Below are 72,089 nucleotides of genomic sequence, written 5' to 3' on the forward strand. Positions count from 1 at the left end.
AGGGAAAAGGAATATAAATGGTTGTTACTTTTTGTTCAGCCCGTTCATCCACAGGTTTACTTCTGTCGGCAGTACGGGAAATGCACAGGAATTACAGGAAAATCCAAATTACTTTCTGGAAAACTGGAGGTAAGATGACTCGGGAATGACAAGACACAAAGTCAGGAGGAAGAAAGCCAGGGTAGTAGGTGGCCGAGGCGTGGAGCAGTGCCCTAGGGGAGGGCGACGTCCCCCTAAGATCCCCGCCTCTAGAGAATCCTCGCCGTGGCGTCGACGCTCCGCGGGGCCGCAGCCACCCCGGGAAGGCGGTGGGAGGGCCGGAGCCACGCGCTGATTGGCTGACTGTGAGCACGGGGCGGGGCGGATGGAGGTTCGGGAGGGCGCGCGAGCGGAAGGCCGCGAGCGCGCACTTCCGGTCTTTGTGGCTCGCAGCTGTAGGTTCGCGGCTCGTGCCCTGGCGGCTCCTGAGCTTCGCGGTGAGGGACACTGGGCCTGAGACGGAGCGGGGGCGGGGAGGGCGCGCGGCCGGGGCGGTGGACGCTGGGTGGAGGAGCCCCGCTCCTCGGCCTGCCCATCTCCGGGTCTCGGCACCTTGTCCGGGCGGCGTCTCCGAGCGTCCTGGGGACGCAGAGGAGACCAGCACTGCCCCTGCTTTCCAGCGGAAAGGGCAGTTATTCCCCCACCGCCGTGATTTCGCAGGTGCTGCGATTTAACCGGGATATAAAAATAGAAAGGCTAGTGCGGCAGGGCTGGTTAATAAACCACGGATTTGTAGGCTAAATATTCTTTAAAGTTAACTGTAGTGTTAGTGTTCAAATGTACTGATCTGTCTTGCTAATTCAAGGGTACACCGTTCTATCAATATTCTCCCATCCAAAGATCAGATCATGATCGGTCTGTATATTACAAAATTAAAAACAATTATTTGTTGCCATATTTCACTTTTTAAAATGTTTACTCCCCTATCTTCTAAGCTTTTTGCGAGTTGAGATTAACGTTTTTGCTTTTGTGTCTCTATAATATCTGACATTTGCACACATGGTAAGCATTTAACAAATACTTTTTGGTTAATTCCTAGGTAGACTCATTTATTCACGAGCAAAAACCTTTGTATCTTAATACCTGGCTCGGGACAGAGCCCATAATAAGTGCCTCAATGTTTGTTGAAGAAGCGCATTAAATACTAAATTTAATCAAATGGCAAACGTCCAACAATGTTTTTATTTAAATCAACTCATGTTTAATATGGACTTTTAAAAATGTTTTATTACTGCCTAAATGAAAAGCACCATTATGTGCCATAGGTTAAAGATAACTAAAAATAAATGTTTAAAAATCAGCATATCAAATCCGAGCTAGATACTGTTACCCATGGAAGTCTGAGGCCTATAGTTTATTTAAAAGGGAATTCTGTAAGTAACATCTTCAGAAGATGTTAAAGACAGACTATTCTCCTTGATGCAAACAGGATTGAAAGAGAATTGAAAAGGAAATTCCTCAATATGTGATTCATGTTAATATTGCATTCTTCTGCCTCTAAAATAATTTCTCATAGCATAAATGTGGTAGGAATTCTACAAAATGAGAGACGTTGAATGAGGTGAGTGATTGTTAGTTTTGTCATTTGATTATTACTTAGTTACAGTCTCAAACCTGATCCCTTTCCATATATTACTTCGATGACTGACCTTTGTTATTGTAAGTTCTTAGAGCGATGTATTGTAAGCTCTTAGAGGTTTTTTTCATTGCTGTAAGTTAACAGTGCTTTTATATCCTTCAGGAAAGAAGAGATTACTCAAAAGAAACTCTGAAGTAGAGGACGCAGTTGTAGTGAGCTTTTTGCTAAGCTGTTTCAGCCCAGAACGGGTATGGAATCCAGAGCAGTTTCAACCCCAATACCTCAGAATTCTCAGGAACAAGAGCTAATACTAGTGAAAGTAGAAGAAAGCCTTTCTTGGGGTCAGAAACTTAAGCAGAATGGGAGTACCCGATCCTGCCAGGAATTGTTTCGCCAGCAGTTCAGAAAGTTTTGCTACCAGGAGACAGCTGGGCCCCGGGAGGCTCTGGGCCGACTCCAGGAGCTTTGCTGTCAGTGGCTGAGGCCAGAGTTGCACACGAAGGAGCAGATCCTGGAGCTGCTGGTGCTGGAGCAGTTCCTGAGCATCCTGCCTGAGGAGCTGCAGATCTGGGTTCAGCAGCACAGTCCAAAAAGTGGCGAGGAAGCTGTGACTCTGTTGGAGGATTTGGAGAGGGAATTTGATGATCCAGGGCAGCAGGTGAGAACAGGGAGATGTGATATGTTTTGGGAAAAGGAATCTACTTCCTGGAGCATGTGGCGGCATTATAAGAATGGGGTGAGAATTTGTCTCTACTGAACCATAGCACTGAAGTGACTACCAGGGCCATACCTGTCTCTGTCCTTAAACAGTTCTTTTGTTCCTATCCGTCATCCTTGGAGATGTGTTCGGTGACCTCCTAGAGACTTTTACTAAGCATTTTCCCTAGGGATTTTCTCACAAAGAAATTTTCTCACAAATTTTACTGATTTCAGGTCCCAGCTAGTCCACAGGGACCAGCAGGGCCATGGACGGATTTGACATGTCTTGGAGCATCCCAGGAGTTAACAAACATCGAACTCCAGCCTTTAAAGACACAGCTGAAACCCTGGGAACCTTGCCTTTCCCCCAGAAGCGGTAAGAAATAGAAACTCATCTGGGAACTGTTATCAGGCCTCTGGTCTTGAGGGTAGAGAACAATATTTTACAGCATGCCCCATGTGAGCCTCACGTTTATTATTCTAGAGTGGAGGTGCTCACTCTTGAGCACCTTTGTATTCAGCAATCCTGATGAATTGCAGTCAGCCCTCCTTGTGTCAGTTTCCCCATCATTTATCCACTTATTCCTTCATTTCATGACTTAATAAGGTGCTAATACACATCTGTATTGTGGTAGGCACTGGGTCTCTATCCTGAAAGAATTTTCAAGCCTAAATGGGGTGGTGGACAATTATAAAGGCAATTATAATACAGTATAGGGTAGTAAATTACAGAATAATTAATGTAATATGGGGGCACATATAAAGGCACCCACCTAACTCAACCTTAGAGGTCCAAGGAGTACTTCCTGGAGGGAGAGACATCTAAGCTAGGACTTGAACTCTGAGTAGAAGAAAGCCAGGTAAATAGGTGGGAGGAGGAGATTCCCGAGCTAAAGGGAAAAACTCTTTCTCTGCTCACAACATTTCTGACGCTGCATATGTGGGGTTTTCCCTCCCATTAAGCAATTCTGACACTACCCAGAACCAGTGCAGACCCCACAGGTTAAGGTTTCAGTCCCAAGAGACTGCCTCCCACATCAGATGCCAGTTGCATGTAATGAGTCCCCAGATTATCCACACTTCTGTCCGATTTGGCTGCAAATTGGTGGTTCCACAACCCCCTCCTCAGGTTTCATAATTTGCTATAATGGCTTACAGAACTCAGGGAAACACCTTACTTACCATTACCCGTTCATCATAAAGGACAGAAATGAACAGCCAGATGAAGAGGTCCATAGCACAAGGTCCAGAAGGGTCCTGAGCACAGGAGCTTCTGTGTCTCTGGAGTTTGGGGTTCACCACTCTCCTGGGTGCGTTCACCATCCCTAAAGCTCTCTGAACCCCTTTGTTTAAGGTTTTTATGGAGGTTTTGTTAATTAAATCATTGGCCATTGGTGATTAACCCAATCACCAGCCCCTCTCCCTGGAGGTCAGAGGATGGGTCCAAAAGTTCTAACTCTAATCAACCAGCTCCCTTGCCCTCCAAGAGTCAACTCATTAGCATAACCTCCGGCACCTCCTCATCTCTACCACAGAGGAAATTTTCAGGGGTTTTAAAAGTTCTGTGCCAGGAACTGGGGATGAGGCCAAATCTATATTTCCCACATTACAGTATCACACGAGCAAAGTCCACAAAATCCTGAAGGTGAGAGGATACAGTCCATTCCGGGAATTGCAGGTAATTCAATTTAACTTGAAGAGAGAACTCCTAGGGGAGAGCTGGTTAGAGGGAAACTAGAGACGAAACTGGGACACAGGTTGTGAAAATGTGTCTGTCATCCTCATTCGTTTGTACAGTACAGTGGGGAAGAGTTGAAGGGTTTTAGACGAGTGAGTGACATGATCAGATTTGTGTTTTAGGACTCAGTTGCAGAGCAGAAATGGATTTGAGGAAGGCAAGAGTAGAGTCTGGTTAGAGACAGTTGTAATCCAAGTGGCCACAGTGAGTAAATCAAGATGTATTGTGAGAGGTGGGAAAGATCACGGCTGACTCTTGTTCTTCTGCATTTAACTTGAATTGCAGGAGCTGGTCATTGTTAAACGTGGAGCATGTGGGAGAGGAGTTGAGGGTGGTACTCAGGTTTCGGTCTTGAACAACTTGGTTAATGGCGGTGCTATTCATATAAGTGGGAAAACATAAGGGAAAAAAATACATATGATGATGTGTTTAGTTTGGGACATTTTGGTGCTTGTCAAATATTTACAAGTAATATGGCCAATTAGCATTGGCTACGAGAGTCTAGAGCTTCATAGAACTGGGATAGAATTGGGGATCTGGGGAGATATTAGCTTATAACATAAGTAGTGATTGAAGCTTAGGACATAGAGAGTTGGTGGAGTGAGGATATATGAGAGCTCAGAACAGAACCCTGAGGAACTCGTGTTCGAGTGATTGACCTTGAATCTAAGAAGGAACAGCCACAGAAATCAGGCTAATGTATTTGGAAGAGAATGGCTCTGGAAGGAAGATGTGGTCCCCAGTGTCAGTGCTACAGAGAGGCCAACTAAGTAAGATCCAGAAAGAAGCCATTGGATTTAGCAGCTATGAAGTTGATTTTGATGACAGTAGTTGGGGGGGTGGGAGGTGCACAGGTATGGCAGAAACCAGATTACAGAATGGGAACGAGTACAGACAACCGTTCGAAGAAGCTTTATTCTCAGTAGGAGTGAGGTTGCATGAGGGAGATGTGTAGGCAAGGAGCTTGATTTAAAAAGATGAGAGAGACTTGAATTTATTTAAATGCTGACGAACAGGAGTCAGCAGAGAAAGAGATTGAAAACAATAGGAAAGGAGTAGTGGGTAACTGATCAACTGAAGTCTCAGAGGAAGCAGGAAAGGATAAATTTCAAACTGTAGATGTAGGCCTTAGTATTAGAAAGGAGGAGGGACCCTATTTTGACCAGTTAAAGAAAAGATACATGCAGATGGCTTTATCTTTGTAAGTAGAAGAATCTATTTTCTCTCACATAGAAAGGGAGTATTGAAAGTGGAGAAATAAAAAGTTGTTTTTTTGCTGTTATCATTTCAGATTGTGAGAATAATGGATCAGCAACAAAGGACATTTCAGGAGAGAAATTGCGAAGACTTCCCCGGGAGCCTTCATTTGGAGGAATTAGTGAACATGAAAGCGGTTCAGAGTGGCAGCAAGGAAGTGCTACAGGGGAGAAACTAAGAAGATCCCCTTCCCAAGGGGGCAATTTTAGTCAAGTAATCTTCACACACAAATCTCTAGGAAACAAAGACCATCCTGAGCCCCAGAGAAGCTTGATTCTAAATACAAACTCTATAACGTATCAGAAAGTTCCTACAGAAGAGAGACCTTATAGGTGTGATGTATGCGGGCACAGCTTCAAACAGCATTCTGCTCTAACACAACATCAGAGAATCCATACTGGAGAAAAGCCATACAAATGTAGCCAGTGTGGGAAGGCCTTTAGTTTGAGGTCCTATCTTATTATTCATCAGAGAATTCATAGTGGTGAGAAAGCATATGAATGTAGTGAATGTGGGAAGGCCTTCAACCAGAGCTCAGCCCTCATTAGACATCGGAAAATCCATACTGGTGAGAAAGCTTGTAAATGTAATGAATGTGGCAAAGCATTCAGTCAAAGTTCATATCTCATTATCCATCAAAGAATTCACACTGGTGAGAAACCCTACGAGTGTAATGAGTGTGGGAAGACCTTTAGCCAAAGCTCAAAGCTTATTAGACACCAGCGAATTCATACAGGAGAAAGACCTTATGAATGTAATGAGTGTGGAAAAGCTTTCAGGCAGAGCTCAGAGCTGATAACCCATCAGAGAATACATAGTGGAGAGAAACCCTATGAATGTAGTGAGTGTGGAAAAGCCTTCAGTCTGAGCTCAAACCTCATCAGACACCAGAGAATTCACAGTGGAGAGGAACCTTATCAGTGTAATGAATGCGGCAAAACCTTCAAAAGGAGCTCAGCCCTTGTTCAACATCAGAGGATCCACTCTGGGGATGAGGCTTACATATGTAGTGAATGTGGGAAGGCTTTCAGGCACAGATCAGTCCTCATGCGCCATCAGAGAGTCCACACTGTAAAGTGACTTATGAATACTGTAAATACTTCAGTCAGGCTTCTATCTTTGTTCGTCAAAAGGGTTTAATTTACTTTGGAGTAAGACTCCATGGAGGTGGTTGTACAGCACTAGGTCTCGAATCAATCTGACTTTATACAGCACTTGCCAGTGCTCAAAGCTTTTCCTGTGACTAATTAGAAAAGCAGACAGAAGAATCATTGCTTCCACCTTTCTCTTACCAGTAAGAATACTCAGGAACTGCGAAAAATAGGACTATAACATTGAAACGTCATTTTCCATGAGAATGTCACAAAGGGCACAGCAGCTCTGTCACTGCATCTAATTGTCAGTGGGTCAGATTTGGAGGATGGTGTGGAGAGTATGAGGGACATTTTGTCTCAGGAATGCAAAAATTTTACTGACCAGTTAAGAACAGTGGCAGGGCAGCAAGATATGGGGAAACGGTTTCATCAATGACATTGAGCCCAGAGCAGACCAGAAGTGAGATAGTGAAAAGGAAATACAAATTAAGTTTCCACCAGTTATTTTTTGAGTGGCTGCTTTGTGCCAAGCACTAGGGATACAGTGGAAAATAAGACCATACCTTCAGTTTCACGGACGACACAAACAGGCAGTGACACTGTGGTACGATCAGTGCTCTGTGATGTTAAGGAGTACCTGGCCCAACCTTGGATCAGGGAAGGCTTCTGAGAAAAATTATCTGAAGGATGAGTGGCCAGGAAGGTAGGCCGGCCAGGAAGAAAGTCTGGCACTCTGAGGAAAGGAAAAGGCCATTTTGCCTAGAGTCTTCCTTTTGAGTTCCTTTTGAAGTGGATTCCTGTCTGTAGGAAAAGCATGCATGGGGCCAGAATCTCTGTTTACTACAGTGCCTATAGTGAAACATGAGCCAGTGGAGAAATTTGTTAATAGACAAAACCTGGAGTCCTTGGAGCATGGGGTGATGAGGAGCTTTGTCTTGGTTTGTATGACCCCAGGGCAAGGGTTAAAACGTAGTTTCCTTGTCCAACCTGGAGGCTAGGCCTTCCATGTGGGTGAGGGCAGGGGGCCAGAAAGAGCCCAGTCTAGAAGTTAAGAGTCTTAGAGTTCCAAATCTCATCCTCGCGGACATAAGGATTCCTTTGGTTCTTAAGACGTGACCAGCGCTTCTGTTGGCTTCCTCCTAACTCCCCAGGCTCTGGGTCGGAAGCCACTACGGCTGTCGTATCATTTGTTTCTGGGTCTGTACTCCCACAGTTCCTAGTGCGCACACCTAGGCTCAGGCACTAAAAGCTTCCTCCATTGCTGGGTCTGTTACTCTCCAGGCGCCTCACATGTGTTCAGTTTTGTCATATCAGCAGTATTTCACAGTCGTGAATTTTGTTAAAGACCATGCTAAAGGGAAATAACAGTCACGGTCCATCCAGAGAGACTGCCCTCTTCTGAGGGACCCAGCAGGAAAAGGATCCCTAGACTGGTGCTTCTCAGTGCAGTGCAGAAAGGTGTATAGGTTGGTCGGCAACAGAAAGACATGTTATTTAAAATACCTAATAGATCAGAGTTACAACACACCTTACCAAAAATTCAAACCTTTGGGAATCTCGAGTCCTGTACATAGGAAGTTTTCATGAGGATAAATAGAGAAGTAATGCTTCTATTGGGGCATGAGCATGTACTAACCAGTAAGAATGGCAGGAGGACTAGATGCCCATGCTTGGAGAGAGAATGTGAGAAAAGAAAGGGCTAGGTTAAATAACAAAATAGCATGGTAAAGCTATTCAACTCATACTCCTCTTCCACAGAGGAAGATCCAATCAAACTGAAAAGGGCAGAACAAATGTTAAGTAGGAATTGATACAACATGTATTACAAAAGGCAAGTATTCTTTATATAGAGTGTTCTTACATATATTGGTAAGAAACATAATAGGTACTTGCAAAGGGCTTTGTATATATGTATTACTTCTCAGCCCATATTTTGCAGATGAAGAAATGAAGGCTTGAGGTTATGGCTTACTCAAGGTCATGTAGCTACAAAGTGGTGAGGTCAGACTTTAAACCCAGGCAGTAGGAATCCAGAACGCGTCTGGGGAGCCAGTTCTCTGTACTATCTCCCCATGAAAAAGTCCCAATAGAAAAAAGTAGTACTTAAATAGGCAAATCACAAAAGAATAAATGCCAATGGACAGGAAATATTAGCCTTGCTAGAATTAAAAATGTATATTAAAGCAAGAGTTGAGATGGCACTTTTTTCCCCTCAAAACTAACAAAGATTCAGGGAAATTGGGACTCTAATGCTGCTGGTGAGATGTGAATAAATGCTGTCTGTGGCAATCAATACCAGAAGCCTTAAGCATTGCCTTTTGACTTTAAAATTCTACCTAGAAATGTATGCTTCAGAAACCATCATGAATGTATACAAAGTCTTAAAAGCTGTTAAAAAGTGATGTTGATTAATATTAAGTAAGAAAGCGTTCATATCTTAAGTAAAAACATGACGATATGTACAATACTATTTGTGTAAAAATATATTTATGCATTAAAAATATTGGAAATGTATATAATCTCAGTGCTATACTGGTTATATCTGAGTAATAAGATTATAGGAGATTTAATTTTTTCTTGTGTTTGTCTTCCAATTTTTTCTATAATAAATACCTAAAATTTCTAAAGTTAGAGAAAAAAAGGTTTAAAAGGGAATGGAAGCCCAGGATAGCTGAGAAATTATCAAGAAAAGCATGTGCTTTCTATGGCATCTTTGTGCCTTCCAAGTCCTAGGCAGTTAGCTAACTCGTTAACTGATCTGTGACTTCCTAACTGGTAAATGACAATGGCAGATGTACTCATCTGACTAGTGTACAAAAAGGTGCAAATTATAAATCTCTGTGCAAATATAAGTTATTTGCATGAAAGTGATTATAGTTGAGAAACACAGTAGCCTTGAAGTGAAGACTTCTGTTCTCATTAGTGTTTCTCCGTGAATTCTGCAGCCATAAGCAAGTCACCTGACAACTCTGGACCCTCAGTTTAAAAGAGCTGAAGTAGGTGATCTCTTACAGTTCAAGCTTCAACAGTCTATATGAAACAGAGGGGGCACCAAGTAGGTGAATGTCAAAGGTAATTGTTTTTTCCTTCACCAGAGTTGCCTGAGGAAAAGTAATCCATCCGTTTCCTTTCTGCTCAGAACCCTCATTTCTCTTGGTGTAGAGGCAGTCCACTGTTTACCTTAAATGGGTCCTGCTCAGATTTTAAAAGATGTGGATTTTAAAAGATGTGGAATTTAGGCAAAGTGCTTAATACCAGTTTCCTACCTCTCCACTCCTCCCTCCTCACTTCCACAGGCTGCAGTTAACACTGTCCAGATGAGAGGATTAGAGATTTAAACAAGTCTGACCTTGGTCTCTCCAAGCCCCCCTGTGAACAACTTTGCTTCTTTTGCCCTGTAAAGTGAATCCTCAGAGCAAGGAGGATTGCCAATCATTTCCATGCAGAAGGAACTGACCTGAAGAGCATTTCTGCAAAGTCAAGAGGAAGGGTGAGCGAGGTAGGCAGATCTACCCCCTGCTCTCTGATGGCCCCAAACCAGATGTTGCTGCTCAGTAACTTTATCCTTCACAGCTCTCTTGTTGGCAGGCACAAATGATGATAGGTCTAAGGGGTCATGGGGTGTTTCTGCACATGTGTGTCTATTAAGGACCTGCTGAGAGGGGAGGGGAAAGCTGTGGCATTCTCCCAGGCTCTTGCTCCCAAGGTGGGGACGCGTCCTGATTCTTGTGGACGATGCGTCTGTTTGTAGAGGCTACTTGCTCTCATTCCCATGTTCTTTCAACCACAGTGCAGCTCCAGATGTCCCCTCAATTTTGTGACTTCACCTGGTGAACTGCAGCCCCAGGGACTAGGTATCGTTTCCAGACATGTTTTGGCCCAGGAATCAAAGCTAAGACCACCAATTCCCTGCCTTCTTCCCACAACTCCTTCCCCCATTCTCCCAGCACATTTCCATTCGTGTTACGGTGCTCCCTATTACTGAATGATTAATTTCAAAGCAAAACTTAAAACTCAAATTTTATTACAAGACATCTTGCATTACATTCTAATACTAAATAGTTAAAGTATAAACAATGAGGTCCTACTGTATAGCACAGGGAACAGTATTCAATATCCTGAGATAAATCATAATGGAAAAGAATATTAAAAAAGAATGTGTAAATATATATATATATATGTATAACTGAAACACTTTGCTGTACAGCAGAAATTAACGCCACATTGTAGATCAACTATACTTCAAACTTTTTTTTAAATAAACAGTTGAAGTATATAATCAAAAGTATAAGTGTTAAAATCAGTTACTAAAAATGATTTACCAAACAAGATTTTCACCAAAAAAGTACACATATATTAAGGTTGGGGGGTAAAAAAAATCTACTAGAAGTACTCCAAAATGTTAACAAAGTTTCTATGGATGGTGGGATCATGGGTGATTTATACTTTCTCATTTTCTGTACTATCAACATTTACAATTAGTTCACAATCAGTAAAAAAAATATTAAATGGTATTAAAAACATGAAACCGGGTTCCCTGGTGGCACAGTGGTTGAGAGTCCGCCTGCTGATGCAGGGGACACGGGTTCGTGCCCCAGTCCGGGAGGATCCCACATGCCACGGAGAGGCTGGGCCCGTGAGCCATGGCTGCTGAGCCTGCGCGTCTGGAGCCTGTGCTCCGCAACGGGAGAGGCCACAACAGTGAGAGGCCCGCGTACCACAAAAAAAAAAAAACAGAAAAAAAAACATGAAATCATTTGATTGTCACCCATAGGAAAAGGCAACTCTATCCATTTGAACGATCTTTTTAGATTTCTGACTGGCCTCACTAATAATCCTACAACCTCTGGACACAAAAGCTGTCTCCCTAATTTCACCTCTCCTATTACCCACAACAAGCTTTGATTATCACATCTTCTTCAGAAGTGACAGTATCAGGAAGGGAAATCAGGACATCTTAGAAGAGGACTCAAACTTTCTCTTAGGTATTAACTGCCCTCAGCAATTGTGAGTTAATTAAAACTGCCAAAATAAAAATTGGAGAAGTAGAGTTTTGAGAAATATTCAACAAATATTCATTGCCCTCAAGTAGCTTAGCATCTGTGAGTCTGGTGATGAGGGGAGGGAACAGGGAATGAGGAAGGCAGACCTCCCATTCCCGTGTTCCTGTCAGCTTCCCATTTCCTGGGCCCCAGGGTCATGGGACACAAACACTCCAGTCCCCACTGTCCCTCTAGCCTCCAATATGTATTCTTTCCTTGGTGTACAAAGATGCCTTTTTCCATACAACGCAGCAAAGTCTTCCATCACACTAATTCTCCTAAGTACTTCAAGAGAACTGGGATAGGCCACCCAACTCAGTGACTAAATAGGAAGAGAGGAACAAACACCTGTCCTGGCTTCTGAACCAGGGGCCCCAAGAAAAAAGTCCTGCCAGAGAGAAGAGTTCAGAGGAAGGGATGTCTCCAGATCCTCTGTTCATGCCATTGCATGTGCTATAACCTCTGCCTGTAACATCCTTCTCTTCCTTCTTGCCTTGGTCTGGCTAACTTCTACCCACCTTTTATGTCTCAACTGAGATTTCATCACATCCAGGAAGCCTTTAGTGACTCATGGACCAGGCTAGGTACTCCCCTGCCATACATGCATTTCAACGGAACCATATATATATATATCATATATATATATATATATCATATATATATATCATATATATCATATATCCCATTATACCACATATATATCATATATACATATCCCATTATTCACCTCCAAAGTGAATTCCTAGTATTTCATAGTTGTACAACTCTTACCCAAAGAGTTAAACTCTGGTGTGAGTTCTCTGATGCTGCATAAGGCCTGATCTATGCCTAAATGTTTTCTTACATTCACTACATTCATAAGGCTTTTCTCCAGTGTGGATTCTCTGGTGCTGGGTGAGGGCTGAGCTCTGATTGAAGGATTTTCCACATTCATTACATTCATAAGGTTTCTCTCCAGTGTGAATTCTTTGATGTTCAGTAAGGATAGAGCTTCTACCAAAAGCCTTACCACATTCAATACATTCATAGCCTTTGTCTCCAGTGTGAATTTTCTTATGCTGAATAAGGGCTGAGCTCCGGCTGAAAGCTCTCCCACATTCACCACATTCATAAGGTTTCTCTCCAGTGTGAATTCTCCGATGCCGGATGAGCTCTGAGCTGCCCCTGAAAGCTTTTCCACATTCACAACATTTGTAGGGTTTTTCACCACTATGAATTCTCTGATGTCTAACAAGGTCTGAGCTCAGACTGAAGGTTTTGCCACATTCTTTACATGAATAAGGTCTCTCTCCAGTATGAGTTCTCTGATGTCTAATCAGCTTTGAGCTCTGGCAAAAGGCTTTCCCACAGTCGAAGCACTCATAGAGCTTTCCCCCAGCGTGAATTCTCGGTTGTGTTGTAACATTTGAGTTCAGACTGAGACTTCCTTCACCTTCATTACATTCCAGGACACTCTCTTCTGTGGCGATTTCCTTGTTGAAGCTTGCCAGGCTAAAATGTCTTTCCTGGGAAGGGAGCTGACTCATTTTGTCCCCTGAAGCACTTCCTTTTGGCTTCTCAAAATTGTCCAGACCTCCCAAAGCTTCTTCAACTACCTGTCCTGAAGGAGTTTCCCCAGGGAGTCGTCTTGAGGATATCATGGCTGCTGATGCCACACATTCAATAATTTCTTGCTTTGCTGTCAACAGTTTGTCAGCCACCAGCTTGCCATCTAAAAATGTGAATAGAAAATGCAAGTGTCATTTGCTCCCCATGTTGGAAGAACTTATTGTAGCAGAAACAGAAAATAAACCAAATGAAATAGGTATTTACCTATTAGAAGGAAAACTCTTAAAAACTAGCTTCCCAACCTAGAATTTAGAAAAGTGGCCTTGGGTAGGGAGAGTTGCCACCCTCAGAGAGTAATATAGACTAGAATGAGAGTCAGCATTGGAAAGGAGGGATGGTGAACAGGGCAAGACATTAGTTAAAGGAGGTAGTGATAAACAGGAGTAGCAGTGAGAGACCAGGAAGCTGGGAGACAATCTTGGGTTAGAGGAGAAGATGTGCTTTTAGGTAATGAGGGAAAGGAAAAGAGGAGATAAAGAGTAATTAGAATAAAGACAGATGTCTAAGAGTCTTGAATCAGCCGTGCTTCTACAAAAACAGGAGAGCAGGAGATACAATTAGGAAATGCTTTAGGGGTTAGAATTGGACAGAGGTAGGTGGTGCAAAGGTAAATTGCAGATTCTGGCAGGTTCTAAGTTGATCAAATGATTATAAGCAAATAGAATAAGACATGCAGAGCATAAGAAAAGGAATATTGTGTGTTCCTGACTCATTCTGGGGCCAGGTGGGAGTCTTCTATGTTCACTTTTTTATGTATAAATGGTCAAAGATGGTGGATGGAAACAAGAAGCAGATGTGACGGCCTGGTGCCAAACCTTCAGCTCTCACATGACACGCCCCTCTCATTTCTAGATTTCTAGTAACTCAGAACAGGAGACTACTGGATGATAGCTGAGGTAACTTCAATTATTTTGAGTGGGGAAAATCTGAAGAACTGTTAAGTTACTTTTGTCCGCCCCAAAGCCCTCTAAACTTATATGCATTTTACAGATCCGGAAACGAAGGCTCAGAGAGGCTATGTCACTGATGTAAGGCCACAGAATTAATAACTAGTAGAGTCAGGATTCAAACAAAGATGCTTAACATCAAGGCCTGCACTTTCCCCCTGCGTCATCTGCTTTCCCTACTGGAAGGAAGCAGGGCTGTAGTTGCACTAAGAAAAAAAAATTAATTTAAAAACCATTTTTATTTAGCTTCAGAAAAGTTGTATTTTTCTATGAAAACAAATACTTCTTTTTGATATTCTTGGAGTTCATCACACTTCAAACACAACAATAAAGGCTCACAATGATTACCTGACCAAAGCAGAGGGCTATCCAGCTTCCCTTTTCCTCACTCCTTACCAGAAATCACAGATGGACAACACTGCCTCTTAGATTAGGACAGAACACTAAAATTCACACTGTTCTTGAATCTTAAATAGAAATTTAAATTACTCAAGGCTATGCTCGTTCAAAAAGGGAAAATTTATGAATAAAAGCGTAATATATAAAAAAGGCAGAAGAATAATAAGCACCAACTTGGTTAAAGTCAGAGACCTGACAACCTAATGAGAAATCTTGTGAAAGTAGTAAATAGGTCAAATTATAAAGAGTATAAATTATAAAGGGTATAAAGTTGCAATAAAATGGTGTAGGGACAAATTTAGGGCTGTGAAAATTAGAAAAGCAATGTAATTTATAGGATTTAAAATACTTCTTCAAATTCTATAATCACATGAAGACAAATTATGAGACCAGAGAAAAATCTTGACCTTAGATGTATCGATAAGGAAAATATCAAGACTCTTATTCTTTCACCTATATATGTATATTATATTTAAAAAATTAGGATAAACAGTTAACTAGAGTAATTCCTGGAAATGACAAAGATTAAAAGTAGAATATGAGATGATTACTTAAATATTTAGAAATATTGGTACAAAAATAATCCAAATAATCTAATTGATATCTTCCAAGAATGAATGATAATTTACAATCAAGCCCAAAGTCCAGATGCTGGAGGGCAGAGTACAGATTATAGGAGGCTCTTCGGAAGAGAAATAAGCCATAGGTTCCTCTGTAGAAGAGCTCTTCTATATAACATCCCCTCACCCCATCCCACTACTTCCCTACCTATTCAGTGACCTGTATGGTCTAAAATCATCTTAACTCGGGACTTGGCCTTTAACTGCACATGGACAACTATGATTCAGCCTAATACTATATAGATGATGCTCCACTACCCACTCAGATCCCCTTCACCAACACAGTGCCTCCTTCCCTCAGCTGCTGTGAGTGTTGGCTCCTGACGACCCACAGCTGTCCTCTTCTCTGGAGCCCTGGCTGATGAAAGCCACCTGGCCTAGGAAATTACTTCCACCCTCACTGCCCCCCAACCCCGCCTCAGAAAGGAACAACTCAGCAGTACAATTATGCTCCAGGGGGTCCTCCCAAAGCCCCACCTCATGGATTAAGCCAAGGCTAGGTTTTACCCGAGACCATATCATTGCTTGATCTTTTCCCTTCCTAACCCTACCTCTCTCACTCCATCACAGAGTTCTCCTGAGGAGCATGCCCTCAGTAAACCACCTGCACTCAAATCTCCATCTCAGGCTCTTCTTCTAGCAAAACGTACTGCTAGGCTAGTGAAGAAGCTAAGGAAAATTATATATTATATTATAAAACCAAGAGTGTAAGGTTGTAAAAATGACATGGCAACTTTTACAATCCTATCAAGGTGGATTCCTCCAATGATTTAATCCTTACTGACCTAGGTAAAAGATGTGAAATGATCCACATTAATTCTTCAGAGGTGGAGCTAAGCCCCTCAAGACTAAAAAAAGATCAGCATAATGAGATTTATCAGAAACCCAGTCAAGGCCATTCAAGACCATATACTTAGGAATCAGGCATAAATGGAGGATGAGGACATTTTGCTAAGGCCAAGGAAGGCTGGAAGATGGAATCACTGTGGCCATAAGTTGATTGAGTCAACAACATAATACCACTGTGAAGGGGCAAACAAATAAAAATATATAGAGTGCAACAAATAAGAGTTGGGGGGTGTGTGTGAATCTACCTTGTAAATTGACCAGATCTTCATTAGAGTACTTTATTTTTTTATCCCTGTACTTCAAATGAATGTGGAGAAACTGAAGCACGTCCAGAGGAATGAGCTGTGATGACCGGAGCGATGGAACACAGATGGAATCAGAGGCAGTGAGATGCTTAGTTAAAACAAAGTCAAAGGGCAGTGTACTCATTACCTTCAAGAACAGGTGTGTTTTATGAGGACTCTGCTAAACAAATAAAATAAAATGGAATTAAATTAAAGATGGAAGTAGTTCATATGGACACAGAGAAGAAGTTTAATACCATTTTAGTTTGCTGGTCTGCCTGCCATAACAAAATACCATAAACTGGATGGCTTAAACAACAGAAATTTATTTTCTCACAGTTCTGGAGGCTGGAAGTCCAAGATCAAGGTGTTGGCAGGTTTGGTATCATTTGAGGTCTATCTCTCCTTGGCTTGCAGTGGCTCCTTCCCACTGTGTCCTTATACGGTTGTCCCTCGATTTGTGTTATGTCCCAGTCTCCGCTTCTTACAAGGACACCGTCATATTGGATTAGGGCTCACCCTAACAATCACATGTTAACTTATTTACTTCTTTAAAGGCCCTATCTCAAATACAGTCACATTCTGGGGTACTGGGGGTGGGTAGGGCTTCAACATAGAAATTGGGGGGACATAATTCAGGCCACAACAAATATCAGTATGAAAAGCCCAAGAACGACTTAAAAAATTACAGCAGTCTCTGTTCCTCAAGACCTTAAAAGGAGGAAATAGAAGTAATCTACCCTAACTGATTTAGATATTTACCTACTTTAAGGCAGGGGACTTGAGGAGATGATTTTTTAAAATCCACTTGAATGTAGTTTTTGCTTGTTGCAGAAAATATTTAAGTGGGCTTACTTGGCTAATGATGTGTGTTGCGGGGCTGGGAGGGAGTTTCCTAGGAGGTCTCAGCGTACAGATGCATGGATACCTTTGGTGAATGCCAAGGTCCAAGATCTAGCCCTTGACTTTGTGGCCTCATAAACCTAACTTTATCACCATACAATGAACAGATTTACCTCTTGGGGTTAACTCTCATTAGCCAAGCTCATGAAACTGAGCAATAAAACCATAACAAAAATTAATGAGTAATTTAACTGTCACACAGACCAGACTAGACTAATGTACATTTTTATTATAGCTAAGCTTCATAGGAATTTAATAAGATTGCTTGGTAAAGATGAAATCAGAAGGGTAGTTGGGTGTAACAAACTTGTTAATGAGAACAAGTTAATAAGCCTGATGTACATGCTCCCCATAGGGATGATTTTGCCAATAACATAATCAAAGCCCTTTTGGTCAGCTTCAAATCCACCCTTCAGTGCCCTGCCTGTGCTACACTTCTCCCTGGCCAGCTGACAACGATGTGAGCTTTAACAGTAGGGGCTGAACAGACCCTGGAGGAGGAAGGGGCTTTTCTTCCTGGTGCTGGTGTGCTCTCTTTTTCCCTGCAACGTGTGGGGCACCCAGCAGTGCCAATCAGTTTCAGGGGCACCATCCCTGAGGGTGGCTTTGCAGCAAGTTCTGTGTCATGGCACCTCCCCATGGTGGGGGTGGGCTCCTGGCACCCCAGAGGGTAGCTTCTCAGTGAGTTCTGCCCCCTAGAACACACACTTTCCCCCCACCCATGAATGGCTTTCCTTCATACCCCAAAGAGCAGTTTCCCAGCAAATCTGCCAGCAAGCACTCAGGGAACATCTCCATCCAGTGGGCCATAGCTGTGTCCTCTCCAACAAGATCTGGATCTCAGTTCAGCCAAAGGAACGGGAAGATGCAGCACCCTCTTGCAGATTTGTTCCTTTCTTGGGCGTTCTGCCTCAACCCTAGAGACTCCCTGTATGTGTTATTTCTGTATACTTTATGGGAGTTTTAAAAACTAATTAGTATGTAATCCTCTGTCATAGTTAATAATTCATAACATTAAATTTTCCCTTGTCAAGTTACTATGTGGTTTCTCTTATTGATACATTATGCATCTCCATCTTAGGGGCTGCCTTGCCAGTAGGACCATAATATTAAAAAACCAGAATACTGCTCTTTGAATATTATGGATATTATTAGAGAATCTTATTAGAGACCTTAATTCTTAACCCCAAATTAGAAATTATATTGGAATTTCAGATTCTAGGCAGAGCCAATGGTAGAATATTTCTAGGCAAGGGGGCTTTTTCACAGCACTTAATGACAGTCATAAGAAGCAGTTATTAAGAAAATGACCCATGCCACGGATTTAAGCCCTCACCTCCGCCCTCAACCCCCAGTGGACTGTGGCTCCTCACCTCTCTCACAGAAACCCTGGGGCTCCTGAATCTCATTCTTGCCCTGGTTCTCCAAGGGCTGGAGCTGGATACTCAGCGACTTCAGTGCTCCCACAGATGTCATTTCCTTCCAGATCATTCCTTGGCCATGAGCTGTGTCCTAGGAGTAATCAAGTACCAACACTATGATTCTGAGGACATACAAGAGGAAAACCCTTAGAATAACAGGGCAGGGCAGCCAGAGTCAGAAACACATTCAGATGATTAGATAGAAAACAACAAGACTAAAAGCTCTAGTGACTTGATCCCAGTGCACAAATAGTAACCCAAAGGACAAAAATTTTATAATTCTCGGGTAGCCCCGTCAAGGCCACTCAGAATGGCTTCCTCATTAACTTACAGTCAGTAAAACAAGCAAACAAAACACCTACTTACCTGTTGCCTTGGCTCGTCAAGCTCTTTCTCCAGCTCCTCCAGCATCACCACGGCTTGCTCTCCACTCTCTGGTCGGTTCTCTCGAAGCCAGGTCTGCAGCTCCTCTGGCAGGATGCTCAGGAACTGCTCCAGCACCAGCAGCTCCAGGATCTGCTCCTTGCTGTGCACCTCTGGCCTCAGCCACTGACAGCACAGCTCGCGGAGCCGGCTCAGAGCCTCCCGGGGCCCCGCGGAGTCAGAGTAACTGAACTGCCTGAACCGCTGGCGGAAGGCCTCCTGACTAAAGGCATTGCCCTGAGAGCCAAAGTCCTGCCCCCAAACATAATTTTCTTCTTCGACCTTCACAATTATGAGTCCTTCCTCCTCTTTTGGAGCATGGTAGACCAAGGCTGCAGACTTTCCTGCCATTCCGGGCAGAGATAGTCTGAAGAGGCTGCCTAGTTGAAGTGGGGAGGGGATGGACGTCTAGTGTCTGAGAGATTCTTTCGGAATTCCAATTCTCCAAAGAGCTCCTGAGGTGCACAATGCTAATATCACACAAGGAAAAAAATGTGTTTAGAATATAAATTCAGGTGTTTGAAAACCAGTTGCCACTGAGTGTAGCACTGTAAAGAAAACTGACTAAAAGGGAGCTTCCATGTAAACAATACATTTATAGATGATTCAGGATTTTTCTCAGGATGTAAAACAGAAAAGTTAAAGTACCACTGAAATAAATTCAACTTTTGGTAACAATGTTAGAGACAACATTAGGGATAATAACTAATGCTTATACATCATGGAAATCAGAAAAAACACTATAGTATATTATCACCTCTCAGAATAATAACCACCATTTTACTGAGCACCTACTAGATGCCAAGCACTAGCTGATACTTGACATAAATTTAATATAATTTCCCTAATAATTCTATAAGGATAATCATAATTATGCCCATTTTCCAAATGAGGCTACTGAGAATCACAAGGGGACCAAAGACACACAGCCAGTAAGCAGCAGAATGGCTCTCTGCAACCAGAGGATTTATTAGCTCTTTCTATTAAGCCATAGGGTCTCCCCAAAGAAGGGAATTTGCACTTAATAAACCTACTATGGGCCAGGCACTTTACAAATACAATTTTTTGAGGCTTGTAAATAACACTAATAGGTATGTATTATCAGCCCCACTTTACAGACGAGGAAACTGAGGTTCTTGAAAGTTAAGTACTTTGCGATTTGCCCAAGGCCCCATACTGGTATACGGAAAAGTCAAGACATGAACCTAGAGTAGCACAACTCTAAAGCACGTGTTTTTTTAAATTACAGAACGGATTAATGCCCAGGACAATCTTGGTTGCTAGTATAAATTAAGAATGAGGGTGAAGGACTTCCCTGGTGGCACAGTGGTTAAGAATCCACCTGCCAATGCAGGAGACAGGTTCAAGCCCTGGTCCAGGAAGATCCCACATGCCGCGGAGCAACTAAGCCCATGTGCCACAACTACTGAGCCTGCACCCTAGAGCCCATGTGCCACAACTACTGAAGCCCGTGCGCCTAGAGCCCGTGCTCTGCAACGAGAAGCCACTGCAATGAGAAGCCCGCGCACTGTAACGAAGAGTAGCCCCCGCTCGCCACAACTAGAACAAGCCCATGCACAGCAACGAAGACCCAACACAGCCAAAAATAAATAAATAAAAAATTTTTAAATCTGCTTTCTAAAAAAAATAAAAATAAAAAAATAAGGGTGAAAATGTTAGGAAAAGGTCATGGAGAATGGCCAGGGTGAATGTACAAAAAAAGGAATTTTTTTTAATGTTTTTAGTTCTTTATTTTTTTTAGTTTTATTTATTTACTTTATTTATTTTTGGCTGTGTTGGGTCTACGTTGCTGTGCACGGGCTTTCTCTAGTTGCGGCAAGCAGGGGCTACTCTTTATTGTGGTGCGCAGGCTTCTCATTGCGGTGGCTTCTCTCATTGCAGAGCATGGGCTCTAGGTGTGCAGCCTTCAGTAGTTGTGGCACATGGGCTTAGTTGCTCCACCTGCATGTGGGAACTTCCCGGACTAGGGCTCGAACCTGTGTCCGCTGCATTGGCAGGCGGACCCTTCACCACTGTGCCACCAGGGAAGCCCAGAAGAATTTTTCCTGACTTTAAGTCACAAGGTTCTGAGACAGCACAAATGAAAGAGGAATGGATTCCTTCATCCATTATCTCAACAATACTTGAGCTATGTGTTAGGCAGTGTACTGAACAGGACTCTCAGGATTCAGAGGTCTGTCTTCAAGGACTCCTAGTTTAATAAGGGAAAGTGACAGGGAAACAGGCAAACACAGTGCAATACATCCAAGGATGGAGGGAAGCAGACAACGTAGCCTGGAAAGATGACTAAGACCAGGAAGAATGAGGGTGAAGGACTTCCCTGGTGGCACAGTGGTTAAGAATCCACCTGCCAATGCAGGAGACAGGTTCAAGCCCTGGTCCAGGAAGACTCCACATGCCGCGGAGCAACTAAGCCCGTGTGCCACAACTACTGAACTGGGGGAACCATCTCAGCAGAGTTTGGTATGAGTGAGCTGGGTGGAGCTGTAGAGGGAGGTCATTCAGGCAAGGAGCAGTGGGTATGAGAGGATGTGGCCCACTGAGGAAACTGCAGGTGATTCAGAAAGGCCAGACTCATGGCTATGGCTCAGAAACAGCCATGCATGACCCTCAGACTTGTTGAATCAGAATCTCCATGGGTGGGGCTTCAATAAGTGCCACAAATGCTTCTGATGTGCAGCCAGGGTAAAAACCCTGAGCCTCGGCAGAGTTAAGGAATAGTGAGAGGAGGAACCTAAACACAGAGAAACTTGGGGACATTTTTCTGCTTAATTTTGTGGTATTTGGAAAATACTAAATACATTTCTTTAGTTCTTATTACAACAATTGACATTTAAGAAATCCCATGATGATGCATTGTCAGATCTGTGCATCAGTATAAATACTATGCCTCAGCAACTTGTCCTCCATTGGGTGGCTGAAGAATTATCGCTGTTCCTTCTCCATCTCCTTCACAAGTCCATCCTCCTTTACATCAGAGTTCCACAGGTTAGCCCTAAGTCCACCACTGTTCTCATACTCTCCCAGGCAATCTCATCCTTACCTTCGGTTACCATCGATCTCTAGCCTGGACCTCTCATCTGAGCTCCAGCCCTATTTATCCACTGTGACTCACATCCATCACAACTCTTTTTTTTGTTTAATAAATTTATTTATTTATTGGATGTGTTGGGTCTCTGTTGCTGCACGCGGGCTTTCTCTAGTTGCAGCGAGTGGGGGCTACCCTTCGTTGCGGTGCACGGGCTTCTCACTGTGGTGGCTTCTCTTGTTGCGAAGCATGGGCTCCAGGAGTGCGGGCTTCAGCAGTTCTGGCTCGCAGGCTCTAGCACTCAGGCTCAGTAGTTGTGGCACATGGGCTTAGTTGCTCCATGGCATGTGGGATCTTCCTGGACCAGGGCTCGAAGCCATGTCCCCTGCATTGGCAGGCGGATTCTTAACCACTGTGCCACCATGGAAGCCCCATCATAACTCTTCTTGAATTTCTCAAAAGGACTTCAAACTCAGCACATCCATGATCAACTGATGATTCCTCCCACCCCAACCTGCTCCTTTCCCAGTGATTCCCCTCTCAGAAGTAGGAACAACCATACGGCTGCATGCCAGAAACCTGGAAGCATTCCTAACACCTGCTTCCTGTATTTAATGCAAATTAAGTCCTACTGATTTTATTTCCTATTTCCAGAATCTGCCCTTTCCCATCTCTGCCACCACCTTCTTCATTCCAGCAACTATCCTTCCTGTTACATTGTACAATAACCCACAGTCTGTTTATAGAATAACCACAGTGACTTCTTCAAATTGCAAATCTCATCCTGTTCCTCTGACTAGTTTTAAAAAAGCAAAAGCAAAAACAAAAACAAAAACAATAGATAACCAACAAGGACCTACTGTATAGCACAGGGAACTCTGCTCCATATTCTATAATAACCTAATGGGAAAAGAATTTGAAAAAGAATAGATACAGGGGAGGAGGAACCAAGATGGCAGAGTAGAAGGACATGCTCACACTCCCTCTTGCGAGAACACCAGAATCACAACTAGCTGCTGGACAATTATCAACAGGAAGATACTGGAACTCACCAAAAAAGATACCCCACATCCAAAGACAAAGGAGAAGCCACAATGAGACAGTAGGAGGGGTGCAATCACAGTAAAATCAAATCCCATAACTGGTGGGTGGGTGACTCACAGACTGGCAAACACTTATACCACAGAAGTCCAGCCACTGGAGTGAAGGTTCTGAGCCCCACGTCAGGCTTCCCAACCTGGGGTCTGGCAACAGGAGGAGGAATTCCTAGAGAATCAGACTTTGAACACTAGTGAGAATAGATTGCAGGACTTCGACAGGACTGGAGGAAACAGAGACTCCACTCTTGGAGGGCACACACAAAGTAGTGTGCACATCGGGACCCAGGGGAAGGAGCAGTGACCCAGGGGGAGACTGAACCAGACCTACCTGCTAGTGTTGGAAGGTCTCCTGCAGAGGCGGGGGGTGGCTCTGTTTCACTGTGGGGACAAGGACACTGACAGCAGAAGTTCTGGGAAGTACACCTTGGCGTCAGCCCTCCCAGGGTCTGTCATTAGTCCCACCAAAGAGCCCAGGTAGGCTCCAGTTTTGGGTTGCCTCAGGCCAAATAGCCAACAGGGAGGGAACCCAGCCACACCCATCAACAGTCAAGTGGATTAAAGTTTTACTGAGCTCTGCCCACCAGAGCAACAGTCAGCTCTACCCACCACCAGTCCCTCCCATCAAGCCTCTTAGATAGCCTCATCCACCAGAGGGCAGACAGCAGAAGCAAGAAGAACTACAATCTTGCAGCCTGTGGAGCAAAAACCACATTCACAGAAAGATAGACAAGATGAAAAGGCAGAGGGCTATATACCAGATGAAAGAACAAGATAAAACCACAGAAAAACAACTAAATGAAGTGGAGATAGGCAACCTTCCAGAAAAAGAATTCACAATAATGACAGTGAAGATGATCCAGGACCTCAGAAAAAGAATGCAGGCAAAGATTGAGAAGATGCAAGAAATGTTTAACAAAGACCTAGATGAACTAAAGAACAAACAAACAGAGATGAACAATACAATAACTGAAATGAAAACTACACTAGAAGGAATCAATAGCAGAATAACTGAGGCAGAAGAATGGACAAGGGACCTGGAAGACAGAATGGTGGAATTCACTGCTGTGGAACAGACTAAACAAAAAAGAATGAAAAGAAATGAAGACAGCCTAAGAGACCTCTGGGACAACCTTAAATGAAACAACATTCACATTATAGGGGTCCCAGAAGGAGAAGAGAGAGAGAAAGGACCTCAGAAAATATTTGAAGAGATTATAGTCGAAAACTTCCCTAACATGGGAAAGGAAATAGCCACCCAAGTCCAGGAAGTGCAAAGAGTCCCAAACAGGATAAACCCAAGGAGAAACACGCTGAGACACATAGTAATCAAATTGGCAAAGATTAAAGACAAAGAAAAATTATTGAAAGCAGCAAGGGAAAAACGACAAATAACATACAAGGGAACTCCCATAAGGTTAACAGCTGATTTCTCAGCAGAAACTCTACAAGCCAGAAGGGAGTGGAATGACATACTTAAAGTGATGAAAGGGAAGAACCTACAACAAAGATTACTCTACCCGGCAAGGATCTCATTCAGATTCGATGGAGAAATCAAAAGCTTTACAGACAAGCAAAAGCGAAGAGAATTCAGCACCACCAAAGCAGCTCTACAACAAATGCTAAAGGAACTTCTCTAAGTGGGAAACACAAGAGAAGAAAAGGACCTACAAAAACAAACCCAAAACAATTAAGAAAATGGTCATAGGAACATACATATCGATAATTACCTTAAACGTGAATGGATTAAATGCTCCAACCAAAAAAAAAACCACACTCACTGAATGGATACAAAAACAAGACCCATATATATGCTGTCTACAAGAGACCCACTTCAGACCTAGCGACACATTCAGACTGAAAGTGAGGGGATGGAAAAAGATATTCCATGTGGGGCTTCCCTGGTGGCGCAGAGGTTGAGAGTCCGCCTGCCGATGCAGGGCACACGGGTTCGTGCCCCGGTCCGGGAAGTTCCCACATGCCGCGGAGCGGCTGAGCCCGAGAGCCATGGCCGCTGAGCCTGCGCGTCCGGAGCCTGTGCTCCGCAACGGGAGAGGCCACAACAGTGAGAGGCCCGCATATCGCAAAAAAAAAAAAAAAAAAAAAAAAAAAAAAGATATTCCATGCAAATGGAAATCAAAAGAAAGCTGGAGTCTATACTCATATCAGATAAAATAGACTTTAAAATAAAGAATGTTACAAGAGACAAAGAAGGACACTACATAATGATCAAGGGATCAATCCAAGAAGAAGACATAACAATTATAAATATATATGCACCCAACACAGGAACACCTCAATACATAAGGCAACCGCTAACAGCTATAAAACAGGAAATCGACAGTAACACAATAATAGTGGGGGTGTTAAAGTGTTAAATGATGACATGATACTATACATAGAGAATCCTAAAAATGCCACCAGAAAACTACTAGAGCTAATCAATGAATCTGATAAAGTTGCAGGATACAAAATTAATGCACAGAAATCTCTGGCATTCCTGTACTGTAATGATGAAAAATCTGAAAGAGAAATTATGGAAACACTCTCATTACCACTGCAACAAAAAGAATAAAATACCTAGGAATAAACCTATCTAGGGAGACAAAAGACCTGTATGCAGAAAACTATAAGACACTGATGAAAGAAATTAAAGATGATACCAACTGATGGAGAGATATACCATGTTCTTGGATTGGAAGAATCAACATTGTGAAAATGACTCTACTACCCAAAGCAATCTACAGATTCAATGCAATCCCTATCAAACTACCACTGGCATTTTTAACAGAACTAGAACAAAAAACTTCACAATTTGTATGGAAACATAAAAGACCCCGAATAGCCAAAGCAATCTTGAGAATGAAAAACGGAGCTGGAGGAATCAGCCTCCCTGACTTCAGAGTATACTACAAAGCTACAGTAATCAAGACAGTATGGTACTGGCACAAAAACAGAAACATAGATCAATGCAACAGGATAGAAAGCCCAGAGATAAACCCACGCACATATGGTCACCTTATGTTTGATAAAGGAGGCAAGAATATACAGTGGAGAAAAGACACCCTCTTCAATAAGTGGTGCTGGGAAAACTGGACAGCTACATGTAAAAGTATGAAATTACAACACTCCCTAACACCATACACAAAAATAAGCTCAAAATGGATTAAAGACCGAAATGTAAGGCCAGAAACTATCAAACTCTTAGAGGAATACATAGGTAGAACACTCTATGACATAAATCACAGCAAGATCCTTTTTGAGCCACCTCCTAGAGAAATGGAAGTAAAAACAAAAATAAACAAATGGGACCTAATGAAACTTAAAAGCTTTCGCACAGCAAAGGAAACCATAAACAAGACCAAAAGACAACCCTCAGAATTGGAGAATATATTTGCAAATGAAGCAACTGAAAAAGGATTAATCTCCAAAATTTATAAGCAGCTCATGCAGCTCAATAACAAAAAAACAAACAACCCAATCCAAAAATGGGCAGAAGACCTGAATAGACATTTCTCCAAAGAAGATATACAGATTGCCAACAAACACATGAAAGAATGCTCAACATCATTAATCATTAGAGAAATGCAAATCAAAACTACAATGAGATATCATCTCATGCAGGTCAGAATGACCATCATCAAAAAATCTAGAAACAATAAATGCTGGAGAGGGTGTGGAGAAAAGCAAACACTCTTGCACTGTTGGTGGGAATGTAAATTGATAGAGCCACTATGGCGAACAGTATGGAGGTTCCTTTAAAAACTAAAAATAGAATTACCATACGACCCAGCAATCCCACTACTGGGCATATACCCTGAGAAAACCATAATTCAAAAAGACACATGCACCCCAATGTTCATTGCAGCACTATTTACAATAGCCACGTCATGGAATCAACCTAAATGCCCATCGACAGGTGAATGGATAAAGATGTTGTGGTACATATATACAATGGAATATTACTCAGCCATAAAAAGGAACAAAACTGAGTCATTTGTTGAGATGTGGATGGATCTAGAGACTGTCATACAGAGTGAAGCAAGTCAGAAAGAGAAAAGCAAATATCGTATATTAACACATGTATGTGGAACCTAGAAAAATGGTACAGATGAACCAGTTTGCAGGGCAGAAGTTGAGACACAGATGTAGAGAACAAACGTATGGACACCAAGGGGGGAAAACCGCGGTGGGGTGGGGATGGTGGTGTGCTGAATTGGGCCATTGTGATTGACATGTATACACTGATGTGCATAAAGTTGATGACTGATAAGAACCTGCAGTACAAAAAAACAAACAAAAAAAACAACTAATGCTAAACTTTATTTGGGTTATTTGTATGGAAATATGTTAATATAAATGTTTCAGATATTACATGAAATTTCTAAAAATCTTATATGTTCTAGTATAATGTTATGTCATAATTCTAGTTATTACTTTAAAATGTATATCTCAGAAATAACTAAATTTCCTTGTCAATTGCATTATAATGAACTTTCATCAAATCTTTAACCATGGTCATTTTTAAGTCTTTTGTCATTTACAGACAGTTCTGGGTGTACTCTGATGCTTTTGCAAAAATGTTCCTATAAAAGGGTTTCATCTTCAAGGAATTCATGGAAAAGACTCTGACAAGTACAGGTTTCTGGTAACTGACTATACTGCTGAACTAAGTGAATAAGCATTTTCAGAAGTCTAATGGAAAATTGATGAATTCATAAAAGTGCTAACAAAAGATCAAGATGAAAAAAGAAATTAATTACATGGGACTGAGTGAACTGATGAGGATGATTATAATTTTTGTGACTTTCTGTTCAAATATTAAAAAAAAAAAACATTCCACAAGGACTCAGAGGCAAAAAATATACAAAACAATTTTCACTGCAAAGTAAAGGAGCTGTCACAGTGGAGGATTACTGGACTGAATGTCAATATTATGACATAGTATGAGTGTTCGTGTTTGGTAATTGCAATCATTGTTGCTTTTGTAGTGGTCATCCATTTACAATGCTTAGTGTCAGTTTATTTACCTCTTGTAAAAATAAAATACAGTGTGTGTGTGTGTGTGTGTGAAAAAAAAATCTGATAGATAAAAAAATAAATAAAAGGATACAGGTATAGTATAACTGAATCACTTTGCTGTACACCTGAAATTAACAAAACATTGTTAGTCAACTATACTCCAGTATAAAATAAAAATTAAAAAAGACAAACAAGGGCTTCCCTGGTGGCGCAGTGGTTGAGAGTTCGCCTGCCGATGCAGGGGACACGGGTTTGTGCCCCGGTCCGGGAAGATCCCACATGCCGCGGAGCGGCTGGGCCTGTGAGCCATGGCCGCTGAGCCTGCGCGTCCGGAGCCTGTGCTCCGCAACAAGAGAGGCCACAGCAGCGAGAGGTCCGCGCACCGCAAAAAAAAAAAAAAGACAAGCAAAACAAAACAAAATCCTTTAGCCAAGGTGAGGCTTTCTTTGACTGCAGTCACCTCACTTTACAGATGCCTGGGCCGCATCCCAGCCTGAGCCAGAAACTTGTGGGTGGGGTTTTAGATCTGTAAAACATTCCGCAAGTGATTCTGATGTGTAGGCAGGCTTGAGAACCCTGGGCCTGTCAAGGAGTCATGAGAGACACAATGAAAGAGAATTGCATTCCTTTCCCTCAGAGCACCTCTCTCATTTTGTCAGTATATATACTTCAGTAGGACTATTGGGGTAATACATATCTTCTCATGATTAGACTGTAAGCTACATCAACATTTTTGCTCACCACTGTATCACCATCACCCAATCCAATGTGTGGTATACACCCAATCCAATGTGTGGCATCAATTGACTGCTTTGGACCAGAAGTGTGGATATAAGTTGTCAGTTGTTTATGGAGTTGTTTAGGGAACCCAGCTGGGGGGCTGGAAGCACCTCTGGGAGATAAGATCCTGGTTCCAGTTAACTCTTAGTCCAAGCAACCCAAGAACCTCCACGGCACCTTTGGACAATCCTGCTTACTGCAATATAATGTATCTGCATTGTCTGCTTACTTAAACACTAACTGAGCTTTTATTATAGTCAAGTGCTGTCTACCTGTTTTAAGTGTCTTCATTCATTTCACCTTCAGAGCACTCTATGCTCTACAGTTTTACAGAAGAGAAACAGAGAAGTTATGTAATTTGTCTCAGGTCACATGGCTAGTAAGTGATGTAGTCTGGACTGTTTTGAAACCACATGGTCTGACTCCAGAGTCCATACTCTTGGATGTGTGTTCTGCTGAACTGCCCTTTCACATCTGCCTTCCCACCAAACCAAGAGCACTTTTAAGGACAACCTGTGGTTTTCGCACATTTCTCTAACAATATTTATTGAGTGCCTACTTTGTGCAGGCACTGTGCTAGGCACTGAGCAAAGAGTTATAAACAAGACAGTGTCCTTGTATTACAGAACTTAAAAATAGTAAGGAAAAGCAGGTCAAACAAAAATCGCACGGAATTACCTGATTTAATCGTGATAAGAACTACAAAAGGGAGAGCAGAAAGTGCTCTGAAAGTGGTAAAAAATCTAACCTAGACTGGGAAGTCAATAAGGACGGCTGAGAGCGGACTCAAAAGCGATCTCTGGACGCGTGAAGTGGGAGTAGAGATTCCATCAGTGCACCTCCGACTCCTCTGCTAGCGGCCTGGCACACAGAAGGCGCCCGGTAAGTGCTTGTGGAGTCAGTCGACGCAAGGGCGGGTGGATGAACCGGCAAACGGACAAATGCATGAAAGATGGACGGACGGAGTAATGGGCTGATGGACAGATGGGCGGGCGGACGGTAGCATCGAGGGGCGGCCACCTGGTGCAGCCGCAGGCTCTGCCCGGGGCCGAGGAAGGCCGAGGCCGGTCAAGGGCGGTTTGGGAAACACACAGGGCCGTGCTGCCGGACCACCACACTCACCCCTCGCTCCGCGGGCTGCGGGGACCGACCCCAGGCGGGGAGCAGAGCGGCCTCTGGCCGCGCGCGCCGGAAGTGGGAGCGGCGCGCCCCTCTAGGCCGCCCGGAGGACTGCAGCTCTGTGGCGGGCGCGCGGCAGGGTTCGGAGGACCAGTGCGGGGTCCGGGAGAAGGACCGCGTCTCTGGGTGGAACCTGGTGGGGAGAGCCCCAGGTCGAAAACGGTTGACAGGCGACTGAAAGAGGAAAAAAGAAATAGAGATAGAGGTTAGTATAGCATCAAGGAGATAAAAATAGAACCCATCATCTGTAAATTTGGGGAAGAGGACCAGATCATATTCACACACCACAAACACGTTGACTGTCTGCAATGACAGTTCTAGAAGTTACGGGGATGACTGTAGGGGAAGAGACTGTACCCTGGCATGGCGAGGGGACAAGGCGGAGTTCAACCCTACCGTCGACTGCAAGGGCGTGGGGACCGGGGCCGAGCCAAAGAAGGTCAGTAATTTCCCGTAGAATGCGCTACTCAGGCTGAGCCTTGCCGACCGAGTAAAACGGAGATTTGGAGGAGCGCAGGTTTCCCAGGTAGGGAGCGGCAGGAGCGAGAGCCCAGCGGCGGGACGTACGGGGCACGCTGGGGAGTTAGCCCAGCATCTTGGTTGGCCGGAACCTAGGCTAAGGGATGGGTTGGGGTCAAGTTTGGAGAGTTTCAAATGCCAGGCTAAGGAATTAGGAACGCATTTAGGAACGGTGCAGGCCATTAATATGTGAGATGGCCAGAACTGTACTTCAGGGCAGTATCTGAGAGTACTTTGTAGAGAGGATTAAAGGGCAAAAGAGACGAGAGAAAGAGGACAGGCGGTTAAAAATGTGAACTTAGCAAGATTTGCTAGTATCTGAAAATATGATTGAAGATGGGGAAGGGAATGACATTACCAAGGGAGATCTTACGGAAAATAAACAGGAAATTATGAAATACTAGTACCTGGGGGTTGGAAGAGGAAGAGTTGGTAAAGAAGAGGAGCTTCTCAGAGAAGTTGGGCCCAGCTGGTCCAAACATCATAAAAGCCAGGAGAGCATCTCAGGAGAGGGAACAGGTGACTAGGAGTTGTGCCAGAGAGCTGGAGATGATGAGAACTAAGGTGATGCTGGAATTAAGGCGAAGGGCAGAAGAAGGGTCAGAGAGAGATGTTACCTGAGGAATGTCCTTGCCAGGGGTTAAGAAGTGTATGGTAAGGCCCTGAGAATAGATAATAATTCCTTTTAAGAAATGTGATAATGCAGGAAGGAAAAAGAGAGGACGCTGGTTGGTCTAGGCAACAGGATTGAAAGGTGTTTCTTTGTTTTCTGAGGAGGGTAGAGACCTAATTATATTTGTAGAAAAAAGGTAAAGTGTGAGTGGAGAGAAAAGTTGAAGATAAAAGAGGAATAGCTGACAGGGAGAGAATAAGACTGGATAGGTCTCAGAAAATAAGATGAAGCATTATAATAAAAAATGGTGCATTTGGTCTATGTTGTCATGCTTTGAATGCAGACCAGCCAAGTAGTATCAGTTAGTAATGCTGATTTTACCAGTAAATATGTGCATGTACCATTTGTTGAATTGTCACAAACTGAACACACTCATGTTACTAGCACTCAGATAAAGAAACAGAATATTATCAGTCCTCAGAAAACCCCACTGTGCTCTCCTCAAGCCGCTACCCTCCTCTAGCCCTGAAAGATAGACTACACTGAACCTTGAACACGATAGGTTGGCCTTGCCTATTTTTGTATTTTGTATAAATGGAACTCAGTATGCACTCTTTTAAGTCAGACTTCAACATTGTTTGTGAAATTTGTTCATATTGTTTTGTAGATGTACACTATACATTTTCACTTCTAATAATATTATATTGTGTGATTATGCCAACACTCAGACATTTTATTATTGGTGAACATTATTCAGAGTGAAGTATTTAAGTCTCTAAGTACATTAATTTATTTTTGAATATTAAACCAACCTTGTATTACTAAGATAAATTCTACTTGATTATGGTGTATAATTTTTTAATATATTAAGGAATTTAATTTACTATTGTTTGATTGAGAATATTTGTGTCCATATTGTTAGAGGTATTGGTCTGTAGTTTTCTTTTCCTGTGATATCTTTGCTGGCTTTGGTATCAGAGTAATTACTGGCCCCATTTATTTTCTGGGAGAGATTGTGAAGGATTGGTATTATTCTTAAACTGTTTGATAGAATTCACTAGTGAAGTCATCTGAGCCTGTGCTTTTGTGCTTTACTTTGTTAGAAAAATTTTTATCACTAACTCAATTTCTTTACTTTTCATATATTTATTCACAGTTTCTATTTCTTTTCCAGTCAGTTTTAGTAATTTGTATATTTCTAATAATTTGCCCATTTCACTTATGTTGTGTAATGTGTTGGCATAACGTTGTTTATAATAATCCCTTTAAATCTCTATAGGGTTGGTAGTGATGTCCCCTCTTTTCAGCTTTTGTTAATCTCTCTTTTTTCTTTGGTCAGTCTAGTAAAGGCTTGTCAATTTTTGTTGGTATTTTCAAAGAACCAAATTTTGGTTTGATTTAAAAAAAATTTTTTTTCTGCTTTTAATTTCATTAATTACTACTCAAATCATTATTACTTCCTTCCTTCTGCTTTGTTTGGTTGTTGTTAAGTTTGCTCTTCATTTTTAAGTTTCTTAAGGTGGAAACTTAGGTTACTGATAAGAGATTTTCTTTTCTAATATAGGCATTTCAAAGCTAAAAAATTTCCTCTAAGCACTGCTGTAGCTGCACTCTATAAAATTTTATATGTTGCATTTCATTTTCATTCAGCATAAAACATTTTCTAATTTCCCTTGTGATTTCTTCTTTGAACCACAGGTTATTTAGATATGGGTTGTTTGATTTCTAAATATTTTAGAGTTCCCAAATTACTCTGTGGCTTGATATGCCCTCTGGGTCAGTGAAAACACTATCAACCCCAGTCTCTGGGCCACACAGGTCCCATTGGCCCCTGAGCCACTCTCAGCTGAGGTGGCCTTGGTGTCTCAGCCCTCAGTAGTGGACCCACCCTCTGGGTACTCCATTTCCTGGATGTAGAATCCCAAAAGTCTGACAGCTTTCCTTTATTTTGTCCTGTCTCTGTCAGGAATTTCCCTGGTTGTCCAGTGCTTAAGACCCTGCGCTTCCACTGAAGGGGGCGTGGGTTCAATCCCTGGTCAGGTAGCTAGAATCCTGCATGCCCTGCAGCACAGCCAAAAAAAAAAAAAAAAAAAAAATTCAGTCCAAGATGGCAATGTTGTTTCTGGTGCTATAACATTCTCAAGAGCCATGTTGGTCTTCTGTGGATATCAAGGGGATCCACACAATTGGATACAAGTGTCCTCCACAGATCCTTCCTATGGATAACCCCATTTCTATTCCTGGTTTCTGTTGAGATGGTTGATTGGATCCATGAATCACACATCTAACCTCTTCACCAAAAGGTTGTCCAGCTACACTCATGGCCTTGTCTCCAGAGCAAGCTATCTGTGTAGGCTGAGGATTTTCCAAATCATCAAGTATTGTTGCCTTTTTGCTTAACAGTTCCTTCCTCAATTTATCTTTTCCTCTCACATTTTACTATAATCAGCAAGGAAAAAACATCAAGCCACACTTTACACATTTTGCTTGGAAATATCCTCAGTTAATTACCCAAGGTCGTCACAAGTTCTGTTTTCTGTCCAACAGCAGAATATGATTCAGCCAAGTTTCTGCTACTTTCTAACATCTATCACCTTTCTCCAGTTTCCAGTAATGTTTTCTTCATTTCTGCCTAAGACCTTTTTTTTGGCCACGCCGCGTGGCTTGTGGGATCTTAGTTCCCAGACCAGGGATTGAACCTGGGCCCCGGCTGCGAAAGTGCTGAGTTCTAACTACTAGATTGCCAGGGAATTGCCCCCACCAGAAGTGTTTTTTTTTAATTTTTTATTGGAGTATAGTTGCTTCACAATGTTGTAATAGCTTCTGCTGCACAGCAAAATGAATCAGCCATACATACACATATATCCCCTCCCTTTTGGATTTCCCTCCCATTTAGGTCACCACAGTGCATTAAGTAGAGTTCCCTGTGCTATACAGTATGTTCTTATTAGTTCTCTATTTTATACATAGTATCAATAGTGTATATGTGTCAGTCCCAATCTCCCAGTTCCTCCCATCCCCCCTTTCCCCTTGGTATCCATACATTTGTTCTCTACATCTGTGTCTCTAGTTCTGCTTTGCAAATAAGGTCTTCTATACTATTTTTCTAGATTTCTCATATATGCAGTAATATACGATATTTGTTTTTCTCTTTCTGACTTCACTCTGTATAGAAGTATTTTTTAATGCTCATTATTTCTAGCAAAATTCTGTTCATGACAATATATGTATTCTCTAAGATGACAGAGGATTCCTCTACTGTCCTTTTCACTTCCTTCTGAGACCCCACCTTTAATATCCATATTTCTACCAACAATCTCTACAAGGTAACCTAGACTTTTTGTATCATGAGCCTCAAAACTCTTCTAACTTCTAGCCATTACCCAATTCTAAAGCCATATCTACATTTTTAGGTATTTGTTAAAGCACCACCCCATTTCTGGTACCACAAACGGAGTGGTTTAATGCAACAAAAATTGATTCTGTCACAGCCTGGAGGTAAGAAATCCAAAATCAAAGGCGCTGGCAAGGGCCATGCTCCTCTGAAGGCTCTGGGGAAGGACTGGTTCCATGCCTGTCTTCTAACTTCAGGTGGTTGCTGCCATCCTTGGCATTCTTTCCCTTATAGATGCATCACTTCAGTCTCTGCCTCCACATTCACATAGCATCCTCCTCTCTCTGTGAGTCCCCTCTGTGTCTGAATTCATCTCTTCGTATATGGATACCAGTCATTGGATTAGGGCCCACCTTAAACCAGTATGACCTCATCTTTACTTGATTACATCTGCAAAGACCCTATTTTCAAATAAAGTCACATTCTCAGGTAACAGAGGTTAGGAGTTGAACATATCTTTTAACGGGGGGGGGGGACACAATTCAACACAACAGTGTGGTAAGTACAAACTAAGAGTTGTTTAAACCACTGTGACTTGGTTTTGAAGTTGAAGACTTCAAGTTGTTGCCAATGACCTCATTTGATTGAAGACAAAAGAAATGATTTGATCTGAATTCAGCACTAAAGGTCTTGGAGAATTCTAGTGTTTCTGATACAAGCCTACCCATCTCTGCAAAGTGAACCTAGGGAGCTCTGATTATATTGGCCATTATTTCCCCTTCTGAATCTGAGTTTTCAGCACTTGTTCTGTTTTTGAAAAGTCAAAGTCAATTGGACACGCACATTAACATTTCAAAGGTGTTGTATTGTTGTAATTCAGGTGTCTTATTCAAAACAAACAGCAGCAGCCTACTCATTAATACATACGTGATCAAAAGGAAAGTTAATTTTTTTTAATTTGGCTTCACAATTTGGATTTATATCCCTTTTTTACCTAAATCTAGAGATTGAGTTTTAAGTTGAAGTTTATTCTTTGTGAAGATTGCTTATATAGTCTAAGTATCAAAGGAAATTAATTTCCAATGCAATGTAATACATGGTAAGCAAAAGTTCTCATGTAGGTCTTCATGTTCAACTTTCTGAGGAAGAGGTCCATAGTTTTCATCATATTCTCAAAGGAATTATATTATCTCAAAGATTAAGAACCACTACTCTACAAACCATGCCTAAATCAGATATATGTTAGTTTGGCCTAGTTTCTCCCAAGAGGAAATGGAATAGGAAATAGAAATAAGGTAGAATATTGGGGGCGGGGGCGTAACATATCAATTTCATTCTTGAGGCTCTGATATCATTTTCATGCCTGTATTACCACCCCCTGATCTCTCTGGAAACCTCTGGATGTCTTTTACCTTACTGAGATGAACCTCTTCAGTGTCAGCTGGAGTGGACCACAGTTGGGTCTAGGTTTGTTTCGGCCAATCCATCGAACTGTTGAACTCCAAGCTGGCTTCTCAGACTCACTCACAGAATGTAACATCTCTGAAGACTCCACAAAGCAACAAATCTAGCGTAATCTGAAAGAACAGTTTGGTTTTCTTAGTTAAACGCCTAGAAAATTTATGTTCACTTCATCACTTCTGGGTAAAAGATTAACAAAACCCTTACATTTGTACGTGAGAATTAACCTTTGGTTGACTTTCCCATTCTCTTTTACTGGAAACCTATTACAAGTATGTCAGCTATGGCATTCTCATACACTGTTGGTGGCAATGCACAATGATTCAGCCACTCTGAAAAGCAGTGTAGCAGTTTCTTAAAATGTTAAACATACACTTAACCAGGAAAGAGAAAAAAGCATATGTCCATATAAAGACTTGTACACGAACATTCATAGCACCTTTATTCGTAATAGTGAAAAAACTATAAATAACCCAAATGCCCATCAACTGGTGAATGGATAAACAAATTGTGGTGTGTACATCCAATGGAATATTATTCAGCAACAAAAAGGAGCGAACTATTGATACACACAGCAAGATAGATAAATCACAAAATAATAATGCTCAGAAAGAAGTCTGAGTGCAAAACAGAGTGCATTCTGTTTGATTCCATTTAAATAACTCTAGAAAATGCTAATTAATCTATAGTAACAGAAAGCAGAACAGTGGTTGGGCGCTGTGGCAGGAAAGGGAGGGATTATCAAGGGAAGGAGGAAACTTTTGGGGATGTGGTCACAATTTTCATTGTGGTGATGGTTTTACAGTTGTATACATATGACAAAATTTACCAAATTGTATACTTTAAATATTTGCTGATTATTGTATGCCTGTTACACCTCAGTAAAGCTATTTTTTAAAAGCATCTGTACTCCCTACTTGGGAGGGCTGGACCCAAACGAGTTCCTTACATTTTATCAGGGTCTCATTCACACATCCCTAAGATTTCATAAATCAGAACAGGGTCTTAGGCTGGAACAGAAAACCCTCTTCCTCTACCTCAATCATTACTTCAGCCAGCCACTATTTTCTCAAACCTATACCTTTTCCTCTGACATCTTAACCCAAGTCACATGTCTCACCAGTCTCAATACTTCTATTATTTCTTATTTCTATATCTTCCCCCCACCCCCGCCCTTATTTCCCAAGATATTTCCAAGGAAACAGCAATATCCTTTCCTACCCTGATGCCCTCCCCCACCCCCTTTCAGGTCCTTCTCACCCCAATCCTTTAGCCACAATGAGGATTGTATTGGCAAGCAAACATTTTAGGAGACCCCATGGCCTTTCTTGATAGCAAAGTAGGTGAAAATGCAGCTTCGCAGCAATTTAGGCATTAATTCCTGAGCATTATTTATTTTTAAGGCAGTGGTTCTCAAAGTGTGGTCCCAGGACCAGCAGCATCAGGATCACCTGAGAACCTGGGCTCCCATGACAGACTTACTGATTCTAAACCGGCGTGGGGCCCAGCAATCAGTATTTTATTAGAGGCATGCCACTGTGCTGGGGGAAACCCAGAGAGGACAGGAAGAAAGTTAGAATGGAAGCACACCAGCGAATCTGATTGACAGGTTTGGGGTTGGGTGGGTGGGGGAACAGATTAAAAAAAAGAGAGAGATAATTAAGGAAGAACTCATTTTGTAGTCAGAAAACCTACCCTGCCCCAGGGAGCTTTCTAGAAAGATGTTTTCTGACATTCACGTCAAGAATTGGCAGACAGGGGGACTTCCCTGGTGGCGCGGTGGTTAAGAATCCGCCTGCCAATGCAGGGGACACAGGTTAGTTCCCTGGTCTGGGAAGATCCCACATGCCACGGAGCAACTAAGCCTGTGCACCACAACTACTGAACCTGTGCTCTAGAGCCCGCGAGCCACAACTACTGAAGCCTTCATGCCTAGAGCCCGTGCTCCGCAACAAGAGAAGCCACCGCAATGAGAAGCCTGCGCACCGCAAGGAAGAGTAGCCCCCGCTCGCCCACGACAAAGCCCGCGCACAGTAACGAAGACCCAACGCAGCCAAAAATAAATTAATAAATTAATTTTTAAAAATCCAAAGTGATTGAGTTATGTGTGTGCATGTATATACACACATATATATTTAAAAAAAAAAAAAGGAATTGTCAGATAGTGCCAGCCGGGCCCCTCGCTACGGCTCTGCTGGGGCCACATCAGCAGCCGTTCAGAGTTAAATCTCGGCAACTCCCCGCCCCCACCTCACCTCGCCGCCCCCCGCCCCGCGCGTGCGCACGTGCGAAGCCACGCGCCATAGAGCTGAGCAATCCTCCCAGATTCCTAGAGCGGTCGGCGGTGATGGCCGGTTTACAGGGTGTGGGGCTTGACGGTGACTTGGAGAATACATCAAGGTATGGGTGATGTCGGCTCACGGAAGGCGGAGGAACTCGGGTGATCTGCCCTCCCCAGCGGCCTTGCAGCGCCACCGGGGAACCGTATGCTGTTTCTTGAGTCCGTGGGGAGTCGAGGCTGCCGACGTGGCCCCCAGGCGCGGCTCCTGGGCATTGCGAGCTGGTCGGTTCTCGGCCTGGTGTGCTTTTGGTACGCGGTCAGCCCTTGACTAGCGTTGGGTTCAGCTGAATGAACACCAGAAACTTTGGGGGCGGGTGGAATCCAGAGCTTGGATGCATTCACACGAATCAGCGGACGAATGCGTGAGTATGAGAAGAACGGAAGGAGGGAGAGACAGATCATGATGATGGATCAGTAGTGTCATTTCGGTGTAGGAGGGGCAGCGAATAACATAGAGCTAATCGCTAGGGCAAAATTCTGAAATTCCCTCCCCTGCCTTATCTTTACAGTTGTATCCTGATTTTGGTAGCATTAACCCCCGGATTATCTTTGAAGATCTCTAGATTTGGAATGGAGAATGTATGTCCAAGAGGGGTGATGTCTGACTCCTGAATGATAGGGAAAGAAGCGTAGTAAATTTGAAAGAAAAGCGCTTGAAAGTTAAATGAGATTTTGTTTTCTCTTTAACTTCTTTTATATCTAGAGGATGTTCCTGGTGGTCTAGTCTCAGAACTTATATCTCCAGTCTCCACAATGATTCCCTTCCAAGTCCAGTGGTGCCCAGTTGCCTCCAGGTCTCAGACTCCTACGTGGACAAGAAAAGCTTAGTGAGGAAATGGTAAATCTCCAGTTGCTCCCTGAGGTGTCAAGTGTCTAGTGGCAGTCCATGGAGATCCAATTCAATTATGAAGCTCAAAAACACTACCTTCTGTCAGGTGAGAAGCAGTGTGTATCTTTCTTAGTGGTTTGGGTGGGTTGGGGGGTGGGCGCCGTGTTGCCTTGCTATGTTAGTGTCTTCAAGTGCTATTGGTATTCCTCATTGCCTACCCCCCCACTGTATTAGGCAGTACCATTTCTTTTGTGCTCCAAGCCCATGGCTTTATTGTACATTCTGTCAATCAAATTCTCTTGGTTTTCCTTCCTCTTCTTAAGTACCCAGTGTCATCCATTTTTCCCATTATAACCACCTTATTACCAATCTGTCAGTGTTTGGTATTTGCCCTTTAAAATCTTTTCAGGTCATCTTTCTCATGTACTGTCGGGGCATAGTTAAAAGTTTTGGTGTCTGACACCTGGATTCAAATACTAGCTTTGTCATTTACTAGCTTCAGTAAGTTACTTACATTTTTAAAAAATAATCCTGTTTCCTCACTATATAAGTGTATAATAAATCATACCTTGGAAGTTATTTTGAGGGTTGTGTCTATCTATTACTCCATAATAAAGGACCCCAAAACTTAGTGACCTAAAACACTAAGACATTTTTCAACCATGTTATTTTCTTATGGTTCTGTAGCTCATCGGCTTGGGCTGGGTTCAGCTGGGCAATTTTGTTCGGGAATCACTCATGCTCAACTAGGGCCAGGGTCTATGTTGGTATCAGTCATAACATGTCCAGCTGTTGGTGCTGGCTATAGCTTGGGTCACATATCTCCGGCAGGCTAGCCTAGACTTTTTCACAGGGCAGCTAGTCTTTAAAAAGAGAGAGGGATGCTAAGCACTTTTCTAACCGATGTTTGCATTACATTTGTTATTATCTCATTGACCAAAGCAAGTCACATGACCAATTCCAGAGTCATTGTGGGAGAAAACCACACAAGGATATAGATATTAGGAGATAGGATCATTGGGGTCCATTACTATTATAACAGATACCACAAGCACTAGATAAGATTCCATATATACGGCTCTGAGCACATACCTGGCTGGTAGTAAATTCTTTACGAATGGTAGTCACTGTTATTTTTAGTAAGATAATCTTGGTGCTGACTTTGTTCAGATGTTCTGCAGGCTCTCATTTCCACATCATATTTTGCTGCTTTTTGATTTTGGTCTTCCCATTACTGCTGTTTTGCCTATGAAATTAACCTTCTGTTGTCCTTTTCTTTTACTCTAAATCTTTTGCCTGTCTTTAGTTTTGGAGTATCTTTTTTTTTTTTTTTTTTTTTTTTTGCGGTACGCGGGCCTCTCACTGCTGTGGCCCCTCCCGCTGCAGAGCACAGGCTCCAGATGCTCAGGCCCAGCGGCCACGGCCCACAGGCCCAGCCGCTCCACAGCACGTGGGATCCTCCCGGACCAGGGCACGAACCCGTGTCCCCTGCATCGGCAGGCGGACTCTCAACCACTACGCCACCAGGGAAGCCCTAGAGTATCTTTTATTTTATTTTATTTTATTTAGTTTCTCTTTCCTGTATTTAGAATTTGTTTTTCCTTAAGATTCTATTCTAAGGCATCTAGCTCTCTTCTTTCCTGAGAATCACTGAGAATCACTGCTTCCTCCTTGTTGTTTTACATAAATTGACATACATACTATATGTGTTTGTGTCTCTTAGAATGTGTATAAAGTAACATTTTTTATGTTAAAGAAATATAATTATGTAAATGTACATTTATAAAATATAGAAAGGCACAAAATAGAAATTTTAATAGCCTACAACTCCACCATTTAGAGGTAGTCACTGGATACATTAATACATTAATACATTAATGTATCCTTCAAATCATTTAATTAACTGTTCAACAAATACTTATTGTTGATAAATGTTTATTAGTTCATAAGATCATAGCTTATTAATGATTATTAACCATTAATATAATATTATTAGTTACTGAGGGTTTACTTTGTGCCAGCCACTGTTCTAAGTTCTGGGGATGTAGCAGTGAACTAATCAGAGAAGCCTTTGCCCTCAAGGAATTTACATTCTAGTAGGCGAAACAGGAAATATATAAATATACAGTGTAGTATCAGATAGTGATAATGGTTATATAAGATGTATCAGGATTCTGGCAGGAAACAGATGGCTCATTCAAATTGGGTAATTCGAAGTTTCATAAAGAGGATAGGAAGGATTACAGAAATCAACAAAAGATGGAGAACAGCGTACACAAAGCCTAAGCTGATAGTCATAACTGTCCTCTTCCATCACCCACTCCATATTGCCCTTACCTTCTGCCAGAATCTCAGTGGCACAGAGTTCTTTATCTAGTCAAATAAAATAAACCTTTTCTAGATGACCTGAGTCCTTGGTGATCCTGTCTCTTTCAGGTTACTTCCGTGAACCATTGACTGGGCCTATTAGACATGAGAGAACTACAAGGCACCCCCACTGAGTCCTCTGAGTTCCAGTAGCAGCAACCATTTCCCCACTGGTGATTGGTATCAGTCATTCTGGCCGGTAGAGTGACCCCATCTCTGCAGGCTGGTTTGGCAGTTTGAGGAGCCCAAAATGCTGAAGGAGGAAGCAGTCTCAACTTCAAATTTAACAAAATTATGACTTTGTCCCATGGTAGAAGTATTTTTCCTTAGAGTCAGAACCCTGAACCCACCAAGCCCAAGATCATAGGGATAGGAAGCAAAAATATTATAAGTGGATTATGAGGTATATAGTAAGAAGAGACATTATTACTTTCTCTACCACCCTTCCTTCCTATACCCATGTATTATGGCCATGGGGAAGACAACACTGTTTATCACCCTTTAGTTTAATGCATATATTGCATCCTGTATGACAGCACCCCAAACTTATCAAGGTGTTATTGTCTAGCTTGTACTGTAACTGAGCCTACATTTAATCATTCCACCATTATGACAATCCACTTACTTCTGGATGATGGGACATGTGGTAAGACCCATGAATTATATGTATATGAGATCATTGCTTAACTTCCTTCCCTGTAAAATGACTCCTTTGGAGGTAATATTATAGAGAATACCATGATAATAAATACGGCATTCTCTTAAGTCAATGCAAATTTGTATCTAGGCTATGTATTTAGTCCTTTGAAGTTGCTGCCCTTTCCATAATAAAAGGGGTCAGATGTAATGAATCTGTCCCCAAGTGGCTAGCTGGTTGCTCTCTAGGGAATGGTACCTTATTAGGGCCTTAGCAGTTGGCTACTTGGGCACATAGCAATGATTATAGGCATATCAACCTTGATAAGTGGAGGTCCGTATTGTTGAGCCCATATATAGCCTCCATCCCTGCTGCCATGACCTCTTTGTACATGAGTCCATTGGGCAAGCATTGGTAAAAAGCCTGATTGACATTCATAATATAGATAACCAAGTCCATCCTTCTGATTGAGAGGCTTCTCCACAGTGGATGCCCTTTGGTGAGGATTCACATGGGCCACAAACACATTCATTCTTTGGTTCATCCTCATACTTTTCCTCCAGAATTCTTATTTCTTGTCTTCCAATCTTATTCTTTCCAGGTACTTAACTAATCAAATAACCCATTAGTCACTATCCATGGATCAGTATATACATGTATCTTAGGCTATATTGCCTTCCATGGAAAGTAGACAACCAGGTGTATACCTGAAATTCTGCCCAGGAAGGATTTGCCTTTACCAGCATGTTTAAGGCCACCCCTGAGTAGGGGTGTAAGTGAAAGGTACTCACTTTCAGGTGGTGCCCACACACTGGGCAGGCCCATCTACAAACCAGTTCTGTACATTTTCCTCCTCTGTTAACTGGTAATAGGGAATTCCCATAGGGCCATGAATATAGGTTGAGGGGGAGAGGTAGTGGACCAGCAGGAACAAGTACTATGGGAATCTGAGTCACTAGCACATGGAATTTACTTGTCTTCCAGATATGCTTTTATAATGGAATACTGGTTTGTATGTTCAGTTTTATGAATTGATGGGTCAAATAACAACTAATACATAGTGGTCAGTTGGCAATAGTTATTTGGTGCCCTGTGGTCAAGCATTAAGTTTCTGTTAGTGCCCAAAAGCAAGCCAGGATCTGCTTTTCACTTAGAAAATTGTTGGCAGAAGACAGTATGGCCTTACTCCAGTGTGGTTCTCTTATAGAGGCTTGCAAGAGGCTTCATACAGCAACCATGACTGCTGCAGACACTTCCAATACCATTGGCTATCCTGGTTAATAAGGGTCATGTGCCAGGACAGCTTGCATTGCAACATGGTCCTACTGCAGAACGTTTTTTTACTCTAAGCCTCACTCAAAAGTAGCAACTGTGCAAGTTACTCAAATTGGTAATTTCAGCACATTTACTATGGTATCTGTTACCTCAAAAATGCAGGGCCCACCAAGCATTGTGCCTTTCTGAGGTGGTAACAGTTGGTTAGAGAGATGACCGAAGTGAAAGAATAAGCCATGTAACCATCTGAGAGAAGAGTCTTCCAGGTGGAGGGAATAGCAGAAGTCAGAGGCCCATAGATATAGCAGGAACAGAGTAATAAGCCTGGGGTAGACATGTGATAGGGGTGGTTTAGAATGAAATGAGGGCAGAGAGAAAGAAAGGGACCAGATCATATGGAACCTTCTAAGTCACGGTAAGGACTTAGAATTTATTCCCAGTGAAATGGGAAACCATTGGAACTCTTTACACAGGATAACATGTAAAGATCACTCTGACTGTTGTATGGAGAGCAGGAGAAAGGTAAGTTAGCAGGAAGAAAGCAAATGATTTAAGAGAGTAGTCAACTGTGTCAAACAAATCAAGAATAAGATTGAAAATTGACCACTAGATTTGTCAAGATAAAATATATTAGGGACTTTAATAAGTGCAGTTTTGATGGAGTTACAGAGATAAAAGCCTGATTGCATTGGGTTAAAAAGAGAATAGACTTGATGTTGGTTAGAATATAGAGCAATGTGAACTATATACACCTGGTGGAAGTGTGAATTGGCTTAACCACTTTGGAAAAGTCTAGTTGAAGACCTAACAGTTCTGATCCTAAATTTATATAACCTTGAGAAACATTTGGATATGTGTATCAAGATAGACGTACCAGCATATTCATATCAGCATTGTTTGAAATAGCAAAATGTTCTTATCCATTGAAGAAGAATGGATAAATCACTTGTGGTATATGTCACACTATAATAGTGAACATGGATGGACTACAGCTACACACATGACTGTGGATAAATCTTCCAAACATAATGTTGAGTAAAAAAACAAGTCAGAATACGTGTGGTATGATTCCATAAATGTATAAAGTTCAAAAACATGCTGTATTTGCCTGCTAGGGCTATAACAAAACCACAGACTGGGTGGCTTAAACAACACAAATTTATTTTCTCAGTTCTGTGCATTAATTTTAGTCATCTATGCTTTGCTTTCTTCTAGAAATATTATAGTTTTAGCTTTTATATTTAGGTTTAGATTACATTTCTACTTAATTTTTGTGTATAGCATAAGGAAAGAGTCAGTTAATTTTTGTTATTATGATATCCAGTTGTAACACTTTTTTTGAAAAGAGACTAACCTTTCACCCTTGAATTATATGGGCAACTTTGTTGAAGGTCAGTTGTACATACGTTTGGATCTATTTATAGACTCTGTTCTATTCCATTAATGGATATGTCTATCCTATGCCAGTACCTCGCTGCCTTGATTACTGTAGCTTTGTAGTAAAGCTTGAAATCAGGGAGTATAAGCTCTCTAATTTTGTTCTTCTTTTTCAAAATTGTTTAAACCCTTCTCTGCCTTTCTACACAAAGTTTAGAATCGGTTTGTCAGTTTCTATGAAAAGGCCTGCTGAGATTTTGATTGGGGTTGCATTGAATCCATAGATCAATTTGGGGAGAATTTCTTCACTTTAACAATATTCAGTCTTCCTATACGTAAATGATGGCATATGTTTCTATTTATTAGATCTTTAATTTCTCTCAGCAACATTTTTTAGTTTTCATTATGCAGATACTACACATATTTCATTGAATTTGTTTCTAAGTGTTTCATTTTTTTGGTGCAATTGAAAAAAATTGTTTTTAATTTTAGGTTCTAATTGTTCATTGCTAGTATACAGAAATACAATCAGGTTTCGTGTATTGCACTAATAAAACCATTTACAAGTTCTAATAACTTTTTAAAGACACTTTAGGATTTTCTGTATATGTGACTGCATAGTCTATAAGACAGTTTGACTTCTTGTATGTCTCATTTATTTTTCATGTCATATTGCATTTTCTATGAATATCGAATAAAAGTTGTACAATACTGAATAAAAGTAGTTAAGAGAGGGCATCCTTGTTTTCCTCCCTTGTTCCTAGGAGAAAAGTATTTGATGTTTAACCATTAAGTATGATGTTAGCTGTTGGTCTTTCTTTGCTTTTTATTGAAGTAGTTTATTTACATGTAACATAGTTGATGTTTGGATTTAAATATACCATCTTATTTTTTGTTATTTTCCTATATTTTGTTTCTTTTTTGTCTTTTTTCTCCCTTTGTGCCTAATTTAATTATGTTATCAAGTTTTTTGTTTTTCCGTTTTTTTCTTTATTAACTTATTGTTTATACATCCTTTTATTGTTATTTAATTGTCACCTAATAGCAGCCTTTCTCAAATGTGATTCTGTGAGAGAATTAAGCCAAAATGCTCTAAGGCATCCACTGTAAGTTACATATTAATGTTTCTCCTGTACATCTATTGATTTACTTGCTATCTACCATCTTTGGGAGAATTAAGAATATAGTCAGGCAAATTATTTTCTTTTTATTTTCTTGTGGAACCCTAGTTGAAAAAGGCTGCCTTAGAAGTTACAACATACACATTTGATTTATTACAGTTTATCTTAACTTATTATTTCTAGGATAACCCAAAGACCTTGTAATATTTTAGTTCTATTTACCTCCCTCCTCTTGTGCTATTTTTGCCATATATTTTAACTCTACATATATATTGTAAAATCCATGAGACATTCATATTGCTTATGTCATTCAGTACATACACATTTAGATTTACCGCAATACTTTACTTTTTCCAGTACCGGCAAAGAGGATAAGCCTCCACTTGGAGGCTTGGGATTTTGGACTTTAGCCCTTGAAATTAATCTTTGTCATGTTTTCAGCTCTCTAGACCATTTGCAGTCTGAGAATGGTATGCCTTTTATAGTAAACACCACTTAATAATGGACTGATAGTCTCAAGAATTTCAATGGAGCTCCCATGTTCTCTACCATTACAGGCCTCTGGTATTGTTGAGCAGAGGAATAATCTCCTCAAAAATCGACTCAAAAGAGATTTCTGATCCTACCTCCCTAACCTTTTTCTGGTCCACATACCTTAGTAAGGAAGTTTGGTCACTGAATATGGCTGTTCCCAAAAGGATCATGTTTTCTAGGCCACTTCCTTCTAATAATCAGGGCAAAAGAGGTGGAGGACTATGTAGACCTATTTTTGAAAATTCAGGCTTCTTTTCTAACCATTCCTGGGCTTGATGCTTCTTTTCTTTCCACTAATGACAACATGTGACCAGCCTGGTTGGTATACATTCACAGTGACAGCCTGGCTGCCACTGCCTCCTCCTCCTCTCCCTCCCTTTCACCTCCTCCCCCACTTCTTCACCCAAGTATTCATTCATACTGCCTACTTTATATATGTCAGTAAGTTGTTTATGTATTAGCTCTAATATCACTGTAATTAGGTTTCAGTATTCCCAGATTTCCTGTGACAGACATATACAGAACATATCTGATAAGCCACTTCAATAAACGAGTATCCATTACTTGTTGATTCTTCTTAGTTTCCCTCTCAGAAGATAATTTTCAGTATTTTCATAGGAAAATACTAATGTATTTCACCTGAAACTTTCTTACAGTATGGAGAACACATTCCATTTATATTTTATTGTTCTAGATGGTGGGACTAAGGCCAAAGTTGGAGAGCTGGCTTCCGAGGAGGAAATTACAGCAAAAATTGAACCATTGACTGAAGAGTCTGGTAACCCCAGAGATAATGTTCTCCAGGATTCTGAATGCAGGGAATTCTGTGGATTTGGGGGTAAATTCAATGAAAAGGATCAGAACCTCTTCAAAAGAAGACAACATAACTGTGATGAATGTGGGCAAAACTTTGCTTGTAGTACAGGCCTTATTAGGCATCGAAGAACCCATTGGGAGAGACCCTATGAATGTGATAAGTGTGGAAAGGCCTTTAATGTGAGCTCAGCCCTGGTTCTGCATCAGAGAATTCATACTGGGGAGAAACCCTATCCTTGTAATTGGTGTATTAAAAGTTTCCGTCGGAGCTCAGACCTTATTAAACATCAAAGAGTCCACACTGGTGAAAAACCTTACAAATGTGATGAATGTGGGAAAGCCTTCAGTCAGAGCTCTGATCTTATTATACATCAGAGAATACATACAGGAGAAAAACCCTATCAGTGCAGTCATTGTAGTAAAAGTTTTAGCCAGCGCTCAGACCTGGTTAAACATCAAAGAATACATACTGGAGAGAAGCCTTATACATGTAACCAGTGTAACAAACATTTTAGTCAGAGTTCTGATGTTATAAAACATCAAAGAATCCATACTGGTGAGAAACCATATAAATGTGATGTGTGTGGAAAAGCCTTCAGTCAGAGCTCAGATCTTATTCTACATCAGAGAATCCACACTGGAGAGAAACCATATCCATGTAATCAGTGTAGCAAAAGTTTCAGTCAGAACTCAGACCTTATTAAACATCGAAGGATCCACACTGGAGAGAAACCCTATAAATGTAATGAATGTGGGAAAGCTTTTAATCAGAGCTCAGTCCTTATTCTGCATCAGAGAATTCACACTGGAGAGAAACCCTATCCATGTAATCAGTGTAGCAAAACCTTCAGTAGACTTTCAGATCTTGTTAATCATCAACGAATTCACACTGGAGAGAAGCCTTACCCATGTAACCAGTGCAGTAAAATGTTTAGTCGAAGATCAGACCTTATTAAACATCATAGAATTCATACAGGTGAGAAACCCTATGAATGTGATGAGTGTGGGAAAACCTTTAGTCAAAGCTCAAACCTTATTCTGCATCAGAGAATCCACACTGGAGAGAAACCCTATCCATGTAGCGATTGTACTAAAAGTTTTAGTCGTCGTTCAGACCTTGTGAAACATCAGAGAATACACACTGGAGAGAAACCATATGCATGTAATCAGTGCAATAAAAGTTTTAGTCAAAGCTCAGACCTCACTAAACATCAGAGAGTACACTCTGGGGAAAAACCCTATCATTGTGATTGTTGTGAGAAAGCCTTCAGTCAGAGTTCTGACCTTATTCTTCATCAGAGAATTCACACTGGAGAAAAACCATATCCATGCACACAGTGCAGCAAAAGTTTCAGTCAGAACTCCGACCTTATCAAGCACCAGAGGATCCACACTGGGGAAAAACCATATAAATGTAATGAATGTGGGAAGGCTTTCAGTCAGTGCTCAGCTCTTGTCCTACATCAGAGGATCCACACTGGGGAGAAACCATATCCATGTGATCAATGTGGCAAAAGCTTTAGTCGGCGCTCTGATCTTATTAACCATCAAAGAATCCACACTAATGAAAATCCATATAAATGTGATGTGTCTGGGAAAGCCTTTAGCACATGCACTGATCTTACTGAACACCAGGGAATCCACATTGGAGAGAAACCCCACAGGTGTGTTCAATGCAGCAGAAATTTTAGCCAACTCTCTGATCTTATTAATCATGAGAAAGTCCATTCTGGGGAAGCCACTCTAAATGTGATGAATATGGGAAAACCTTTAGTGTATACACCAACTTTATTCAGTACCAGAGACACTCTGCCAGAAAAAAATCTTATGAATGCTATGGATGATTATGAAAAAGGTTTTAATCAATGCTCAACTCTTGTGCTACATTAAAAAAAAAACACACACAAGAGAAAACATATTAATTCAATTTTTATAATGAAAGTTTAACTCAGCTCAGACATTACTAAAGAAAAATTCTGAGGAGGAATCCTGTGAGTTGTTGGAAAACCTTCAATGTGAAAAAAATTTTTACTGAATGTCAGAAACAATGGAAAAAATTTCTATCTGCTGTAATGTAAGAAAAGCTCTAGTCTTTTATTCAAACACTACACAAGAGGAAAGTTTTATCATTATAAGAAATGTCTAACCATATTAATGCAGAACCTTATCAGATATTGTAAAAACCAGTGTGCTGTTGTGTGCAATCAGAACTCAGAAGGAAATGTATTAGTGTTATAATCTCAAACCTTTAGTGAGCCCAGATCACCTATTGCATATCACAGAAGTTATTTTAGAGAATGTAGGGAAAATTTAAACCCTTCCCGTATCTTAATTGGCATTCACTCTGATAATTCGCATACCACTTACCTCCTGACAGCTGGAGAATCCTACCTTATGCAAACATTAGTTATTAAATTCCCTCTATGTGAACATGCTATACTATTCTGGTATTAAACTTATTAACTGCATAACCCTAGTGCCCCATTTTCTGAAATATCCTTTTTTTTGTGGGGGTGGCCAAGTTTTGGTCTTCCTAGTGAGCATGAGTTTTCAAGTTCCTGTGGTGTTCACAGCAAACATGAATTTATTTTGCTCTTAATAATGTAGCCCATCCATAAACTTTAGTGGTTTGAAATTACTTCTTCAACATTACCATTTAATTACAGTTTCTAAATATGTGAAACAACTTTTTAAAAAATAATTCCATATGTTAAAGTGTGAATATTTCTCTACTACTGTGTTTATCCTGTCATCTATAGATTGAACAAAAATGTTAGCTAAAGTAACACCCACGTGACTAATTTATATTGCATATTCTGTCTAAAAAAGACCTATTGATCGTTTTTTTAATGGCAACATTCATCAGACTTTGTTGATTTCTGACATATATATTGATAATATGCCATGTGTACACAATGTTTTCAACTGAAAAAGTTTTTAAAAATAAAAATTGTTTTTGTGATATTAACCATTTGTTAAAATCCTGCTACTGTCATTTACTTTGACTATCCCCCATAATTATCCAATTAATATTTTAATTTAACATACATTGTTAAATTATTATATGCAAGGCATTTTTTTTAGGTTTTGTAGTATACACAAAGAATATACTGTCCCCAAAAAGCATGTATTGTACAGTGATAAAGGCTGATGTATACAGAAAATATATGGCTCAATATAATCATAAAGTTAGGCAAGATGCTTATAAGAGCTCACAGGAGGTAGGGTTCAATTCTGATTGGAAAGAAAAGGAAAAGCTTTGTGGAGCTCCTGAGATTTGAGTTTTGAGTTTTGAAGGATGGGAGTAGAGGCATAAAGTCAGAGAGGGAATAATCAACAAAGGCACAGAAGCAAGAAAATATAAGAAGTGATGTAGAGTATGGTGCTTAGTCATTAATTCAATAAATATTCAGTGTCAAGCACTGTACCAAGTGCTGCTGAAGAAAAAATGATTCCTGCCCTCATGCTTAAGTGTTTAGGAAAATAATGACTGAAGCATGTACTTAAAAGAGTAAGAACAAAGTGGAAATTAAAATGAAGAAGAAAAGACAGTTAAGAAATGTGATGCTAGAGCTTTCCTGGTGGCTCAGTGGTTAGGAATCCACCTGCCAATGCAGGGGACACAGGTTTGAGCCCTGGTCCGGGAAGATCCCCCATGCTGGGAAGCAACTAAGCCCATGTGCCACAGCTACTGAGCCTGCATTTTAGAGCCCTCAAGCCACAACTACTGAGCCTGCGTGTCACAACTACTGAAGCCCGTGTGCCTAGAGCCCATGCACCTACAGCCTGTGCTCCACAACAAGAAGCCACTGCAATGAGAAGCCCATACATCACAGCAAAGAGTAGCCCCTGCTCACCACAGCTAGAGAAAGTCCACACACAGTAACAAGGACCCAACGCAGACAAAAATAAAAATAAATAAATTTTGTTTAAAATTTAAAAAAAAATGTGATGCTAAACAAGCAGACACTTCAACTTTCTGGGGTTTAGTGTCATCTGTAAAACAGAAAAGTACTAGGTATGGTTGGAATAGATTTCATATTTCTGCATTTTATTCTCAAGGTAATGGGAAGCCATTAAGATCTTTGAACCAGGGAATGGAATGATCATCTTCCTGCTTTCAGAAGAGTCTAAAATTAAAAGGAGGAGCAGAAGGGAAAACTATTTGGGAAGTCTGGAAATAAAATCACAAGGTCCAGAAGTAGAGGAGCTAAAATGCACAGACATGATGATAGGTTGAGGACTGAGTAGGGAAAAAAGCGTCCAATCGATTATCGTCTGTTCCTTAGGGAATTTTAAAAGTGAAGAAGAAAAAATAAGATGATCACATTTATATTTGAAGGTTAGCCATCTTTCCTGAGAATAAACGTTAAGAGCCAACTGCTTACTACACGTTACTATCTAGTGTCCTACAGGTAAACTCAAATTCATGAAGTTGACACACACCCATGATATCTTCTTCCTGAATCCCCTACTAAACACCTTGCCATCCAGATAAAATAACCGGTTGCTATCCTACACTCCTCACTCTCCTCCAGTTTTCTAAATCTACTTACTCACTAGGTCATTTCTGAGTTACAAAAATAACACTACCTACTGTAAAAATTTAAACAGTAGTGAAGTATACAGAGTAAAAAGGGAAGAGAAACACAGAGAATTGGACCTGACATTTTATGCCAGTTGATTTCCCCCAGGCATTTGCTGATTCTCAAACTGGCAGGGTAAAAGGCCAAGAAATCTAACCAAAGGACACTGGAAGGTTAAGTGGAACTCAGCAGACTCACTTTGCTAGTGGATAAAAATTGGAAATACAGGACATGCCAAGTAGGAGGTGTTCTTATAAACACCCCACAATTTCAGGGTAAACATTAAAAGGCTAAATATACCCTCAGAATAAGAATAAAATATGTGTGGACCAAGTCTAAAAAAAGTCTGAAATGCAATCTCAAGTCAGGTCAGCCTTTTAGTGAATTAAGTTATCTACTCCTAATCTAGCTGCCAATGAGAAGAGAAAAGAGGGTGAATCCTGTCTGGAGAACGACAACGTCATCCAGAGACTATAACTTTTCATGCACAATGTCCAGTGTTCAAATCAAAAACTACCAGAATCATTAGAGTCATAGACATTAATATAAATTTACACACCCACGCAGATGGATAGACCAGAAACAGTTATAGAATGTGTGTATACATGGGTTAGTAAACATATATATATATATATATATATAAATCACACATGTACATACATATATAACATAGCTCTGTTCTCTGAGAGGACCCAGGGCAATGATACTCCAGTATTAATAGGCATAGATCATGGTTTGTAGATAGCATTCTACAAATAAAAGGAACCAGTGCTCCTTTGAGAAATGGCTGATTCTAGGACTAGGGCAGGGAAAATACAAGATGAGCCAGGAGCATGTTATAGCACCAGAAAGTAAGCAAGAACTCAAGAAACAAAACACTGGGAGCAGGTCAAAGAACATAGGAGCCAACGTGAAAGTGTTCCCAAGGCCAAATAAATATACATGGGTCCATACTGATATAAATAAATATGGCAGAAGAGACAAATCTTCCTTATGGAAGAATTTCAAATAATATATGTAGATTTTCCCCCCTCAGGATGTGGAGTTTAATCCCCACCTCCCACTCCTAAAGAGGCTGGACCTGTTGACTTGCTTCCAAGGAATAGAGTATGGGAAGGGAAAAATAGTAACCACAGTGGAGAAACCTGGCAAAAACTACTTTAACCTAAGGTTTCTTAACCTCAGTACTATTGACATTTGGGGCCAGATAATTCTTTGTTGGAGATGGGGGCTATTTTTTCCGCTTATAGGATTTTAAGTATCATTCCTGGCCTTTCTCCACTAAATACCAGTAACAATCCTCCCCCTGCCCCGCCAGTTACAACAACCAAAAATAGACATTGCTAAATGTCCCCTGAGGGCAAAAATTACACCTGCCAGAGAAGCACTGTCTAAAGTTTAACAGCACCAGTGATGTGTGTATATCATGAACCACTTGGTATGATGTAATAAGAAGGTCACTTCAGCTTTGTATATTCTTTCCAAAAATGTATAATCTCAAAATAACTAAAGTCAGAAATGAACGAGGGCACATTACTGTGAATATTATAGAAATAAAAAGGATTATAAGAGAGCACTAGGAACAGTTGTATACCAACAAATTGGATAAACTGGACAAATTCCTAGAATCATGCAACCTACCAAGTGAATCATCAAAAAATGGGAAACCTGAATAGAACTATAGCTAGTAAGAAGATTCCCAACAAAGAAAAGCCCAGGACCAGATGGCTCCACTGGTGAATTCTACCAAACATTTAAAGAAGAAACACCAATCCTTCTCAAACTCCTTCAAAAAATTAAAGAGGAGGGAATGCTTTCAAACTCATTTTATGAGGCCAGAATTAACCTGACACCAAAGCCAGACAAAGACACTACAGGAAAAGATATCTACAGACCAGTATCTCCTATAAGTATTGATGCAAAAACCCTCAACAAAATATTACCAAACAGAATTCAACAACATATTAACAGGATTATACACCATGACCAAGTGAGATTTATTTCTGAAATGCAAGGATGGGTCAATCAATGTAATACATCATATTAACAGAGTAAAGGATAAAAACCACATGATCATCTCAATTGATGCAGAAAAAAATTTTTTTGACAAAATTCAACACCTTTTCATGATTAAAAAATAAAAAACACACTCAACAATCCAGGAATAGTACTTCAACATAATAAAGAAAAGTACCTCAACATAATAAAGTCCATATAAATAAAACCCACAGTTAACATCTACTCAGAGGTGAAATACTGAAAACTTTTCCTCACAAGAATGCCTGCTTTTTTGCCACTTTAAAGTAGTACTGGAATTCCTAGCCAGAGCAACTGGCAAGAAAAATAAATAAAAGGCCTTGAAATTGGAAAACAGGAAGTAAAATTATCTCTCTTTGTAGATAACATGATCTTATATGCAGAAAATCCTTAAAATTACACACACACACACACACACACACACAACTTGTTAGAACTAATAAATCAATTCAGCAAAGTTGTAGGATACAAAATCAACAGGCAAAAATCAGTTGTGTTTTAATACACTAACAATAAACAGCCTGAAAAATAAATTAAGAAAGCAATTCCATTTAAAATAGCATCAAAAATAATAAAATACTTAAGAATAAATTTAACCAAGGAAACAAAACTAAAAACTACAAAACATTCTGGAAGAAATTAGACACCAATAAGTGAAAAGATATCCCATGTTTAATACTACCCAAAGAAATCTACAGATTCAGTGAAATCCCTATCAAAACAACTGCAACTTTTTTCAGAAACAGAAAAATCCATCCTTAAACTGATACAGAATATCAAGGGACCCTCAATAGTCAAAACAATCTTGAGAAAGAACAAAGTTGGAAATCTCACACTTCCTGATTTCAAAACTTACAAAGCTACAGTATTAGAAACAGTGTGATACTTGCATAAAGACAAATGTATAAGCCAATGGAATAGTATAGAGAGCCCAGAAATAAACCCACCCATAAATGGTCAAATGATTTTCAACAAGGGTGTCAAGACCATTCAATGGGTAAAAGACAGTTTTCTCAGTACATGGTATCGGGAAAACTGGATATCAACATACAAAAGAATGAAGGTTGACCATTGCCTTACATCATATACAAAAATTAACTTAAAGTGGATCAAAGGGGACTTCCCTGGCAGTCCAGTTGTTAAGACTCTGCACTTGCACTGCAGGGAGCACAGGTTTGATCGCTGGTCAGGGAACTAAGATCCCACATACTGCACAGCACTGTGAAAAAAAAAAAAAAAAAAGAGGATCAAAGACCTAAACATAAGAGCGAAAACTACAAAACTCTTAGAAGAAAACATTAAGGAAGTCTTCATGCAATTGGATTTGTCAGTGATTTCTTGGATATGACAACATAAGCATAGGAAACAAAAGAAAGAATAGATAAATTGGACTTCATCAAAATTAAAAACTTTTGTGCATCAAAGGACACTATTAACAGAATGAAAATGCAATCAATGGAATGGGAGAAAATATTTGAAAATTGTATATCAGATAAGGGATTAATATCCAGAATATAAAAAGAACTCCTACAACTCAACAACAACAAAAACTAACCAGATTTTTTAATTGGTCAAATGGCTTGAATAGACATTTCTCCAAAGATGGTATACAGATAGTCAAAAAGCACATAAAAAGATGTTCAACATCATTGATCATTAGGATAGCCATTATTTAAGAAAGAAAGGAAGGAGGGATGGAAGGAAGTAAGGAAATAATATCGTTGGTGAGGAAGTGGAGAAGTTGGAACACTTGCACAATGCTGATGGGAATGTAAAATGTTGCAGCCACTGTAGGAAACAGTATGGTGGTTCCTCAAAAAAGTAAACATAGGGCTTCCCTGGTGATGCAGTGGTTGAGAATCTGCCTGCCAATGCAGGGGACACAGGTTTGAGCCCTAGTCTGGGAAGATCCCACATGCCGCGGAGCAACTGGGCCCGTGAGCCACAACTACTGAGCCTGCGCGTCTGGAGCCTGTGCTCCTTAACAAGAGAGGCCACAACAGTGAGAGGCCCGCGCACCGCGATGAAGAGTGGCCCCCGCTTGCCGCTTTCGCTCGAAAGCCCTCGCACAGAAATGAAGACCCAACACAGCCAAAAATTAATTAATTAATTTAAAAAAATTTTTAAGTAAACATTGAATTACAATATGATCCAGCAATTCCACTTCTGGGTGTATCCCCAAAATAATTGAAAGAAGGGACTCAAATATTTGTACACTGATGTTCACAGCAGCAGTATTCACAATAGCCAAAAGCTGAAAGCAACCTAAATGTCCATTGACAGATAAATGGATAAACAAAATGTGGTGTATACATACAATAGAATATTACTCAGCATTACAGAGAAAAGAAATGTTGATATACACTACATCATGGAGGAACACTGAAGACATATGCTAAGTGAGATAAGCCAGGCACAGGACAAATATCTTATGATCCCACTTACATGAAGTACCTAGCAGCTTGGATACACTGAAATGGGAGTTAGTGAAAGCTACATAAGTAGAAAACATGAAGGCTGAAACATGGAGGGAAAAAATTATAGAAGATACAGAAGAGAGCATAGGAATCATATCTGATATGGAAAAAAAGGCCTAACGTACACATAATCTGAGTCTCAAAATGAAATAAGAGATGATGGGACAAAGGCTATATTTAAAGAAAGAGTGGTCAAGAATTTTCCAACCCTCATGAATAATCAAGTCATACATTAAAGGAGCACCACAGACAACAAAAACTACAAAGAAAAGTATACCTGGGGACATCATAGTACCTAACAAAAGCAAAGAAAAAGAGAAAAATCGAAAAAAGGGGAAAAAACATTATATTCAAATAAGCAACAAATAGACTGAGGTTTAACTTCTCAACATAAAGCCAGAAGATAATGAAATATCTTGGAAGTATAACTTTCAAAAGTAAAGACAGGGCTTCCCTGGTGGCGCAGTTGTTGAGAGTCCGCCTGCCGATGCAGGGGACACGAGTTCGTGCCCCGGTCCGGGAAGATCCCACATGCCGCGGAGCGGCTGGGCCCGTGAGCCATGGCCGCTGAGCCTGCGCGTCCGGCGCCTGTGCTCCGCAACGGGAGAGGCCACAACAGTGAGAGGCCCGTGTACTGCAAAAAAATTTTAAAAAAAGTAAAGACCATGTGAAGACATTTCCAGACAAATAAAAATGACAGAATTCATTGCCCACATACTCAAACAAAAAAATACTAAAAGGAATTCTTCAGGCACAAGGAAAAAACAGTTTAGGAAGAAATGAAGAGCCATGGAAAGTGTAAATCTGAAGGTAAATCTAAATGAATATTAACTGTAAGAAAAGATAATAATGCCTAAAGTTAGGAACTAAATACATTCTCAGAGAGATTGTAGAAGTACTAATTTATATTAGGTTCTAATAAACCAAGGGTGCATGTTGTAATCGCTAGAGTAAAAGAGGAATATAACTAACAAATTAACAAAAAGTAAAATGGGGTAATAAAAATTGTTGATTAATCTCAAAGAAGGCAAGGGAAAAAGAATATAAATAGGCAAGACAAATAGATAACAAATAGGATCATGATAGATGTAAGCCCAAATACACCAGTAATTATACTACATGCAAGTGGACACAAGACAAAGATTCTTGACTAGATTTTTTTTTTTTTCGGTACGCGGGCCTCTCACTGTTGTGGCCTCTCCCGTTGCGGAGCACAGGCTCCATACGCGCAGGCTCAGCGGCCATGGCTCACGGACCCAGCCGCTCCGCGGCATGTGGGATCCTCCCAGACCGGGGCACAAACCCGTGTCCCCTGCATCGGCAGGCGAACTCTCAACCATGGCGCCACCAGGGAAGCCCCTTGACTAGAATTTTTTAAATTAATCATGTAGTACTTACTTGAGATACAACTACCAGAATCCAGGAAATTTAAAATACAAGTATGGAAAAAAGATACTGCATTCAAACACTAACCAAAAGAAATGTGCTAATAGCTGTACCAAAAACAAACAAGAAGTAGACTTTAAAGCATAAGTCTTATTAGAAATAAAATGGGACATTTCTATTGATGAGTCAATTTACCAAGAAAATAGAAATATTCTAAAAGTGTATACATCTAATAATTTTGCTTCAAAGTATATAAAACTAAAATTGACAAAACTAAAATGAGAAAGAGATAAATCTACAATCCTAGTAGGAGACTTTTACACAACTCCCTTAGTAAAAGAGGACAAGCGGAAAAAATGTCTAAGAATATAGTATATGTGGACAATATGATTAACAAAATGACCTAATGGACATATTAGATAACAGTACAACCAACAATGACAGAAACCTTGATTCTTTTTAGGTGCACAGAGAACATTTCCTAAAACTGAGCATATGCAGGTGTGTATATTCAGCAAGCATATGCAGCAAGCCTCAACAAATTTCATCAGATTGAAATCATTTAGAGTAGGGCTGTGCAATAGAATTTTCTGTGTTCTATCTGCACTGTTCAATACAATAGACACCATAGTCAACACAGTAGTCAGTAGCACTTAAAATGTGTGACTGATGAACTACATTTTATTCATTCTAATTAATTTATATAGCCACATCTGGTTAGTGACTACATATTGGACAGCACAGACTTAGCATATGTTTTCACATAACAATGAAATTAGCTAGAAATCAATAACACACACACTTAAAAAAATTCCCAAATGTTTGGAAATTAAGAAAAACAATTTAAATTACCCATGGGTAAAGGAAGAAAGCACAATAGAAATTAGAATATATTTTTAGGGCTTCCCTGGTGGCGCAGTGGTTGAGAGTCCGCCTGCCGATACAGGGGACACGGGTTCGTGCCCCGGTCCGGGAAGATCCCACATGCCGCAGAGCGGCTGGGCCCGTGAGCCATGGCCACTGAGCCTGCGCGTCCAGAGCCTGTGCTCCGCAACGGGAGAGGCCACAACAGTGAGAGGCCCATGTACCGCCAAAAAAAAAAAAAAAAAAAAAAGAAAAAAAGAAAAAAAAAGAATATATTTTTATCTGGATAATAGTGATATTATTAGGGGAAAAAAAGGCTAAAATTCAATGATTTGAGTATCCATCCCAAGAAGTTAGAAAAAGAATAGCAAGTAAATCTAAAGAAAGTAGAATGAGGTCCATAAGGGTTGTTCTGGTTTCTCATCATAACTTAAAGAGAAATATTCACAATGTCCAGAGTCCTTGATGTCCTGCAAATGAAGGAAGAGGCGGTCCTCAAATTCCTCACATAAGGAACCCACTTAGGGTGACACCAGCCTTGACTTCCAAATGGAACAGTGCCTCTACAAAAGGAAAAGTGATGGCCTCTGCTTCATAAATCTGAAGAGAATCTGGGAGAAGTTTCTGCTGGCAGCTTGTGCCATTGATGCCACTGAAAACTCAACTGATGTCAGTGTCGTATCCTCCAGAAGTACCGGCCGGCAAGCTGTGCTGAAGTTTGCTGCTGCCGCTGGAGCCACTCCTACTGCTGACTGTGTCACTCCTGGAAGCTTTACTCACCAGATCCAGGCAGCCTTCCAGGAGCAGAGACTTCTGGTGGTTACTGACCCCAGGACTGCCCACCAGCCTCTCACACAGGTGTCTTATGTTAACCTGCCCACCATTGCTCTGTGTAACACAGACTCAACTCTGTGTTCTGCGGGCATTGCCATTCCCTACAGCAACAAGGGAGCTCACTCAGGGGGTCCGAGGTGGTGGGTGCTGACCCTGGAAGTTCTGCGCATGCGTGGCACCATCGCCCATGGACACCCACGGGGGGTCATGCCTGATCTCTACTTCCACACACACCTGGAAGAGACTGAAAAGGAAGAGCAGGCCACTGCTGAAAAGGCTGTGACCAAGGAGGAATTTCAGTGCGGATGGAGAGCTCTATCTCCTGAGTTTACTGCTACTCAACCTGAGATCCCAGACTGGTCTGAAGATGCGTAGGTGCCCTGTGTGCCTATTCAGCAGTTCCCTCCTGAAGACTGGTCTGCAGCTCCCACTGCTCAGGACACTGAATGGGGAGGGACAACCACTGATTGGCTTTAAGCTGTTCTCCCATAGACCTTAAAGAGAAAATGGAAATGAAGTTGATGAAAAATCAACAGTTTCTTTAAAAAAAGAAAATAGAAGGAAGGAAATAGTAGAGCATGAATTAATGAAATAGAAAGCACACATTTTAAAAAAGAAAAGACAAAAGCTCATTTTTGAGAAAGAATAAAATTGACAATCCCCCAGCAAAACTGATCAAGAAACAGAGAGAAGTCCCGTTTGTCAATGTAAGGAATGCAAAAGTGGCCATCAGCACAGATCTACAGCCACTACAGGTGTAATATAAAGGATATGATTCATAATTTTACCTAAAAAATTATAAAATTTACCCAAAATTGACACAATAAGAAATATAAAATCTGGGACTTCCCCAGTGGCACAGTGGTTAAGAATCCGCCTGCCAATGCAGGGGACACGGGTTCAATCCCTGGTTGGGGAAGATCCCACATGCCATGGAGCAACTAAGCCCGTGCACTACAACTACTGAGCCTGCACTCTAGAGCCTGCGAGCCACAACTACTGAGCATGAGAGCCACAACTACTGAAGCCCGCGCTCCTACAGCCCGTGCTCCACAACAAGAGAAGCCACCGCAATGAGAGGCCGGCGCACCGCAAAGAAGAGCAGCCCCTACTCACCGCAACTAGAGAAAGCCAGTGGGCAGCAACAAAAACCCAACACAGCCCAAAACTAAATTAATTAATTAATTAATTAATTAAATTTAAATAAATAAAATGCCCAGCTCAATGGCTTTAAAAAAAAAAAAAGAAAAGAAAAGAAATATAAAATCTAAATAGCTCTGTGTCTATTAAGGAAATTATTGGGAATTCCCTGATGGTCCAGTGGTTAGGATGCGGCACTTCCACTGCCGGGCTGGCCAAAAAGAAAAAAAAAAGGAAATTATCTGTAACTTAAAAATTTCCCATCAAGAATAGTCCAAGCCAGATATCTCAGCAGGGAAAAGTTCCAGACATTAAAGGAAGAAATAAAGCAATCTTACACAATCTCTTCAAGGTAAAAGAAAAAGACAATACACTACCCAACTAATTTTATGGAAGCTGTGGATTATGTTCCTTACAGAAGAAGATTTCCTTCCTGGAACTAGACCAGGAGGCATGGCTTTCCCAAGGATTTTGGCACACGCATTTCTCCGCATCTCCCTAGGATGCCTTTCAGGCCTTTGATCACTCCAGCTGTCAGCGAGCTGCATCTGAGCCTCCAGGGCACATTAAAACGAATCTCTTTCCAACAGTTGGGATCCAGTGGCAGGCAGACTGAATCTAACTATCTACAATATCATACAATGCATATTTATCACTTACACTACACTTCTCCAGACAAGGTGTTTGTTATTTCTTTATAAATGTGGTTCTGTGTAAATGCTTTCATTAAATTTTATTTAATCTGCTTACTCAATGATATAGCTAATTATGTGGGGCCAGTGGAATTCCTAGACTGTCAGTTGGTCAAGGGGGCCCTATAGAAAACTCCAGAAGAATGAGAATATTCCTTTCCTGTAAGCCATGCTTTAGGGAAAAAGTATTCTTCTAAATCAGGGGTCTACAAACTACTGCAGGAAGGCCAGCCAGCCACTGTTTTAATGAAACACAGCCTCACCCATTTGTGAGTTATCTAAGGCTGCTTTCTGCTATAAAGGCAGAGTTGCATAGTTGCAGCAGAAACTGTATGGCCCTCAAAGCTGAAAATATTTGCTATCTGGCCCTTTACAGAAAATGTTTGCTGACCCCTGATCTAAATGAGAATTTTTTTTAACTTTTATTGATTTTTTTTCTTTTTGCTGATTATAAATGTGCTGCTAGCTTGCTGTTAAAAAAAAAAAAAAGATACTATGTAAAAGAATAAAGATAAGTCATTTATCTCCAGAAGCCTACTTAGCAAACTTAGTATTTTGATGAGTGCCATTCTACATATATATTTGTGTACTTTTTCCCAAAAATGATATTAATGATGGCAAATGAAAATTTTCCCATTGTTGTATCATAAACATTTTTCAAAATAAATTTATTTATTTATTTGTTTTATTTTTGGCTGTGTTGGGTCTTTGTTGCTGTGTGTGGGGTTTCTCTAGTTGCGGCGAGCAGGGGCTACTCTTCGTTGCGGTGCGCGGGCTTCTCATTGCGGTGGCTTCTCTTGTTGCACAGCATGGTGTCTAGACACGTGGGCTTCAATAGTTGTGGCTCACAGGCTTAGTTGCTCTGCAGCATGTGGGATCTTCCCGGGCCAGGGCTCGAACCCGTGTCCCCTGCATTGGCAGGCAGATTCTTAACCATGCGCCACCAGGGAAGCCCTATCATAAATATTTTACACATCCATAAACATAGCTCTTCATCTTCATTTTAAATATGGCTGTAGGGGATATTTATAACCACTTTCTCAATATTCCCTTCTCCCTCTCCCTGCCCCAAGCTTTCTCAATAACAGCACCTTACCTGATTTTCCTTTAGTAATTCACTCTCTCCCTTTCGGGGCCATTAAGTTTTCTTTAACTTTGGATTTTGAGATAATTTCAAACTTATAGAAAAATTGCAAGAATAGAACAAAGAATTCCTATATGTGCTTCACCCAGATTCCCCAAGTATTATTTTATCACATTTGCTTTATAATTCTCTACTTATGCTATATACCCAGATATATCTAGATCTATATATATATATAGATATGTTAAGTTTTCCCTGAATTGTTTAAGAATAAGTTACAGACACAATGCCCCTTTGACATTCAAACAGAGGGAGGAGGAAGAGGATTTTGAGCAGAGAAGTGCCACAGTCTGAACATGATCTGGATGCTGTGGGGAGAACTGAGTGAAGCAGAGCAAGCAGGAAATCAGGGAGGCCGTGGCCTGACCAACTGGGAGGACAAAATTGCCACTTTCTAAGATGAAGAAGACTACAAGAAGAACATGTTTGGGGAGAAATTAAAAATTTGATGGGGGCATGTTGGGTTTAAGATGCCTAATTAGTCACTGTACCAAGCCCAGTTTATAAGCCTCCTCCTATTTGCAGGGCCAGAGTTTCTGCTCTGTGATACTGATGACCCTCTAAGAAGACTGCCTGCACCAACCCTTGAGGTTGCAGGCCCACCAGGTTGCAGGTAGAGGGAGCAACTGACTCACCCTGGATCTCTGGTCTGCCACTCCTCCTGTGCTATTGCGTTGTCTTGGAACCTGACTGCTGGAGAGGCTGAATGGTGCACCTGAAAGTGTGGAATTGATGTTCTGTGGTGGAAGCTGACCAGAGGGCGAGCGAGGGGAGCCTGCAGAAAATTCTAGTCCCTCCTCCTACCCCATGGTGAGGTGAGATGACATAGTTCATGCCATTTGCCCTCTGAAGATAGTGAGACTAAGCAAACAGCTGTGCCTATGCTGTAGACACTCAGTAACACCCACCTGTATTTGTTCTCTCTTTTTCCCTGCTTCACCGCCCATTTACCTTCAGTCATCCTGTTCCGGGATTGCATCACCCCAATAAAGTATTCACAGTAAGGTTTAATTTTATGCTGTTTTCTTAGGAACCCAGATTAAAGCAGGTATCAAAGTGGAGATGTCTGGTAGGCAAAGGGATATATGAGCCTATAGTCCAGAGAAGAGATCTAGGCTGAAATACAGATTTTGGAGTCCTAGGTAATAAAGATCTAAGACCAGATGAGATTACCTAGGAAGTGAACATAGGTAGAAAAGAGAAGAGATTTGAACACTGAGCCCTCAGGCACTCCAACATACTGAAGTCCAGAGAGGTGAGGAAATACCAGCATCGAGACTGAAAAGAAATGTCCCATGAGGTAGAGAAAAACCAAGCATGTTGTTTCTTGAAGCCAAATGAAAATACATCAATTATGCAAAATACTGCTGATGGCTTAAGCAATATAAGTAATAAATGAATATTGAAATCAGCAATGTGGAGGTTAGCAAACTTGATTAGCGCTCTTCTTTTGTTTTGTCTTGTTTGGCCACACCATGCAGCTTGCGTGCGGGATCTCAGTTCCCTAACCAGGGACTGAACCTGGGCCTCGGCAGTGAAAGCGCCGAGTCCTAACCACTGGACCTCCAGGGAATTCCCATTGATTAGCACTCTTTATGTGGAGAAGAATTTGTGTATACAGTAATGTCACACCTCTCATCCCTGTTATAATTTGTATCTTCAACTTCTTTTTTTTCCTGATCAGTCTGGCTAGAAGTTTATCAATTTTATTAATCTTTTTTAAAAGTTAGCTTTTGGTTTAAATAGAGTACAGAAATTGATTTTTCTCTTGTTTTTCTGTTTTCTATTTTGTTGATTTCCAATCTAATCTTTATTTCTTTTCTTCTCTTTACTTTGGGTTTAATTTATTCTTTTTCTGGTTTCTTAAGGTGGAAGCTGAAGTAATTGAGACTTTTTTTTCTAGTATAAGTATTTCATTACTAAAAATTTACCAATAAGAGCTGCGTCCCAGAGATTATTTTTTTCAAATATTTCGCTACTTCTCCTCCCTCCCCTCCCCTTCAGGAACTCTAATTACTCTTACACATATTAGGCTGCTTGAAGTTGTACTACAGCTCTGTTCAATTTTTCTTAGTGTTTTATTTGCCTGTTTTTCATTTTGGATGGTTTCTTTTATGTCCTATCTACCATGATTTTTTTATTCTTTTCTTCTATTATGTTTAATCCACAGTTAATCCCATCTGTGCATTTTTTAAAATCTCAGACATTGTAGTTTTTATCTCTAAAAGCTTAATTTGGTTGATTTTTTATAGCTTTCATGTTGCTACTGAGCATGTTCAATACTTCCACTAGCTTCTTGATCATATGGAATAGTTTAATAATTGTATTAATGAGCTTGTCTAATTCTTTGTCATTTCTGGGTCAATTTGATTGAGTGGTTTTTCTCATTATGGGTTGTATTTTCCTGCTTCTTTGCATGAGTTATGAGTTATCCAATTTTTGATTGGATGCCAGTCATTTTGTATTGTATGTTGTTGGGTACTGAATATTTTTAATATATATATTCTTGAGCTTTGTTCTGGGATGTGTTTAAATTACTTGGGCAGTTTTATCCTCTTAGGTCTTGCTATTAAGTATCTTTCAGGCAGTGTTTAGTCTAGGGTTCATTTTTTTCTCCTATGCAGGCAAGACTCTACTATTCGAACCCAGCGTTTCTCAACCTCAGCACTATTGATATTTAAGGCTGAATAATTCACTGTAGGATGTTTAGCAGCATCTCTGGCCTCTACCCAGTAGATGCCAGTAGAGCCCATCTTCTCTGGTTATGAAAACCAAAAATGTCTCCAGATACTACCAATTGTCTCCTGGCGGGGGTGGAGCGGGGCATAAAACTGCCATCATTTGAGAGCCATTGCTCTGACGTCCTATGACTTAGGAGGTTTTCTGCCCTCGCCGATGGTACTATTACTGGCACTTTGTGAGTTCCAGTGATTTTTCCCCCTAATCCTTCTGGATGATTCTTTCCCCCACCTCAGGTATTTTCTTTACACAAGTGTTCATCAGCACTCAACTGAATACTTGTGAGGGACCCTCTGCAGACCTCCAGCGTTTAGGTCTCTCCTCTTTGGTACTCTGCCCTGCCAATCTAGTCACTTGGCCGCTTAGGGCCCCTTGCTCCATCATCTCAACTTAGGGATACGGTCAAGCTCTGCTTGAGTTCTCCCTCCCTGTGCTGTGGCCTAGAAACTCTCTCCAGGCACTAAACTAAGGGAACCCAAGTTTGCTTCATGTTTCCCATTTCAGGGATCACGTCTCTCCCATCCTTTGCTCCTGTTTGATATATTTTGTCTGGTATTGTACTTGTTCAGGCAGGTTAGTCATCTTGGTCTGAAGGCTATGTCAGTGACTTTTAAAAAGTATATTTGCATGCTAATTTAAAAATTCAGGAGAGTAAAAGCAAGAGGTGAGGATTATTGGGGTATGCCTTTGAGTAGGTGTGAGAGGGTGGCTTAGATCCAATGAAGATGCTAGCCTCAGGCAGAAGCACAGTTGATCCAAAGTTAAGAGGAAAGAGGCACTAAGATTAACAAACCAAGATATGGACATTTTGTTTACTGTTTTCTAGATTTTTCTTTCTGTTTTAAACACGGTATAATAGGTATAGATGGGGATAGGTATATAGAAAATAATATAGGCGTAGAGAGAACATAAAAATGTTAATGGGCTGTTACTATGTGGACTCATGGGTGACTTTTGGGGTGATTTCTATTTCTAAACTTTTCCTATATTAGTTTATATATTAATAGTATATTATAGAGTTATATTTTTTAAGAATTTAAAGAAACGAGATAGCTGGAGACTGCTTTGTTCTATTCTCAGCACCTACTCATTACACTCCTTTGCCCAAAACCTCTAATAGTTTCCCATCTCATTCAAAGTAAAAGTCATAATCCTCACCAATGGCTAACCAGGTCTTCCATGATCTGGCCCTACCCATCACCCTTAACTCATTTCTCTGGCTTCATCCACTACTTTCCCCCTTTTCATTCTGCTCCAGCCACACCGGCCTCCTTGCTGTCTCTTGAACAAATCAGTCATTGCTCCTACATCAAGTTCTTCGCACTCGCTGTTCCCATGCCTAGAACATCTTTCCTCCAGAGTCTCGTGGACTTCCTTATACTCATTCGTATCTTTTCTCAAATTTCACTATCAGTGAAATCTTCCCTGGACAACCTATCTAAATTGCAATACTTTTCCTCCTTGATGTTTTGTGATACTTTCTTTCCCAATATATTTTCTCTTTACCATTCATCACGTCGAACAATATGCTTTCCTTTTTTTCCACTGCCATCTGTAGTTTCCAAAATCAATAGATGTAAACCCCAGAACACTCTTGGACCTGAGCAGCTTCAAATCCACAGGCCTGAAAATTTTAAAAAGAGGACTCCAGAGAACCTTGTTGGGGGGAGGCAGGGGAGTGGAGGCCATGGGGAGGAAGTCCAAGGGTCACATACAGGGGATGCTTCAGGGAAACACCCCAAGACCAATGGTTGGAGGTGGGTACAGCATAGACTCAGCAGTGTAATCCCGTCTGAGTCCCAAGTTAATGAATCTGTAGGAAGGACAGAAGAGAAATGCTAAAGACCTGATTGTGTGAAGTTTTTCATCTATAGACACTGCCAACACCAATGTTCAGTTATTGGAATTTAAAGTATATGTGTGTGGTGTGTGGTGTAGAGAGTAGAGTAACAAATGGCAGAGGTTGACAGAGGCCAAATCATGGAACGCCATGCTAATTTTATTAACCTATGTAGTGCATTAAGTATAAGTCTAGAATTTAAAATTACAAAGGTTTTCTAAAAAGTGATAAGAAAATACAAATAACCTATATTAATCAGGACAGAAATCCAATTCAGTTATCTTAAACAAGAAAGGGACTTTATTGGCTCACAAAACGTTAAAGTCCAGAGGTAGGGCAGGCTTTAGGCACAGCTGGATCTAGGGCCTCCAGAAAATTGACATCAGAACTTAGTTCTCATTCCTTTCTGCTAGCCTCTGAGTTTCCCCTCAGACTCTCTCCACATGGTACAAATTTTCAGGCTTACACAGTCATTAGTTCGTGCGATCTCTGTCGAGCGTTCTTTCCAAGAGTTCCAGCAGAAGTTCTGTTGAGGGCTTTCTTTAGCCTGGCTTGAGTTACATGCCCATTCTTTAATCACTGTGGCTAAGGAGCTGTGGGACTCAGGAGGGCCAGGCCTGGTTATGTACTCACCTAAGCCACAGGGAATGGGTTCCTCACAATAAATAAGGATTCTGTTATCACAAGATGGGGAAAGAGATGCTGAACAAAAACAACATATATCCATACATAACCTAACAGAAGAGCAGGTAAAGGATACAAACAATCCATGATAAAACTATAAATGGCCAATAAATATATGTAAATAACCTCAACCTCACCATTAACCAGGGAAATGCAAAATGATCCTTTTTTTTTTTTGCCCATCAGATAAAAATTATCAAGTGTAGGTAAGGCTATATGGGGAAGTGAGCACTTTCTATATACAGTTGGTGAAAATAGAAAGTTATGATGTCCTTTGGGAAGGCTAAGGTGGGTCTACCAGAGCACACCCTTTGTCCCAACAATCTACCTTATACTCCATTCTAAAGACATATTCACACACGTGCACAAAGAGATATGAAAGAGATTTTACTTCGGCAATGTAATAGCAAAAGAAAATAAGGGAATAGCTAAATAATGGTATTTTCATAGTATTGAATACTATTCAACCATTAAAGAAATTTAAAGACCTCAGGATCTGTTTGAGACAAAAAAAAAAAAAAAAAGCAAGCTGCAGAATACATATATATGATCCTATTTATGTAAAAACAGCATTTATATGTGTATGTATATTCACATGGAAATTATGGAAAGGAGATCAGAAGAACATATACTAAACTGTGGGCAGTGGAATGTGATAGGAAACGCTGCAGAAAAGGGTGTCTCTTCAGTCTTGTGTAAAAGTTAAGTACACTGAGATGGCAGTCATTTATACTTCCATAATTTAAAAAAAATGGGGAAACGCAATTCACAATAGGAAATGAAAATGGCCAATAAACATATGAAAAGATGTTCCTTCTTATTAACAAAGAAAAGAAAGATAAATTTTCGCCTATCAGAGTGGCAAAAACATTGAAGGATTCAGGGTTGGTGGGAGTGTAGGCAAAGAGGCACTCTGACTACTGATGGAGTTGTAAAGTGGTACAATCTTTTTGATGGTATTTCTCAAAATGTTAAATATGCATGTTTTCTGACCCAATAATTCCACTTCTAGCTATTTATCCCAGAGAAATACCCACACAGGCAGCAAAATATATACGGATGTTAACTCTACCTTTACCTATAATAAAGAATCAGAAATAACCAAATTACCTACCAATAGGGGTTGGCTAAATAAGTTACAGTGTATTGATGCAATGGATTAGTATGTAGCCATAAAAAAAACAATGTCTACATCAAAGTGGGAGGGAGAGGAGGCAAGTTTCAGTGCAGTTCATGTAAAATAGGGATATGTACCTACCACACTCATATGATCACTGTGAGGATTAAGAGTTAAGGTAAAGCACTTCCAACAGTGCCTGTATACAGTGACAAGTGTCAGCTATTAACACATTTTTGCTTAATTATGTATATGTCTAAGTCTGGAAGAACAGCAAACCAAATAATTATTACTTCTGTGTTAAGACCATGAAAGGAATGTCCTTTTTCATTTTACATTTCTGTACTGTAGAAAACTCAAACGAGCATGTTTTAATAGCTTTTACATTTGTTAACCATAAGATAAAAGCATAAAATTTATCAATCAAGGTTTAATAGCCATCATTTTCACACTGTGAAAAAATATACATCCCTGGAATTCACAGAACTAGATTTGAGTTTTAGCTCTAATTGGCCACATGCAAGTCACACAATCTCTAAATCTTGCTTTCCTAGTCTACAAATCTAAGTGAGATAGGTAAAGTGTCTAATCCGTCTAGCATGCAGATTACTTCAGTACATAGAACTCTCCCTTGAACTTACACAAATGTATTCGACATATTGCTAAATGATCAAGTGCCAACTGGGTGTGAATGTGGGGAGTTCAACCTCCAAGAAAACCAAAAGAAAATTTAGCAGTAATGAGCAAATAAATGCTCAGTGGCTACTGGACAGGCATCAGCAGTCTGCATACTGTTAACAATGACTGCTCATTTGATAACCCATCAGATGCCACTGCTTGGCAACTGCCAGATCACCACTTCATCAGAGGCTGGGCACCCCCCCAGAATCGCCAATATGATTATCTGTGTTAACGTAAATGAATGTCTGGATGAAATCATAAATCACCAAATAGTTATTTAAAATCAATTTGTCTAGCGGGAACTTAGACTAACCAGAGATGGCGAGTACACAGACCATCACTTCCTTTTCATGTGTATTGTCACACAGTTTTTTTGGGTCCAACCCATTTTCCCCAGAGCCTTGCCTTAGTTTCAGAATCCTTTCTAAACAACGTACAGGTATCGGAGATGGCAGAACAACCTCATATTTGCCAACTCAAATACTTTCTCTAAGCTCTCACATTATACCAAACATCTTTGGCATTTATGAAAAATGTACCACAGGGAAGCTTCTTTGTATATAGGAAAAATAAGATCTAAAAAAACATGAAATTCTAGGCACCAAGAGGTTATTCCCTTCTTACCTACTCTGATAAAAGAATTCTGTCATCCCAGCAGTATTCCAAACATGCCACCTCAAAACCTACTTGGAAAGAAGCCAGTTATAAATAAATAAATCAATCAACCCAAGACCGTTTTATCTTAGAGTGGAGGAATTTATAGCTTTATTGGACATTGACTTGTTTCCTCTCAGCCACAAAGAGAAGACCCAAACAGAAGTCCCTACATATTCTTGTATAACTTAAAATACATTATATCATTACTACATATTTATACTTCAATAAATCTTAATCTATAAAGCACATTTCTTATAATTGTTATCAGAAAATCTATAAACAAGCTCCATTCTGCCTCACTTCTCCACCAGCTGGCCTCGCATTAGTATGCTTTTTAACAGGCTCATGCAAATCTCACCTTCCATTTTTTAATTTGATCCAAGTACCAGATGTAACCAAAACCTCTGGAACTATGAAATATTTTTATTCACATGGGTCATTTTCCACACAATTATGCCCACTATAAAAAAGCCTTTTCTCATATCTATATTTTAACTTTCAGAGTTTTCCACTAAACAGAACCACAGTACTTGGGATTCTCAGACAAGGAGTATATGATCCTACTACTACAATGTGTATTATTTTTATACATTAAAAAAATGTGTTAAGACTTAAAATGAGAAAAAATAGTTCCACCAACTCTGACAGTTAATAAACTAGTTGTTATAACCTAGTTTTTTTTAAAAAATAGAACCCATTCAACTTAACAAGTATAACCTCAATGCTACTAGAAATTGATTAGTTTTTTTTTTAATAGAAGACCCACAAACCTCCAAACTGTGATAGTTATCTCAGACTCACCTCTGAAGATTGCTGAAGAGCTGGCTAGCTCTTTGAACTGAGTCTTCCTTTACCCAAATACAACACCCTGGTAAGACAACTATGGCTCTAGGAATCTCAGAGGTGGGGGAAGAGGCTAACTCACATACAACAGCTTTGTGCCAACCCCCAATGATTTACAGTGGAAGAAATACCTACCTAATTATGGCAGGGTTACAGTACCTAGCACAGTGCCTCGTCGGTAGAAAATTTAATAAATGCATGGCTGCTTTGTTAGCCTGGTGTTCAATCCTTTTGTACCAAAGGAATAAAATCGCAAACCTGATACTTGTTGCCCACCTGTCATGGATTTTTCTGTCCTTAACAAAAATGAAGGAAAAATAATGACTTAGATCTTCAAGTCTTTTGTTTTCTAAAAGCCAAGACAGATCATCACTCTTGTTTACATTTGCCCTTCAACACTGCCATTCACTACAAATCTTTCCCTAGTGTTATAATTTCTACCTTCATAGTTTTACAACTGTTTATTGTTTAGACTGTCCACTTTCTAATGATACATGAGAGGACATTATTTTCATTAGTGGGATGCTTCCCAATTACAGGTAAGATGAGCTATTTTTGAGTTTTCCTGCAGGCAGGAAACTAAACCTAGATAAATTCTTGATATACTTCAATTCTTGGATCAAAGTATTTGTCAATCGTCCCCAATCTAGGTGTCCCATTTTGATGGGACCTAAACATCAAACTTTTTGATGTTTCATCACCATCACTTCTTATCTGAGTTTTAAGGCTCATTTCACTTTGAGGTTTTTGGTCATCCTTTATCTTCTATTTTCTGAAATGCATATTCAAATTAGGTAAAAGAAAACTGGTAAATTTGGAAAAAATGGTTTCAGTTTTCAGATTTTACAATTCCTACATTGCTTTTCAATGTAGAAAGGAATGTATCCTTGTAAAGAGCATTTCAATGATCAACACAAATAACGTATCTGTCTAAGAAGGAAAGTTTTAACAAAGGGACAAAGAATCAGGTAGTTCATCATTTGGAAAAATAATAAGAATATAAACATCACATGGAAGATTTAGGCATTAACACCTGAATTAAGTTTAAAATTTCAGTTTCTAGGCAGGTATGACACCATTTTTTTCAAGATAAGATAATAATAGTGGGTGAAAAT

General features: G+C 40.6%; 4 protein-coding genes across 4 annotated transcripts in view; 2 read left to right on the forward strand and 2 right to left on the reverse strand.

Moving 5' to 3' along the window:
* Window positions 1-1,868: 1,868 nt before the first annotated feature.
* On the forward strand, window positions 1,869-16,667 carry ZNF397 (zinc finger protein 397; the record flags this gene model as incomplete). Its single annotated transcript, XM_079718177.1, has 5 exons — window positions 1,869-2,276; window positions 2,552-2,693; window positions 5,347-5,433; window positions 12,989-13,252; window positions 16,630-16,667. The coding sequence occupies 5 exons, from the start codon at window positions 1,869-1,871 to the stop codon at window positions 16,665-16,667; spliced, it is 939 nt and encodes a 312-aa protein (XP_079574303.1).
* Window positions 16,668-18,402: 1,735 nt separating this feature from the next.
* Window positions 18,403-19,253, reverse strand: LOC307062468 (zinc finger and SCAN domain-containing protein 30-like; the record flags this gene model as incomplete). Its single annotated transcript, XM_079718178.1, has 2 exons — window positions 18,403-18,570; window positions 18,846-19,253. 2 exons carry the CDS (start codon window positions 19,251-19,253, stop codon window positions 18,403-18,405), a joined length of 576 nt encoding a protein of 191 aa, XP_079574304.1.
* Window positions 19,254-59,052: 39,799 nt separating this feature from the next.
* Window positions 59,053-59,812, forward strand: LOC307061875 (small ribosomal subunit protein uS2-like; the record flags this gene model as incomplete). Its single annotated transcript, XM_079717247.1, is given in 3 exon segments — window positions 59,053-59,112; window positions 59,116-59,127; window positions 59,129-59,812. Coding segments are annotated over 3 exon segments (756 nt in total).
* A 12,231-nt stretch (window positions 59,813-72,043) lies between these two features.
* The window catches only part of ZNF24 (zinc finger protein 24), a gene marked incomplete at its 5' end in the record, with an annotated part of 3,595 nt that continues 3,549 nt past the window's right edge, over window positions 72,044-72,089 (reverse strand). The window contains one exon of the mRNA XM_079717562.1: window positions 72,044-72,089. This exon is cut by the window's right edge and continues 662 nt beyond it.

The sequence above is a fragment of the Hyperoodon ampullatus genome (assembly GCF_949752795.1).
Source record: "Hyperoodon ampullatus genome assembly, chromosome: 13".
NCBI lineage: Eukaryota > Metazoa > Chordata > Mammalia > Artiodactyla > Ziphiidae > Hyperoodon > Hyperoodon ampullatus.